General features: G+C 40.3%; 2 protein-coding genes and 1 long non-coding RNA gene across 7 annotated transcripts; all 3 read left to right on the forward strand.

Annotated features, from left to right (window-relative positions):
* Nucleotides 1–19600: 19600 nt before the first annotated feature.
* LOC110870715 lies at nucleotides 19601–21302 on the forward strand. Its single transcript, XR_002553195.1, has 3 exons — nucleotides 19601–19847; nucleotides 20796–20935; nucleotides 21114–21302. It is a non-coding gene; the product is annotated as an uncharacterized LOC110870715 (long non-coding RNA).
* Nucleotides 21303–22000: 698 nt separating this feature from the next.
* Nucleotides 22001–27567, forward strand: LOC110871629 (thymidine kinase a). 2 transcript variants are annotated; one of them, XM_022120340.2, is made up of 4 exons: nucleotides 22001–22424; nucleotides 25960–26104; nucleotides 26966–27087; nucleotides 27171–27567. In XM_022120340.2, the coding sequence occupies exons 1-4, from the start codon at nucleotides 22120–22122 to the stop codon at nucleotides 27418–27420; spliced, it is 822 nt and encodes a 273-aa protein (XP_021976032.1). In that variant the 5' UTR covers nucleotides 22001–22119; the 3' UTR covers nucleotides 27421–27567. The 2 variants fall into 2 exon arrangements, 1 of the variants encoding a protein (XP_021976032.1); XR_002553852.2 differs by lacking the exons at nucleotides 26966–27087; nucleotides 27171–27567 and adding an exon at nucleotides 23590–25005 and having other exon boundaries at nucleotides 22002–22424; nucleotides 25960–26095.
* A 2139-nt stretch (nucleotides 27568–29706) lies between these two features.
* LOC110871627 (pentatricopeptide repeat-containing protein At5g64320, mitochondrial) lies at nucleotides 29707–32631 on the forward strand. Of its 4 annotated transcripts, none has more exons than XM_022120338.2 (3): nucleotides 29707–32217; nucleotides 32320–32372; nucleotides 32446–32631. In XM_022120338.2, exon 1 carries the CDS (start codon nucleotides 29818–29820, stop codon nucleotides 31930–31932), a length of 2115 nt encoding a protein of 704 aa, XP_021976030.1. In that variant the 5' UTR covers nucleotides 29707–29817; the 3' UTR covers nucleotides 31933–32217; nucleotides 32320–32372; nucleotides 32446–32631. The 4 variants fall into 4 exon arrangements, with proteins under 4 accessions (XP_021976030.1, XP_035836190.1, XP_021976029.1 ...); XM_035980297.1 differs by having other exon boundaries at nucleotides 32452–32631; XM_022120337.2 differs by having other exon boundaries at nucleotides 29707–32213.
* The last annotated feature ends 39458 nt before the right edge of the window (nucleotides 32632–72089 follow it).

Here is a 72089-nt window from a genome sequence, read left to right on the forward strand (position 1 = left end):
TCTTAATAAAGGTAAAACGACTCTCTATAAGTTTTTAGATGTTTTGTGTCTTAGCACAACTTTTGGTTACAAGCTTCCTAATGCATTTAATAATTGCAAAAGGGATATCTTATACTTTCCTTGGCGTCCCAACTTATAGGGTTCCCGTCGTTCATCTTGTTGCACGAGTTTCGAGGCTGATGATCAAACGAAATAGTGTTTGATATCGGAATTATAGACGTATACGAGAGATTACTGATAATTGAATCTAGAATTATCATTGACACACCTGTTCGTGATTTATCTCTAATTGTCAATCAATATGGTCTTTGGATTTCCTCATAGATATACATATCTATATAATCATATATTTCACATACTGTAATATACACACCATTCATCAGGTCAGTGTATTTAACAGATTCACATTTCCAAAAACAGGTTAGACATCAAATCATGGTACTATTTAGGGAATTCCATTATCATAACATATACCCCATCTCACCCGGTCTCGCCGGAGAGGTACCCCCATCTCACCCGGACAAGCTGGAGTGTATACCACATCATACCCACACTTGCCGGAGAGGTAGTTATCATTGTATTTCCCATAATTAGAATTTTCTCAAATAATGATTTCAGAAGTACATCATTTATTATAGCTTGTATTATGGCTTGTATCAAGGAACAAGGAAATTAGTATTCTTATGATGGATCATATTCTAAAACCGAGTAGTATTAATAAACAAGAAATAACAGTGGCCAAGTGTTATTGCTTATTTATCATACAAGCACTGTTCTAGTCATCATCCTCACGGGATACCAATAACCATCACACTTTATCCACGCAAGTAATTAGCTTATCTCAAAGCTTTATACTAAGGCATTTTTCTTAGATTCAAGTCTAAATATTGTCCTGGTTGTTACCAGTGAATAGTAATGTCGTAACTCTTTCATTTAAGCATAGATATTATTATGGTTGTAGTTTTCTTTTGGTTGGAGAATGGAGTTTCAATTATATCATTGTCTCCATTGATATTATAGCTAGGTTCAACGTAATAAGTATGCTTCCAGCTAACTCTATTCACGCTTATATATTATGAGATTCCGATGCACGGAATATTTTATTGAAACAGATGATATTTTAAAACATAGTAGGTTTCATGATTGATTCTCATAATGGCTTTATGTCTATATAAGAATTACCAGTGTTATTTTCTCTTATGTTTATCTTCAGAAGATATTTGATTATTATATTGTGTATACCATCAACAGATTGTATATACATGTGTATATTTATTATTTAGAAACAAACGAAACTTTCAAATTTCTAGTTTAATATGTAATATATATATATACGCACATATATAAAGTAATAACTATACATCCGATGGTACCAATCATCAAGCTTATTTCCATGACTTTATTTTACTCTTTTATAAAAGTAGAATATTGAAATAAATTTCTTGTCAAATATGCTATTTTGGAATTAAAAGTTTAGGGAAATAATTTACTCCAATTATAATTTTTTTCTGGACACATAAGAACAATTTTATTTTTAACTAATGGATTAAACTGTACAAGACTCACTATTTATATTACCTTAATAATTTCTCCTCAAGTAACCATCTATTCCAATTATCACATTCCTACCTTTTCCTTTATAAAAATCCATTATAATATACTTTTAAGATCGAAAAGCATTATTTAGAAGACTATGTGCATATGTGACCCATGACATGGTATTTATGGGTTACCCAGAGATATATATACTATATATAAACTACTTTTTGTAATTGAAAACTTTAGTCATAGCAATGTAATGGATATATATATTAAATATTAACATATAGTATAAAACTTATTTTTATTATTATTTTTTTTAACCTTGCGTAGCGTACTTTATCCCATACTATCAGAGTATGTCTATTTTGTATTCAAAATATGTTAAGATTAATACTTTACTTCGCATACATCTGAGATCTAATAATTTTTTTTAAGTATTTAAATAAATAGATCTATAACCGATTTATTTGTGTTACGGATACATCACTGATATTTTATTACCACAGTTATTTTATGAGAACCTCCATCTTTATTATTCTTTTAGTATTAAGTTTAACCAATCACAATTCAATCTCATCTCTTTTATCTTCATTATAATCTTTTTAAAGTATGAGATTTTCGAGACCACTCAAGGTAAGTTTAACATTCAATTTATCAACTTAACTTATTTACTAATATTGTATTATTTAACTATTATACATCAGCCAGCTGACTCGAATACTTTTCTTTATAATTTTAGGATACACAATCCTATAACTAATATGACTGGTTAATCTTATAATATTAATTATTTCCAGACATAAGACCTATTCTGGACATGTCTTAATATTAAAGATTTATAGAAATGCTTTTAACGTTTAGTTAGGCATTTTTACGTAATCTAACTAACCCAAATCTCAAAAATTTAAATGATTTTATTTAATCATGACTACCCATCATATTCATTTAACCATTCATTTTATTGCTAAGTATTTTAATAGAAATCTTTACAAGTAATCCCAACATCAGTTATTTCATAAAACTATGAAAGTATGAAATCTTATAGTCAACTAGTTATAACCCATAAGGGATAAGGTGGTACATCTGGGTTTTAAAACTTGCTTTGGCTTGATCCACTAACACAATCTTTTAAATTAATTCTTAGAATCCTTTTAGTTAAGTTAATAACTTCGGTTTTAAAAATTAATTTGAAACAATATTATTAAAACCACAAAGTTCTAAAGCTTTATACCATATATTCGAATATGTATATCAAAGTAAATGATTGGTTCTAAAAGAGAATAATAAACATAACTGCTTTGTTAATAATTAACTTAGTTTAATGTATATTATAATATTATTTGAGTAGGTGGTATTAATTATCACAGAAAATTTTCTAGTATAAGCATTTGATTACAATCATAAAATAGATTGATTAAAAACGGTGAACATTACGACATATATATATTTATATATATATATATATATATATATATATATATATATATATATATTTATTATAACTACAACTGAAGTTCGAAATATACCAGTGATCATGCATCCATAACTTATTTTAGTCTATCCAGTTTACAAGAGTATTAAGCTCATCATACTTTTATGTATGGTTTTATTCTATCTCTTCCTTTTACTAGGTTGTTTATTTAATGGGCAAAATTTCTTTTAAAATTTCTGGCTCATAGGTGGCATGGGTGCTGGTACTGGTTTTGCGGTTCAACTATTTAATATAAGTTAATATTTACTGCTGTAGTGGCTAACATATAGAGATTTACCCATTGTTTATCTTCCCATGGTAGGTTATTGCCTGTTTCATGAGTTTGTGCATTTGTTTCCTTATTAATTATCACTTCCCTTGGTTGTGACTTCTTTATTTTCTCTTGACTTTTTTTTTCTAGTAATCCTACTTCTCTTTTTAGTGCTAAATAGTTTCTCAGACTGTGCCTTACGAATAAAAATTTCTTTCTCAGTATCTGCTGAGTATCCTGAGGGATTTGGTTGAAATGAGGTTCCCTTATTTTTACTTCTTAAAAACATTAACTATTAACTCTCTTTTATACCGACAGACCCATTTTTTTTAATAGTGTATTATAACGTATGTTTATTAGAAGTATACTATACTACAACGTGTATATTATTTTACATACAATTAATATTGTATATTAACACGATTTCTGGATTTAAGGTCAATTCAGGAATTTACCATAATCTATACCACCATTCATAAGGATAGATCATGGTATAGATCATGAAGTCTATGAATCAACTAAAATAACATACTTTTATTTATTTAAGGTGGATACATAATGTTATTTGATTTCTTATGTAAATTTACCATAAATTATGATTTTAGATTTAATATCTAAAATTTATACCCATGATCTATGGATATTTTTACAAAATGAACGTGTATTAATATTTCCTAGTAAGGTTGATATACACATAGTAGTATATACACACACATATATATATATGTATATATATTACGGTACATTCATTTATTTAAGAAGAGATCCCACTCAAGGTGATACCTTAAGTTACTAATTGTATAAGAGTGTAGTATAACACATCTGCCGAGGTAGCCTATGGGTACGTCTAGTCATATTGGTTACTCATATTCTGAACTCAAAACATAAAAACCATAATATAAATATTAAGATTCATCTACACAGAATAACACATAAATTGTTATATTAATTTCCTAACACAGAATTTAAAACTTAAGTGTCAGCAGAACACTTCTTTGGCTTGAACCAGTGGCATAGCTCTGATACCACCTTCTGTCACAACCCCCGATCCCTCAGGAACAGGCGGCCGTGAGCCAGTTTCGGTGGTATCGTGTATTGTCTAATTTGGCAGCGGAATTTTTTCATCAGGACCGTAGTTAGGAAATATTTTATCAGAGTAAAACCACCATATTTTCATAATATTAAACACATGGGATAAAACCCAAGTTTTGCAGTACATACATTTTCATAGGAATAAATCCTATTTAATTTAATAAAAACATCTATTTTATTTTAGGTAACTTTATTGCCACTTTTCGAAGCCTTCAGTGCTCTCCAGCTGGCTTTTATTGGCTTCACACTAAGTTACCTGAAACATGTGTTTAAAAACATTTTATCAGCAGGAAATACTGGTGAGTGAATCCCAGTTTAATCAGGTTTACATAAAAAGTAATTTCATAGTGAACAGTATTGAGGGCGATCCCGCAATTACATTTGTTTCCAAGTTATATCAATTACCACCACACGGTAATGTCGTTCCGACTTATGGTCATGTTACTCCTTTACCAGGTGGTAACAAATTTTGTATACAAAACCCCAAATTTACCGACTGTAATTGTATTCTTACAAATACTCAATAACTGTTATTCGCATGGAAATTTAAGGTTTTGTAAAAACAGTTAACAAAAAGTGGATCAACTCACATTGCTATTATAGGGCTTTCCTTTGTGATTCCCTGGTTATAGTCTAATTAAATAAACAATGCACACGCGTTAGTATAATAACCCATTTTAACATTAGTAATACCCTCCCCGAGACGGTATTCCAACGACTACGTCGGGCAGAACCACGACAGCCGTTACGGAACCCTAGATCAATCGGGCAGAGTATCTAATACGTATCCAGGGGTTATGATACTTACAACGTGGCAGAGCTTCGCTAATTAGGGGGTATTATACCCGTGTATAATGCCTACCCTTTAGAATTGAGAGAAAGAAAACGATTTTGAACGAATTCAAATGAAGATCCGATGGCCTGCTTATATAGTGTTTCACCTGGGTTTTCTCGCGGCCCGCGTAAAATAAGGCAAGGCCTTACGCGGCCCGCGTCAACTCTAGTCAACGCGTAGCTGGGCTGAGTCATCGAGTAGGTTTGCCGGGTGTTGGGCCACGTGGCCGCACCGGGCTGCGCCACCTTTTGAACCTCTCGCGGCCCGCGTTAATGTTAAGGGAACCTTACGCGGCCCGCTTGAACTTAAGAAATCAAAGGAATCCGGTTACACCTTCATACGGCCCGCGTGAATGGTTGGGGTGGGTCTACGCGGCCCGCCTCAACTTACTATTTCTTGTTTTTAATTTATATATTGAATTTCGGGCTTGGTTTCCACATAAGGGGTGTATTTTAGAAAATGTAGGGTGTCAGGGGTGTTTTAGGAGGGTGGTTATATTTTGGGTACAACTCCTGGATTATTTAATAAAATATATAGTGCACTCACATTAAGTATAGTGGTCCAATTCTACTTTATCCCTACGTCACGAGACAGAACCCCAACGAATTTAGGCAGAGCCTTGGCATACGTTACGGGGCCCTACGTCAGTCGGACAGGGTATCAGTGATCAGGGGCTACAATACTTAAAATGGGGCATGGCTTTGGGGCAATATGGGCTTAATATTTAAAGAAAAGAAAAAAATATATATGAAGGTAATAGGGAGGGAACGAGAGACGAATAGAATGGACAATTTGAAAGGCTTTGTGAGGAGCTCTTATTTATACTACAATATGACTTGGGGATTACGAAATTACATGGACACGTACACTACTGATTCATAAATGTGATATTTTGGATTCTATCTTCCAAGTATTCATTAATGAATTTAATTGTCATCATTCATACGTATTTTTCAAATGTCTAATGTTTAGTTAGTTTTTATTATTTTATTATTACATATATTATAATTAATTTAACTGCTTCACTTATGTGGTGCTTATAACTTATAAAATATGACGTTTTATAAAATAATGAATATGTCATTAGAATGAGAATAATTTTTATCTACAATTTGAACCAAGTTTCATTAAAAACGGAATAGGTTCAAATATAAAGTATTTTTAAATTATTAAACGGTTCCTACGTTTGCCAAAACACCTTATATTTTTTTATTGGTCAACTTACCCATGACGCATCCTTTTAATAACATAAGTTTTTATATAATTTATATAAATAAAATTTTTGGGAATGTTACAGCATACCACATTTTCTGCAATGGAAGAAGTTCTCACGATCACTACAAAGTTGTATACATAAATTACCAAAAAACGACAATATAAATATGAATGTGAAGTTTTTTCATATCTAATCCAACAAAACAACATGAAGTTCTGAAGCATGTCAGATCTAATTTAAACAAACAGATAGGCTATAGATTGTTGGTTATTGAACCAAAATTGATAACTTAGGGTTTAAAAAAGAAGAGAAATGTCGACCAAACCAATTTAACCAAGGATTAACAAAAAATAAAAGAAGAGTTCATACCTGATGGTTTTAAAAGATATGATGAATCGCCGCTAGACTGGATATTAACCTTAGATTTGTTAGTGATTTGAGATTTGTTATCGATAGATCTGATCTCCCCTGAAGATGTAATGACGTCAACGATGTAAGATTCATATTTTGCGAGTAGCCATAAATCACCACTGGATGAAACAAACAACTTAGATGGGAGTAGCCATAAGCTTTTGACTGAAATCCCCGTGATAATCCGACATCGCTCATCAATCTATTAAGATAAGTGGTTGATCGATTGGTTAGAAAGTTTGAATTTTGTGATGATTAGTTTGTGTTTGTGTGTGAGGGTTTTGGTTTTGAAGATGGTGATGAAGAAAAAGGGCGGTGGCGTCGTCGCCTGGTTCACGATCTCATATGTAACACGGTTAGAAACTCTAAGTGTCATTGCAACATTCAATTTTTGTTGTTTCAGACGTTTAGGCTGCCAAAATCTGTGAGTTAGGGTTTCTGAATTGATGTTCTCATTTGGGTTTGGAGAAGATGATGGTTGGGTTTGTGCTTCTTTTATAAGGTAAATGGATTAATTAATTTAATTATTTTAATTAATAATTTGTTAAAATAATACTTGTAATGACCAAATTACCCCTGAGGAAAATGACAAAACATCATGATTTAGGTGGTGTTTGTTTTTTTGTCAAAAGCACTTCAGAACCTCTTATGTCTGCCCTACGCAGACCACGCGCAGACGTTTGACTCTACAGTGTGTTTGTTTTCTTGAAGTGCTTTCATTAAAAAAGGTCTTCAAAACCACTTCCTCGTGCAGATGTGGACTAGTGTCTTCAAGGCTCTTTGATGTGTGTAAAATGCAACATATAAAACACATCAATTAAGGCATAAAACTAACCCTTTTTAAGTACTAATGTTGGAAAAAGAGTGTTTTTGTCTTCCTTTTGTATTTTCAGGATGAAATGAGCTCAAAATCACAAAAGAAGCAAAAAGACTACTAATTCTACCAAAAATACAAGAAAAGGAACAAAAGTGGACAGCCCGGACCCTCAACGGCACCTCCCAAGGCAAAGAGAAAGAAACAGAGTCTGAACACGCCCCGTGTCCAGCGAACACGGGGGCGTGCCCAGGAAGCAGCAGAAAAGACAAACCAGTAGAAGCTTCCATTGCTCACCACGGGGCCGTGTCCAGCGAGCACGGGGGCGTGGTGAAAGTACAGCAGGCGCATTAATTGTAATTCGCAATTACAATTAATGAAGAGAGAGAATGTCAGACGGGCACGGGGCCGTGTCCAGCGGACACGGGGCCGTGTCCAGCGTTCTGTTCAGCCTATAAATAGAGGAGCTTGGTTTCATTCTCTCTCATCCCTTGGCACACCACCTCTCTCACACTTCATCCACCACCCACCACCACCATAACACCATCATCCACCACCATCATCCATTGTCCATCATAGAGTGTGTGAGTCGTCTCGGGATCCAAGATTGATCGTAAGAGTTCTTGACAATCAAGGCCATGTTTGCCTAAGTCTCTTACATCACTTGGTGAAGACAAGTGTTTAGTATAATACTTTTTATTTTTAATCTTTTGCACTTTTTATTTGGTTTTGTATTAATGACTTTAATAACTAGTTACTTATGTTGAAGGTGATCTTTCCTTATCGTTTGTCCGTGGTGTCTTGGCATTATTTTACTGTCTATATAAAATAAAAGATTTTCACCATTCATATCTCCACGGTCTATATGGAGGTATGTTGGCTACCTGGTCGGGGGTTAAGGGAACGGTTTGGTAAAGGTCTTGCCCTTGTTCAGCGTTTAGAGGTCCTGCTTGGGACCTGGGTCAAATTTAGTAGGATCTCCTTCAATGCCCATAGGTATTGGATGGCGGGGATCCAAACTCTTTGACCCCCTCATAAGTTAACTACTATTAATACTATAACCCGGCTATTTAGGACTGTATCCCTGCTGACTCAGACTACTTAGCCGAGGGTAACGTCACCGCCAAAAGCGGGGCCTACCACAATTTGCATTAATAACTTAATTCATTATCTTTCAATAATCCGACCCTTTAGGATTGTATCCTTGCTGACTCAAACTACTGGGTTGAGGGTAACGTCGCCTTCAAAAGAGGGGCCTACTACAATAACTAAGATAATCTCTTAAACAAGTGCAAAAGTGCGAAAATAATCAAAGGTTATACTAATACACGTGTCGGATCCAAGTGATTCATCTTGTCTATCTGTTTTTATTTTATTTTATTTTTCAGCATTTAGTTAGTTTTTACTTTTCTTAGTTTAAAACATTTTCTAACCTTTTTGATTTGATTAGACGTTGAGGATAAACCGGTATTAAAAGCTCTTGTGTCCTTGGACGGCCTCGGTATCTTACCAACACTATACTACGTCCACGATGGGTGCACTTGCCCATATGTGTGTTTAGTGTTAGTAAATATCGTGTTTTATAAATTTAAAACTTGGCTAAAACTGTAAAAAGGGCTTAAATACTCATCTAAATTATATACACGCTAGCACGCATCAAGTTTTTGGCGCCGTTGTCGGGGACACAAGGATTTTAATAAAGCTTAAAATCGACGGCCTAATCAGTTTTTCAAAACCTTTTCAAAACGCGCGCATTTTTCTGCATTTTAGTTTAGTTTTGCATTTACAGTAGCCTGAACACGGGGCCGTGCTCGCTGAACACGCCTCCGTGCTGCATATTTTAGAGTAGATACCCAGATACAGAGTCTGACCACGGGGCCGTGTTCACTCAACACGCCCCCGTGCTCAACGAGACCAGTAAAATTAATTAAAACGCCCAGATACAGTCCCTGAACACGGGGCCGTGTTCACTCAACACGGGGCCGTGTCCAGCTTCTGTTTCCGTCTTTATTTTTGTTTTCTGGTCCCGAGACTCAGTTGTGATCTGTTGAGTGATTCTTATGGATCAATACTCAAGAGGTTACAACTACACCTATGATGAGGATGATTATAGGGGTAATTATTGCACTAATTGTCGTAATGCACGCTCGGTCCAATATGATACTTCATGTCAACCATCCAATTCATACAACCGTTATGAGGAGCCCAGGTACGAGCCATCAACTTCATACACATCCTATGAAGACCAAAGGTATGAACCTCCTCCCTCATACTCATATTTTGATGAACCAAGGTATGAGCCTTCATACTCATACTTTGAAGATTCGAGATATGAGCCACCACCTTCATACTCTTCTTATGAGGAACCATGGCGTGAACAACCCACCTCATATGAGTACTATGAAGAACAAAGTTTCGACCCTTATCCATCATATACTTACAATGAAGAACAATGGTGTGAACCATCTACTTCATATGAGTATTATGAGGAACCAAGGATCGAGCAACCGGATTCAAGCTTTGAGGATCCGAATTCTTTCAATCTCACCGAAGTAACTAATAGGATAATAGAACAACTTAAAACTATCGAACGTTATATAAAAGAATCTCACGCAAGGGAAGAGGAATCCCGCGCAAGAGAAGAGTTAAAAAACGATAATAACGTAGAGATAGTTGAAAGTGTAAAAATGGAAGAACAAGAAAGTGAAAAACCGACACATGAGTTAAACAACGAAAATGGTGAGTCCGATAATGTTACAATTCAAGAAGAGTCTAATTTTGAAGAAATTAACCTCTTGTCACCTACTTTCGAAAATCATTGTTTAATAACCCCTCATGCTAAGTTTTTAAAAGAGTTAAACACTAATGCTAAAATCAAAGACTTAGTAAGTGTTAAGTTAACTAATGATCAAACCTCGCTAATAAAAGAAGATCCTTTTGAAATTAACATTACACCGGTTCCATGTTTCTTTCAAAATTCGTTTATTAGCAATATCACCATTGATAAAGATCTTTGTGTTAACTTAATGCCTAACTACATTTTTGAAAAATTAAGTGTTAGTGATTTTACTCCACTTCAAATACCCATTTTTTTATCCAATCGGAAAGTAATGAAATCAATCGGTGTAGTTGAAGATGTTTTGGTTCAAACAAATCAAATGGTAATCCCAACCGACTTCGTCATCTTAGATGATGCCCCCTAGTCTTGGGAAAACCTTTTGTACAAACTCATAAAGCTTTGAAAAACCGGAAATTCAACAATCTACCTCTTCAATTAGGGGCATTCAAAAGGAGCATAGATCTTGAGCACTCAATGAAATATCCTTTTGGCAACAATGACCCCCTAATTGAAGATGAAGCTGAACCACCCGATACAACCAATGAAGAAGACCACTTTGTCGAGGAAGAGATAGCCATAGAACAAACCTTTAAGGTTCTTGATTTAGATGAGCCACAAAATAAGGTGTCTCCTAAAGACCCACCCATTGAGCTCAAGGAACTTCCTAAAGGTTTGGAATATGCTTTTCTAGGCAAAGATGGTAGTTTACCTGTAATTATTTCGTCTAAATTAAGTAGTATAGAAAAAGAGAAATTAGTTAACCTACTTAAAAAACACAAAAATGCGATCGCTTGGAAGCTTGTAGATATTAAAGGAATAAGCCCTTCCATGTGCACGCACAAAATTTTAATGAATGATGACTACAAAACGGTAATTCAACCGCAACGAAGAGTGAACCCCAATGTTCAAGAAGTGGTTAAGAATGAAGTCATCAAACTACTCGACGCCGGACTAATCTACCCTATCTCCGATAGCCCGTGGGTAAGTCCCGTCCAAGTAGTCCCAAAGAAAGGAGGTATGACGGTGATAACTAACGAGAAAAATGAATTAATACCAACAAGAACTGTCACAGGATGGAGAGTCTGTATAGATTATAGGAGATTAAATGAAGCAACTAGGAAAGACCACTTTCCTTTACCCTTCATTGATCAAATGTTAGAAAGATTATCCGGTCATAAATTCTATTGTTTCTTAGATGGTTTTTCAGGTTACTTTCAAATACCGATAGCACCGGAAGACCAAGAGAAAACAACTTTCACATGTCCCTACGGAACTTTTGCATATCGACGCATGCCATTCGGTCTATGTAATGCGCCTGCAACATTCCAACGTTGTATGGTCGCCATTTTCCATGATATGATCGAAAAGACAATGGAGGTCTTCATGGATGACTTTTCCATCTTTGGAGACTCATATGACCAATGCCTCGATAATCTTGAACGAATGTTATCCCGATGTGAGGAAACTAACCTTGCCCTTAACTGGGAAAAATGCCATTTCATGGTAACAGAGGGAATAGTACTCGGTCACAAAATCTCAAGCGAAGGAATGGAAGTTGATCGAGCAAAAATAGAGACTATTTCTCGATTACCTCCTCCATCCTCCGTACGAGCAATCAGAAGTTTCCTAGGGCATGCCGGATTCTATAGAAGGTTTATCAAGGACTTTTCAAAAATTTCAAGACCTCTAACAAAATTGCTTGAAAAAGATGCACCCTTCATCTTTGACAAGGAATGCAATCAAGCATTTCTAACCCTCAAGGAAATGCTAGTCAATGCACCTATCATGATAGCGCCAGATTGGAAATTTCCTTTCGAAATCATGTGCGATGCAAGCGACTTTGCTGTTGGAGCAGTCTTGGGACAAAGAAAAGAAAAACATTTCCACCCAATTTATTATGCTAGTAAAACTCTTAATGATGCGCAAGAAAATTATACAACTACGGAAAAAGAATTACTAGCGGTGGTATTTGCTTTTGATAAATTTCGTTCTTACCTTGTTCTTTCTAAAACAGTAGTTTATACAGACCATGCAGCCATCAGGTACCTTTTCAAGAAGCAGGACGCAAAACCCCGTTTGATAAGATGGATTCTACTCCTCCAGGAATTCGACATTGAAATCAAGGACAAAAGAGGAGCAGAAAACACTGCTGCAGATCATCTCTCACGCTTAGAAGACCCAGCTTTGGAGACAACCAGGGACGAGCAAATCAACGAGAAATTTCCCACGGAGTCCCTGGAAATGATGGAAAGTAGACAAGAACCATGGTATGCCGACTACGCTAATTTCTTAGCTAGCGGAATAGTCACCAAAGGATGGCCACATCATCAAAGAAAAAAATTCTTTGCTGATGTAAAGCATTACTTTTGGGAAGATCCCTATCTTTTCAAAATGTGTGCCGACCAGCTCATCCGAAGGTGTGTCCATGGTAATGAAGCGCGAAGAATACTCCGTCATTGTCATGAAGGTCCATACGGAGGACATCATGGTGCCGCAAGTACCGCACAAAAGGTATTTGACTCGGGATTTTACTGGCCAACCATTTACAAGGATGCACAAAACCTTGTAAAGACATGTGATGCCTGCCAGAGATCAGGTAATATTTCTTCCAAAAACGAAATGCCTCAAAATGGCATTCTTGTCTGTGAAATCTTTGATGTGTGGGGACTCGATTTCATGGGACCTTTCCCACCTTCAAAGGGAAACAAATATATACTTGTGGCGGTCGATTACTTGTCTAAATGGGCAGAGGCCGAGGCTCTTCCAACAAATGATGGAAGAGTAGTGGTAAAATTTCTGAAAAAGTTGTTCTCTCGTTTCGGGACACCAAAGGCTTTAATAAGTGATAGAGGTACCCATTTTTGCAATCATCAACTCGAAAAAATATTAACAAGGTATGGGGTCTATCACCGGGTCTCAACGGCATATCATCCTCAAACAAATGGGCAAGCCGAAGTGACTAATCGAGGTTTAAAACGAATACTTGAAAAAACCGTAGGAATAAATAAAAAAGAATGGGCCGACAAGTTAGACGACGCTTTATGGGCTTTTCGAACTGCTTATAAAACCACTATAGGCACAACCCCATATAAACTAGTCTATGGAAAAAGTTGTCACTTGCCAGTAGAAATAGCTCACAAAGCCTACTGGGCAATAAAAAACGTAAACTTAGATTTAGAAGTTGCCGGTAAAAATCGATTTTGTCAAATAAACGAATTAGACGAACTTAGGAATTATGCATATTCTAACTCCGAAATTTATAAAGAAAGAATGAAAAATTTGCATGATAAATATATTAAATCTAATGAATTTCGGGTTGGAGACCAAGTTCTATTGTTCAATTCAAGACTTCGATTATTTCCCGGTAAGCTAAAATCTAGGTGGTCAGGACCTTTTTCCGTTACCCATGTTTTTCCACACGGTGCTGTAGAAATTAAAACTCGAAATGGGACACCATTTAAAGTCAATGGCCAACGGCTGAAACTCTACCGAGGATCCATTGAGGATGAGGAAGAGGAGATCTCACTTCAGACGGTTAACGAATAAACTCGTACCCGACATGTTACAGGTAAGTGTACATTCAAAACCGGTAAATCATCTAACCATTTTTCGGAAATAAGGGGCATGCACACGAGCACAAAAAAAAAATTCAAAAAAAAAATAAAATTTCAAAAACTTCGCCCGGCACGGGGCCGTGTCCGCTGGACACGGGGCCGTGTCGAGGCGACTGTCGGGATAAAACCCTCTTTTCCTATCAGTTACACCATTCCACACGCCCCGTTTCACCGAAAACTCTCTGGTTAGAGGCGATTTTCTGCGGATTTTCAACGTCACCACCGAATCTAACAACGTCAAGGTATGATTCTAACCTTCTTAGTAGTTAGATTAGTTACTTGCATGTAGTTAAAACATCAAAAATTGGGGAAAAATCTAGGGTTCTTCATGTTCATCCGGATCGAACTCAAAATTTTTGATGAAAATTGTTAGTAGTAGTTTAGACTAGAGTAGTAGAAAGTAACTAGACATGTATTGTTGATAGATTTGTCCGATTTCCAACTAAAAACCCAAACCCTCGTTCTTAACCCGAAAAACACGAAATTGAAAGGGTAAACGGTTTGTTTTGGGAAAAATGACACTTAGGGTTTCTTTTTCGGGGGAAACCGCTGCTATTAGGCTAAAAATTTTCAGGTTTTCGAAACCGGGACGAAAAATGAAATTTTTGTGTTACAGACGCCTGGACACGGGGCCGTGTCCGCTGAACACGGGGCCGTGTCCAGCTCACTGTTTGCAGTTTCACTCCGATTTTCCTTGTTTCGTACTAACTTTTGATGTATTCTTTTCAGATGTCTAAATTCACACGGTTTAACGCAAACAAACTGGACGCTAGGGCACGCTACGAGGTCCTACAAACAAGACCGGAAGAGTACCCAAGGCGGGCATGTACTGATTTGCTAACCATGGTGAACCAACTGGACCGCTTCAACAACATTGTGAGGGGTCCACTGCACGTCGCATTGACTGCCCGACTTCGGTCGGTCCATCAATGCACGATGGAGTTCTATAGCACCTTCATTTTCAACTCAAGATGCGAACCGTTTGACCACGAGGCGGTTGAATTTCGATGTGGAGGGACCACCGATAGAACCTCCATGGCGCAGTTTGGAGCCATCATAGGGCTATACAGAGATGAAGAAGCGGGGAATGAAGAGAATACCGGGGGATTACGAGACTTGGATGCAACTGAACGCCAAGCCGCATGGGCTCAAATAGGTGATGGAATCTACAACCCGAGCAGCACAAAAAGCACCAAACTGAGGGACCCGTTATACCGCTACATCCACAGGCTCCTCACGTACTCGCTGAACCAACGCCATGACAGTAGTGGCGTTGTTGGGTTGAAAGATTTGGTTTTCCTTCACTGCATCCACAACCAGAAGCCCCTCGATGTTCCTTACTTCCTACTGCGAAACATGCACTTGAACCGCCTTGCCTCTGCTCCTACACCAATCTTCTTCGGGGGATGGGTGTACCGTCTTTTCAAGCACTTCACGAATATCCCAAGGTCCTTCGAAAGGAGTCCATGGTCGGGACGGGTCGATTATCATATTTGCCGAGCCATGAACTTGCTTTATGAAGCGGAGGACGGGACGGTGAGCTTTCAGAGGACGCAAGGCTACGCATGGAACCCGCAGGAGGCTCTAGTTCTTCATGCACCACCTCCACATTTTCAATACCCACCCCAAGGCGATCCGGGTCAATCCTCCTCTCAAGGAGCCGGTTTTCCTAATTTTCAAAGTTTACACGATCTTTTGCAGGAAAACCTTATGTGCACCAGGAACACCTACAACCTCGCCAACAACACATACCACCGGGTTGGAGCTATCGAGCGCAGCGTCAACGATATACAAGATGATATCGGTAGCATCCGGGAGTACATGGCGAGGCAGGGGGCGGAGGTGATGGTAGTGATGAAGACATGGAGTAGGAGGCTGGGAGGAACAAGGGGCTGGCTGGTGATGAGCCCACAGGTTTGAATGCCCTTCTTATCTATCAAACAATTCATGGCATGCGTGCCATTTGTCGAACAATTTACTTTCCCGAACTACTTTTTATCTTTATTTTGTTTTTACTTTATGTTTGGATAATGCTTGACAATGGTAAATTAGGATGGCTTGTGCTTGGTTGATTGGTATTGAATGATTAAACAGGTGCAATGCAAGGGTTCGAGTGCTAGACATTAGCACTTGCAGCCCTAGGATGGAGAAAACCGGGAGAAAACCTTATTTTTCAGGCTAACAGACCGTCCACACGGGGACGTGTCCAGTCGACACGCCCCCGTGTCCATCTCCCACTTCTGCTGTTTGGCTACTGACCTGCAATTCTTTGCCCGACACGTGGCCGTGTTCATCCAACACGCCCCCGTGTTCAACCTCTGTAAGTTTTCGTTACTGGCAGTTCACCACGGGGCCGTGTCCAACGGACACGGGGCCGTGTCCAGACTGCCAGTAACACAACCCTTTGTTTTTAACACACTTTTATACATTCTAATCAACCAAAAACTTTATTTTTGGACACATTGAGGACAATGTGTAATTTAAGTGTGGGGGGGATGCTAAAACCTTGAAATTTTGCAAAATCCTAAACACAAGCCTTACACAAAACTCTATTGGAACCGCTAAACACCCCAAATTTTTTCAAAAACATTTTCACATTTTTTTTATTTACTTGTCTTAGTTTAAGTTGGGAATAACAAGTTCTAAAAAGGTTATATTTTTACAAGTTTACAACCGATAGCGTCGTGATAAAAAGAACTAACATAAGAAAATTATGAAACGGTATAACAAGTCTAGTTAAAAATTCGATTATATATGCTTGGTCACATTAAAAACCCATTCCCACAAAAGTGAGTTTTGAGCCTTTATTGAGCATAAAAAAATACACATATTTAGATTAAATGCTCATTTTTCGTTTCTTGTGTGAATAGCCGCTCGGTTTTTACAGATCTAGAACTTGCCACGACGATACATTCCCGGTCCTTACCAACTTAAACCCAAGTAAGTAAATGATGGAGGCATTAGGACTAACTATTTTTCTTTCAAAACCATTATTTTTCATTTTTACCTACCCAAAATCCTCCTAGAAAACCCCTTTGAGCCTAAACCTTTCATTTCATTACCCCAAAAAACCCCTTTTTACCCACCAAAAACCTTTTTCATTTTTTTTTCACCTTTTATTTTAGTAACAAGCTCGGTTTTTCGTCAACTTGCCCTTTCATGTGACATCAAAATATATATATATATATATATATATATATATATATATATATATATATATGAAGTCAAAAACAAACAAAAGCTACAAAAGCTTGTTTGGAGAAATACTTCAAAAATAATAAGTCACTAAAAACAAGGTATTTTACGAAAACCGACACTTGCTGCGATTTTCGCCCTTTTTACTAACCACTAACCAACCACCCACCTTTAAACCCAAGCCTTCACCCCAAAAGTCCTCTTGATATTTACAAAGGTAAAAAGTTAAAAAGGAGGAGGATTGATTGCTTGGCAAGCCTATGGAAGACGTAAGTCCCGTGCCGCTCTCGAGTGATTCACTAAAATATACACCTTCGGCCGAGTGTTGAGTGATCTCCCGTGAGGTATGTGAACTTGTATATAAATGGAATTTTATAAGGCATGTTATGCCCGATTAAGTAATTTGTCTTATGAAACGTTCAAAAATAAATCATGACGAATAGGACTGTAAATAAATAAAAATAAAACCTATAAAAACCTTGGATTCCCGACACTCTAGGACAAGCTAAAAAACTTCTCTTCTACCTATTCCATTTGGGAGTGTAAGCCACATTTAAAGAGTTTTGCTTGAGGACAAGCAAAAGTTCAAGTGTGGGGGTATTTGATGTGTGTAAAATGCAACATATAAAACACATCAATTAAGGCATAAAACTAACCCTTTTTAAGTACTAATGTTGGAAAAAGAGTGTTTTTGTCTTCCTTTTGTATTTTCAGGATGAAATGAGCTCAAAATCACAAAAGAAGCAAAAAGACTACTAATTCTACCAAAAATACAAGAAAAGGAACAAAAGTGGACTGCCCGGACCCTCAACGGCACCTCCCAAGGCAAAGAGAAAGAAACAGAGTCTGAACACGCCCCGTGTCCAGCGAACACGGGGGCGTGCCCAGGAAGCAGCAGAAAAGACAAACCAGTAGAAGCTTCCATTGCTCACCACGGGGCCGTGTCCAGCGAGCACGGGGGCGTGGTGAAAGTACAGCAGGCGCATTAATTGTAATTCGCAATTACAATTAATGAAGAGAGAGAATGTCAGACGGGCACGGGGCCGTGTCCAGCGGACACGGGGCCGTGTCCAGCGTTCTGTTCAGCCTATAAATAGAGGAGCTTGGTTTCATTCTCTCTCATCCCTTGGCACACCACCTCTCTCACACTTCATCCACCACCCACCACCACCATAACACCATCATCCACCACCATCATCCATTGTCCATCATAGAGTGTGTGAGTCGTCTCGGGATCCAAGATTGATCGTAAGAGTTCTTGACAATCAAGGCCATGTTTGCCTAAGTCTCTTACATCACTTGGTGAAGACAAGTGTTTAGTATAATACTTTTTATTTTTAATCTTTTGCACTTTTTATTTGGTTTTGTATTAATGACTTTAATAACTAGTTACTTATGTTGAAGGTGATCTTTCCTTATCGTTTGTCCGTGGTGTCTTGGCATTATTTTACTGTCTATATAAAATAAAAGATTTTCACCATTCATATCTCCACGGTCTATATGGAGGTATGTTGGCTACCTGGTCGGGGGTTAAGGGAACGGTTTGGTAAAGGTCTTGCCCTTGTTCAGCGTTTAGAGGTCCTGCTTGGGACCTGGGTCAAATTTAGTAGGATCTCCTTCAATGCCCATAGGTATTGGATGGCGGGGATCCAAACTCTTTGACCCCCTCATAAGTTAACTACTATTAATACTATAACCCGGCTATTTAGGACTGTATCCCTGCTGACTCAGACTACTTAGCCGAGGGTAACGTCACCGCCAAAAGCGGGGCCTACCACAATTTGCATTAATAACTTAATTCATTATCTTTCAATAATCCGACCCTTTAGGATTGTATCCTTGCTGACTCAAACTACTGGGTTGAGGGTAACGTCGCCTTCAAAAGAGGGGCCTACTACAATAACTAAGATAATCTCTTAAACAAGTGCAAAAGTGCGAAAATAATCAAAGGTTATACTAATACACGTGTCGGATCCAAGTGATTCATCTTGTCTATCTGTTTTTATTTTATTTTATTTTTCAGCATTTAGTTAGTTTTTACTTTTCTTAGTTTAAAACATTTTCTAACCTTTTTGATTTGATTAGACGTTGAGGATAAACCGGTATTAAAAGCTCTTGTGTCCTTGGACGGCCTCGGTATCTTACCAACACTATACTACGTCCACGATGGGTGCACTTGCCCATATGTGTGTTTAGTGTTAGTAAATATCGTGTTTTATAAATTTAAAACTTGGCTAAAACTGTAAAAAGGGCTTAAATACTCATCTAAATTATATACACGCTAGCACGCATCACTCTTCTATCCTCTTCTTCTCTCCTCTTTCAAAACAAATCTCTTAACCCTAGCATTAGCCGAAACATCGATCTCCACCTCCATCGCCGTCGATCTCCATCTTCATCTCCGACACATCGATCTCCACCTCCATCCAGCTGACACATCGATCTCCACCTCCATTGCCGTCGATCTCCATCTTCATCACCGACGAAGCCCTTACATCCATCGATCTCCATCTTCATCTCCGACGAAGCCCTCATCTGCACCTTCAGGTACGTGATGAGATCCAATTGCATTATCAGATTGTGCATAAAATTAGTGATTTTTAATCATTGGTTTGATGTTATTCACTCTGTTTGATACTACTTTCTTACTTGATTCGTTGTTGATATCCCTAATGATGATTGATGTCTTGTTCAGTAGGTGGTATTTTATTATGATATACAAGTAATGTTAAGAGTTGTTAGATTACTCTAGTGGTATTTTATTATGATAGACAGGTAATATAAAAGATAAACTTTATTTTTATAATATGATTTGTTTTTATATATGTTGAAATGGGAGAAGGGGTGGGGTTTGGGTCTGATAATGATGTATTAAAGAAGATGATAAACTGGTGGATGTTATATAAAACTTAAAACAATGTAAATAGCTTATACAAGAATGCAAGATTGTAAAGTGGTTACCTTGTTGTGGTTATGATCAAGTCTCTCGGGGGTCACTTGTTCGATAACCGGGTCACTCATTTTTGGTTTAGTTTCCTTTCGTCATTTAATACCAGACTTCCAGTGTTGGTTTATTAGGATTTATGTGGAAATTGGATGTTTGATGCTAGAGAAAGAAAATAGGATTTACATATATATATATATATGCATGTGCTGACTTACATGACTCTACGATATGTTTTCAATAAGATATATAGGTCCTTTTTAAAGTGAGCTCAATCCTTGATCTAAGATGCTTGTTGAGCTTTTTATTTGCTAAAAATTGAACATAGATGTGGTTAGGGAACCAATGACACACATTCTTGTTTTCTGATTTTAGTTTAGTTATTATTTCATATCCAAATCTATTTAGTTATTTTTTCTAGTTTAATTATGTTCATTTGTTTGCTTATTTTTTCTACGACTTTTCAGACATGAAGAATCTCCTTAGTATTCATTGGCCCAAGCTCAAATCATTGAATTTTATATTTAATTTGTGTAAATTTTTGAGTTTAGGTAATTCAAGATGGGTTCATGCAATGGGATGGAGTGGTCAGAAACGGTTTGGTGTAGCTCCTGGTGTTCCTTTTTAAGTTGATGGTTCTGAAGCTGGCTTGTTCAAAACTCATGGCCCACTACTTTCAACTTCCAGTTTGGTAAGAACTCGTATAAGCTTAGTTGCAGATTATGATAGCTACATTACAATGTTAAAAAGCACTGTTAACTTTCAAAAAAAAATGTTAAAAGTGTAAAGTAAGTTGTGAGAAATATGTTTTGGGAAGTACTGGATTTTGACTGATGGATGTCAAAGTTTGACATTAGCATATGTAACAGGTTTATGATGCTAGGCATATGCTTCCTATGGATCAACCAAAGGCAGCTCTAAGCATGTTAAAGAGGTGGACAAGGGGATCACTTTCTAAAAATGGAGCTGAGGCCGAATCCGTTGTTTCTTCCATGTGATGTCTATAGCCAGAATGGTGGTGCGTTTAAGTTCTAAAGACTTTTAACCAAGTTGAACAATAAGAGCATCGCTGGCTAACATATTGGATGGTTTCATGCTCCGTGGAATGCAAAGCATAGATTCAATGATTTAAAAAATGTTATTGTCTTTTTATGAATATTATTTCAGTATTGTATAACTATTATTTATGTTTGAATGTTAAAAAACTCTTTTAAGTTGAATGAAATCAGTTTATTTATATTTCAGTTTATTTCAGAAGATTGCAGAAGTTAAAAAACAAACAGTCTTCTTCTTGCAGAATGCAGAGGTTTGGTCCACCTCTTCAGCTGCAGATGTCTGCAGATGTGGTCCGCAGACTGCAGACGTTTTACCTCTGAAAAAACAAACAACACCTTAATTTGAGGAATTTGAGCTGATTTCACTTTTGGATCAAAATGATAACAAAACTGAAACACAGAGACCCAAATACAAAACGTTTCGGTGTATACTCACCGAATGTTTGAGTATGATTGATTGAGTTTAATGGTGGGTCCCAACCCCTTTCAACCAATCACAAATTTTTTTTTAAATTCTTTATCACTCTCAAGGTGTTTGAACCATACCTAGTGATTGAGTGCAAAATGAGGAGTGGAATAGGGACTTGACATAACATAATATTATTGGTTAGAGAATAACTCAAACACACTAAAGTGATTAAACCATACCCTCCACCCTAAGATTTGAAGTAAAGTGTTAAAAGTGTCCAAAAATATAGTTTACTGTTTTCTTTTTTTTTTTTTTTTCAAAACTCCCTTTCGCCAAAATCCCCAAAACCCTATAAACCCTAATTTGCATCTTCATTCTCCATCTTCACTCTGCATCCTCTAACCTAACCTAATGATGAAATCACTAATCTTTTCAACACGATCACCCTCAATCTTATCCCCAAATCTTGTATTTAATCCCTATAACTCGTTATCCTCCGTTTACAATTTCGTATCTGTTAAAAACCCTAATTTCCTCCGTGGATTACGCTCTCGTAGACCATCTGCATCTTCGTTTTGTTGCTATTCTTCAAGCACAGATGTGAAGGGCCGGTGTTACCAACCGGAGGGTGAAGTTCACGTGATTGTGGGGCCTATGTTTGCCGGAAAAACCACTACTTTGCTGAGACGGATTAAGTCTGAAAGCTCCAATGGCAGGTTTGTAAAGTTACTGAATTTATTTATTTATTTGTTTACTTTGGATTGTGGTTAGCTCGAAAAAAAGCTTGCGTTTTGCAGAGGCGCAGCTTTCAAGGTGCCGGGGGCGCCCGACCCCGAACTTTTCCCGAACTTTTCGCTCAGTGGTGTTATCTATGTACGTTTCATATAGAATTTTTAGGTATATATGTTTTCGACCCCCGGTTTTATAAATTTTTTTTACTTATATAGAATTTTTAGGTCCGGTGACTTCCGACCCCCGGTGGAAATTTTCAAGCTTCGCCGTTTGTAAACAAGCCAAGATTGATTGTAATATGCATATATATAAGAATTTAAAGGTGTAACATGAATTGTAATACATACAATGTGTGGGTTTAAAATATTTCTTTTTGTACAAAATAAACACTTCTCGAGCTCAGTTCAACATTTCAGTTCGTTAAGATAAGGCCATCCGTAGTCATAAAGCCCCTTTGTGGCGACACGTGTCGTGCCACGTCACACAGGGGCTTTATGGGGTGTTATATCACTAGAGCCCGTAGTCATAAAGCCCCTACCCGTCATTACCTAATTATTAATTTTCATTTTTATTAATTAATTAAAAAAACACTAACTATTTTTTGATTGGTCAAACTTTTGAAAATCCCCTCCATCACGCCGCGAAGGAGATGGCGCTGCCCCCCTTTTTTGGCCCCATAAAGCCCTTCGTCGTGGTGTTCCTGGCGCCATTGGGGCTTTATAGGCACACATGGCGCCCCACTACACACAACCTAAGCAAGCCGAGCCCTTTTCTAGTTTTCTCACCTACTGTTATCCATAGATCCGTACAAGTCAAAACCGCATGCTTGTTAATGATTGGTTGTCTACATAAACAGTTTATATCTGTGCAGTTTGTGTGGATATTATGCACTGTGTGTAAAAGATTATTGTACCATGATTGATAGGCAGCTTTGTGAATTGTGATATTAAGTGTTGTTAGTGTTAAAGTGTTTTACATGCCCATACAGAAACTCGTGAGGCTACACATTCAACATGTGTGTCTGAGACCAAAGTTCTAGCCCTTCTCTCAGTCTCCATATATATAATCTGTTTTATGAAGATGCATATAAAAATTACTTCATGCTATCTGTTCCAATAGTTGAATCCAATTATAGTAAGGTATTCCCAGATTTCAGGCTAGGGTCCCGAATGTTGTCGTTAGCACGGATGCGACATTGAAGAACCTATGTTTTTCCGGAAGACTGATCGACGCAATTCGATTACTATGTCAAACCGGACGCCAGGTGGGCCCAGAGACGTATTCTCTTCTTTTGCAAGATTGCATATTCAAAAAAAATTATCATCTCGGCCGAAGAATTCATTCACAAATGGTCACGACTGGGTTCGTTCCCAACACGTATTTGAACATCAAGCTGTTAATATTGTACGCAAAGTCCGGAGATCTGGTTACCGCTCATATTATTTTCGATACATTAATCACGCCCAACGTGATTTCGTGGAACGCGATGATTGCGGGATACGTGCAAAAGGGTCTCCAAGAAACGGGATTAAATCTTTACGATGAAATGAGACGAAGCGGTTTAACGCCCGACCAGTTCACTTTCGCGTCGGTTTTCAGGGCGTGTGCCACTCTGGCGATGTTAGAGAAGGGTAAACAAGCACATGCGGTTTTGATTAAAAACCATATATGCGGTAACGTTGTTGTGAATAGTGCGCTTATTGATATGTATTTCAAATGTAGCTGTGCGTATGACGGGCATCGAGTATTTAATAAGTCATCCGATAAAAATGTCATTACATGGACTTCTTTAATATCCGGATATGGTCAGCATGGGAGAGTCAAAGAGGTATTGGAATGTTTCGATAGGATGATAGACGAAGGATTTAGACCGAACAATGTTACGTTTCTTGCGGTTCTTTCCGCTTGTAGTCACGGAGGTTTGGTTAACGAGGGCCGGGATTACTTTCATTCAATGAAAAACGATTACGGGATTCAGCCCGGAGAAAAACATTACGCAGCAATGGTGGACATTCTAGGACGTTCGGGAAAGTTAGACGAAGCTTACGAGTTTGTGAAAAACGCACCGTGTAAACGACATCCGGTGATATGGGGCGCGCTTCTTCAGGCATGTAAGGTTTACGGAAACATGGAAATGATGAAAATTGCTGCGAAAAATTACTTTGAACTGGAAACGGATAATGTTGGTAAGTATGTCGTTTTATCGAATGCGTTTGCAACTTTTGATCAGTGGAGTAACGTTGCGGAGATTAGAAGCGGGTTAAAGGAACTCGGGATGAAAAAGGAGCCCGGTTATAGTATGATTGAGGTGCAAAAAAAGGTTCATTTTTTCTTTATGGGACACAACATGCATGAACAAACGCAACAAATATATGAGTTGATCAAGGATATGAATTGCGTTTTAAAAAACGCAGGCTATTTTCCGGATTTCATCTGTACTAGCGTTGATTAATGTATGAGGGACGTGCTCATCTTTAATGTGGGTATGATAAATGATGATGGATTTGATGTTAAAATGTAGTAGGTACGAGGTGGTATTACCAGAGAATTGATACCACATAAAAGGTTAGTACTAGAGGTGGTAAAATGGGTGAGTCGAGTGGATCGGGTGTAAGGTACTACGTTTCGGGTTTTGTGGCCTGGAACAATTTTAATTATTATTTTTAGAGTTAAATGCCATTTTAGTCCTTGTGGTTTGGGCCATTTTGCTAGTTTAGTCCAAAGGTTTCATTTTTCGCCTGTGGGTCCAAAAAGGTTTCACGGTCGCCATTTTATTCCACTTGGTTAACTTCAGCCATTTTTCTGTTAACGAGAAGGGCAATTCAGTCATTTTATATGTAATTCTGTTAACTAGAAGGGCAATTTAGCCATATAAAATGACAGAATTGCCCTTCTCGTTAACAGAAAAAATGGATGAAGTTAACCCAGTGGACTAAATGGCAACGGTGAAACCTTTTTGGACCCACATGCGAAAAATGAAACCTTTGGACTAAACTGGCAAAATGGCCCAAACCACAGGGACTAAAATGGCATTTAACTCTTATTTTTTTAAGTAAGTATTATGTCATATATGATTTCAATAGTTCTGTTGTTTTAGTAATAATCTAATTTATTGAATAAATTGATTGACATTGTCTGCACTAAAAACACATCGTTGTAAGCTAATATATTCTTTTCATTTTACACATTAGACTCTTTTGCAAGTAAAGGGGTCGAGATCGTCATCTCTAGTTACTAGTTAGTATAGTCTACTACAACTAGTGAGTTTTGGTCACTCTACATTTATTAAAGCTTCAGTTTCATGAGCTATTGCTTTTTGAATCGCATTACCGTTGGCAATTTCTTATAAGAAACATCAACTAAAATGCCATTTAGTCATGTTTGAATTTATTATTTGGTTTTCTTATGGTATTTAGCTAGATGTCTATTTGCGTTTATCTTTTGGTTTGGAATTTAGTGTGAAGAATTATTGACTTTTCTGGTGAATACGTTAATTATTCAGCATCTATTTTCACACAGAAATGTAGCTGTTATTAAATCCAGCAAGGATACAAGATATGCATTGGATTCCATTGTGACGCATGATGGAGAGAAGTTACCATGTTGGCCACTGACTGCTTTATCATCATTCAAAGAAAGAATCGGTCTTGAAGCGTATCATAAGGTAACTTCAATGCGAAACTTATTTTTTGAGTTTTGAATTTGGTAAATCGTAAAGACTGTAACCGAACGGACACGAACACGTGCATGTTTGTGTTCGTTCATTTAACTTTAACCGAACACGCACATATTATCAAACACGCTTTTATGTGCATGTTTGTTCATTAAAAAATGATCATGTTCGTGTTCGTTTATGTTTGTTTGTTTAAAACCTAAAAGAAGTAAAGAACAATTCACAAGCATAAACGAACATAAACAAGCAAACTTATACGAACGTAATTTTATAAACTTTAATGCAAATGAACATAATTGACCAAACACAAACGAACGTAGTTTTTTATATAAACCAGTGACTAATTACGATAAGTTCAATTCAAAAGCCCATTTTTATTACTAGGAAGCCTAATTATCAATTGGTTAATCTTTACATAAGTAGTTAGATCTCTAGTTTATTGTTTGTTTATATTTATATAAATATCACCACTTATGCAGTTATTAAAATTTAAACGAACATAACGAACATAAACGGACTTTCACGAACATAAATGAAGGAACAAAACAAGTGCTTGTGTTCGTTCGTTTACTTAAATGAGCAAAAAAGTTTATTAATGTTCGTTTGTTTATTTTAATAAACGAACTTCCCATCGAACAGTTCATGAACGTTCGGCTCGTTTACATGCCTAGCCATCTCTTATATATATATGTTGTGGGCCCCATTGCATGGCGGGAGAATAAAAACCGCAGTTCCCTTTTGGTTGATGGAAAATAGATAAAAAGTGTTTATTGTTTGTTTGTTTTTTAAAAAATGGAATGTAGTTTGTATAGTAATTTTTTCTTTCATTCGCCTGCTGTGCGCTGGTAATAGCTAGAGGTGATCGGAATCGATGAAGCTCAGTTTTTCGAAGACCTCTATGATTTCTGCATCAAGGCCGCTGACCATGATGGCAAAACCGTAATTGTTGCTGGTTTAGACGGTGACTATTTAAGGTAATGCTCAATAGTCTTCAATTTAGCGCAATATATAGTTATGATGTTATCTGATGATTGAATGTTTTATGTATGGTTTGCAGAAGGAGCTTTGGAGTGCTTGATATAATACCGATTGCAGACTCTATAACCAAGTTAAAGGCGAAATGTGAGCTGTGTGGAAAGCCCGCATCTTTTACGTTAAGGAAGACTGACGAAACCGAGAGAGAACTGGTTGCTGGTGCAGATGTATACATGCCGGTTTGTAGACATCACTATGCAAGTGGTCAAGTGGTGAAAGAGGCCGCAAGAACTGTTCTTCAAACACACACGGCTCAGTGTGGCTCGTTGTAGTAAGTGTTCGCATTCCGTTTTTAAGTGTTAGAACCATGGGATTGGGTTGAACAATTCGAACTGAGATTCCCACCCTTTGTAGGATATGTTACGTTATTCTGTAAGTAATGTGGTTTTGTTTAAAGTATGATTTCGTGGTGCTTTCTAGTCGGACATGAAGCATGATCTATCCTGGTCCCTTGCCCTAAAAGCATGACCGGTCTTGATTCTTGAAAGCCTGGTTTGGGCTTGAGCTTACAACTAGAGGTGTACAAAACTCGGTTTGGGCTCAAACCCGTTCGGGTTGTAAACCGATCCGGTTTTTATACCTTAGGCTCAAACCGATCCGGTTTTTTATACCTTAGGCTCAAACCATCTTCTCCCTCATGCCCGTCATCTTCACGCTTTTGCCTCTCAATGGTGTTATGCGCTTATCCTATGTTGGCTCCTATAACACATTCTGAAATTTCTTATAAAACTCTATAAAGCTAGTTAAAAAAACATTCTTTCTTTGTGAGTTTGAAATTATGTTTTAAGTGTTTGCTTGGTAAAGACAATAAAAGCATTTGCAATGTTAATGATAATGATGTGCCTAAACCGGCGACAACCGTGATGTCTAATTCATTGCAACTGTGAGTCAATATTGCTACAATGTGTGAACATTGGTGTTGTAATGATTCTCGATTACGTTAACACATCTTCTCCCTTAAAACGGTGTATCCAACACGTTATAGTTGGTGTGTTCAACTTATGTATATTTAATGGACGCAATCACTACTCATCTCAAACTCACGCATGTACACTTGTGGGTTTTATAGTTCGTTCTACACCTTTTATGATTTCGAGTCATTTTAGACTCAAATGCCCTAAATTCCACAAAAATTGTAGATTAGAAAACTATATATATATATATATATATATATATATATATATATATATAGAATAAGTATAATGTACAAAAAGCCTAAACGTACGTTAACGTACGCGACAAGATTACAACGTGCGTGATTAACATACAACGTGCGTGATTTGTATAATAAAGGCCCCCATGCGTGATTAATTAGGGTTCCATGCGTGATTTGTGCCTTCCATGCGTGATTATCAAAAAAAAACTGTTCCATGCGTGATTACTTACCTGATCGAACGGTTACACCCTTCGCGTATGTTAATGTACGATAAGGTGTTTTGTATGATAACCTTTCCCTATATATATATATATATATATTTTTTATGACAACTATAAGTTTGCGTAATTGAACTAAATTCCAAAAAGGTAGACCTAGAAAAATTCTAAATACTACAGATCAAATACACCCAAAACAAGATGAAAACCAAAGAAAAAAATAAGAAACATATTGAATTAAAAGTCACATTGAAGAAATTATTTTGAATTCTATTCTAATACTCATGAAATTCGTAAGACAAGAGAGCTCGTAGGTATATTTGTCCAAATTGTAAAAACCCAAGTTCACAAAAGGGCTAAAATCTGTCTAAATTATTCAAGATTTCGAAAATCATTCAAATTTATAAAATTCACCTTTTGAACAATTTTATAAAAACCCCTACCATTTAAATCCCTTTCTTTTATGATAAAAAATAACATTTTATGTTGAATTTTAATCTAAAATATAAATTCCAACAAACCAAACAATACCTATCAGTTTTGGTGTGGTATTAGGAGTCTCGTCACCTCCCAACGTGGAGGTTATGAGTTTGAGTCTCATCTCGTCTAGAGCAAAATTGCTTTAGGTTAAACCAGTAATTTTATTACAGGAGACATTTGGGTGGTAAATTTCATTTGAAATGGTGACAAAGTGGGTCTCCAGCACTCTTTGCATTCGCACAGAGGTATGTAACTCTTTGCCATTAGATTTACCAGGATAATCAAACTTTTGTTCATGATTAAAAAAAACACATAAAATACAAACACCCCCAAATTAAGCTCGCATTGATGTCTCACTCATTTTTTAACGACCAACGAATTCTTCAAATGGGCTACTGGCGAAATTCACCACATCAGGATACACTCGCCTTCGAACTAGGGAAAACCCTCACTTAGGGCCAAAGCCCGTGAACACTCGCCCGAAGACATGACAGTGTAGTGAGATAAAACCCGCTTAGTTCAAGGATCGAACTAGCGATTTCCACCTATTCGCCTAGTCTCCCATTATCACCAGATGCCACAGAAAATAATGGGGAGGGTGAGAATCAAACTTTGATCCCTTAGAACAACAAGTCTCTCGCTTACCACTCCACCACCAACTCATTGGCAAAAATACACAAATACAACTCTCTCGAGTACTAGATGGGTGGGTGTCTCACTCCTATACACTCATCTTCCCACCAAACTCCTTCAACACATGATCTTACACAAACCCTCTTAAACTCTCCCAATCCCCACCTCAAATCCTTCACATTATGCTAAAAAGATCCAATCTTTTACCAACTCACATCCTCAAAACCCTAAAACCCCCACTCAAAACCCCACATTCATCCCACACAAACCGCAACAACTGTTCCCAATCCGAAACAGACTGGACCCAATTGCTAAAACCCTTCGACATCGAACACCTCAGCAAAACCCTCAACCGAATCACCCCAATTCAGCTTCAAAAACTTCTTAAACTCCCACTAGATCTTTCAACTTCACTCCAGTTATTCAATTGGGCCAATACCCAGAAGAGTTTTTGCAATACTTTTGATGTTTATTATACTTTAATTGATAAAGTTTGTAGCTTTGGTGAGTTTAAAACTGTTGATAAGTTATTATTGCAGATGAAAGATGAAGAGATTGTGTTTCAAGAAAGTGTTTTTGTTATGATTATGAGGCACTATCAACGGGCCGGGTTGCCGGGTCAGGCGACCCGGTTGCTGTTGGAGATGAGGTCTGTGTATTTGTGTGAACCGGGGTGTAAGTCATATAACACGGTGTTGGATGTGTTGGTTGAAGGGGGTTGTTCGAAAGTTGCACGCAATGTGTTTGATGAAATGCTTCAGAGAGGCGTTGCGCCGGATGTGTTTAGTTTTTCGATTGTGATGAAAGGGTTGTGTAACGTTAATGAGGTGGATGCGGCGTGTGGGTTGTTGAGGGGTATGACGAAGTATGGGTGTGTGCCGAATGCGGTTGTTTATCAAACATTGTTGCACACGTTGTGTAAGTTTGATCGCGTTGACGAAGGGTTGAAGCTTTTTGAGGAGATGATACTCATGGGATGCATGCCAGATGTTGAGACGTTTAACGATGTTATTCATGGTCTTTGTAGGGCGAAACGGATTCACGAGGCTGCAAAGTTAGTTGATCGAATGCTTCTTCGTGGGTTTAATCCGAATGATTTAACTTACGGAGTTCTTATTCACGGGTTGTGTCGAACGGGTCAAGTTGAAGAAGCTAAGGCTCTTCTTAGCAAAGTCCCTGAACCGAATAGTTTCATGTTTAACATGTTAATTAACGGGTTTATATCGAAAGGGCAGTTCGACGAAGGTAAAGCGGTAATTAGTGATAGCATGTTTAGAAACGGCTGCCAGCCGGATATTCATACGTACAATACACTCATTCGCGGTTTATGCAAAACCGGGCGTTTAGTTTCAGCTCGTGAGTTGATAAACGAGATGACGTTAAAAGGGTGCGAGCCGAACACCGTTACATACACAATCTTGATCGACGGGCATTGCAAGGAACAACGATTAGAAGAAGCCGGTGAGATCATGCGTGAAATGTCGAAAAACGGGCTTTGGTTAAATACAGTGGGATACAATTCCATCATACATGCTCTATGTAAAGTCCGAAACATCCCCGAAGCGCTAAACATGTTTCACGACATGCGTGTGGAAGGATGCAAACCCGACATTTACACTTTCAACTCGTTAATATTCGGGCTGTGCGACGTTGACGAAATGGAAACCGCGTTAAAAATGTTCCAAGACATGGTGTTGGAGGGTGTTGTTCCGGATACCATCACTTACAACACGTTGATCCACGCTTTTCTAAAACGCGGTGCGATTCACGAAGCTTTTAAGCTCGCGAACGACATGTTATTTAGAGGATGCGCACTTGATGAAATAACGTATAACGGGTTAATAAAAGCGTTATGTAGAGACGGAGCCGTTGAAAAAGCACGGGGGTTGTTTGAGGAGATGGTGGAGAAGGGTGTGAACCCAAGTACGGTGTCGTGCAATCTGTTAATCAACGGGTTGTGCAAAACGGGCAAAGTGCAACGCGCGTTTGATTTCTTGAAGGATATGGTGCATTTAGGGATGGTTCCGGATATTGTAACGTATAATAGTTTGATTAACGGGCTATGCAAGATGGGTAATGTTCAAGAAGCCGTGAATTTGTTTGAAAACTTGCGGTTTAAAGGGATGAATCCTGATGTGGTTACTTATAATACTTTAATATCTTCGTATTGTAAAGAAAGCATGTTTGATGATGCGTATTTGCTTCTAAATAGAGGTGTTGCTAAAGGGTTTGTACCGAATGATGTAACGTGGTATATATTGGTTTCCAGTGTTGTTAAAGAGGTTGATGATTTATAGATAGATTTGTGCATTTGGAACAGAATATAAGTTATAGAATCTTGTTTTGCTTTATTGGTGTCGTGTGTCGGGAATATACTGTTGAATATGGAGCTTTGAATCAAATTGAAAGTGATCGATGATTTGAGTGATCCAACTTCTGAAGAATTCGGTTGAAATCGATTGATACTAATTCATATATCATGGTTGACATTTTGGTATGTCAACTGAAGTCTATGAAGGCAAAGAACTCTGAATATCGATGAATTCAAGTTCAAACGAATAATCACCAAAGATTATGAGTAGGTTTGGTATTTTAGACAGATTTCTCACTTTCTGTATATAATTTGTTTAAAATTTGATACTAATTAGTTTTGACTTTTGTTTGTTTGTGTTGATATTCTCCAGATTAGACGGAGTTCACGGACTGCTGCAACTTGAATATGTCTGTAATTCTTAAGGTCAGCAATTTGCGTCTTCGCTCTACAAATATTTATTTTATGAACGCGAATACTGAAGTATTTATTGTATTAGTGACAGAGGGTACTCGGGAAGTATTCGTCCTAGACGGAGAGTACTCGGCCTAGGCAAAAGGTACTCAGGCCTTAGCAGCCTACCTTGTAGCGAGTACTAGACCTTGTTTTACAACCATGGCTTAAACACGTGACGATGGTGAATAAAACAGTTATCTATTGAAGATCGATCTTTCTTTCCTTTTAACTCATTATTTTCTTGTAAATTCAAGTGTTTCTTGTAATAGTCTTCACCTTTTTTTAGAATTATTTAAAGAAATATTATCAGTATGAAAAGCATTTTAAGGAATTTTTCTTTACCTAGGGGTGTGATATAAAGAAAAATATATTTTGGAAAACATATAAAACCTAGGGGTGTGAATTTCGTTCACGATCCGAACACACGACACGAATCTAACATGAAATTTGCAGGTTTGGATTTAGTCTAAGCAGGTTCGGGTTAGTTTCAACTTTCAAATTGAACCCGCGAATCCGATTAGTCAAACGGGTCGGGTTGGTGTCAACCAAGGTGGGTATTTTATGCCATAGTTATAACTTAAAAGATAAATTGACATAAGATTTCATAATTAAAATATGTAACTTTTTATAACGTTTGTGTTTTTTTTTTTGTAATGTCTTAATTTTAATACATTAACCTGTGAAAACCAAAAAAAAAAAATGTTGAACAAGTTATATTCGAGTCAACCCCCGAATATTCGAGTCGTGTCCGTGTTCATATGTATGACACGACTTTCCGGTTTCCGGTCATGTTGGGGTTCAGGTAAAACTTTCAGGTTCAGGGTGGGTTAGACCCACCACGCCAACCTCCAAACACGACCCGTTTAACATCGCTAATTAAACCCTTGAACTTTAAAAATACCACTAATTCTGTCAGTGAAATTGGGTCAGGGGAAATAAAACACCCACAGGCCACATTCGAAGAGAGTGCTTTAGAATTTAAATGTAGATATTGGGCCGTATACAATAGGTAAACTACAAGGAAAGATTGATAAGTTCCCAGCTGGGCCAAAGGAAATAGTGAATATTTCAACGATGGGCTTCCTCTAATTAATGAACTATGTGAAATTGTTCGGCCCAAATTAGATGCATATTAAAAGAGTTAAATGCCATTTTAGTCCATGTGGTTTGAGCCATTTTGCTAGTTTAGTCCAAAGGTTTTATTTTTCGCCTGTGGGTCTAAAAAGGTTTCATCGTTGCCATTTTAGTTCACTGGTGAAGAAACAATGATCTAATTAGAGAGTTAATTAGATTGGTTTATGTTCCTTTCATGTTGGTTAATCTTCTTAAAGATATTTAAGCTCCGACTTGGTAATCTAACCTGCAAAACAGAACACCGTTACTCGTTAAGAGGGGAATGTGGGGGTTTCCCTCTTAACCAGGCTCCGGCGTGAGAATAAGCGACTGCTTTGAGAGTAATTAAGTGTAAAGAGTGAGAGCCAAGAGAATAGAATGTTTAACCTGTGAAGTAAGGTCTCTATTTATAGCCGGAGAGGTGTGAGGGGTTATGGGCTGATGGGCCTTGGGCCAGAAGCGGACAACAAAACGGATATGCTCTTTGTCTCACTGGCGTCGACCGCTTAGTGGCTTCTAGATGCTCGCTGGTGCTGGCGCACCTTGATTGGAGCCACGTGTCATTGTTGTCGGCCTTGTTGTCCTTCTGTCATCAGCAGACGAGTGGAGATCGTGGGACAGTTGTCTCTGTCCTCTGATTGGTGCCATGTAGGCGTCCTTGTGTACTTCTCGTCAGGCGATCGTGGCGCACGATTGACCAGAGCCTGCTAGACGCTCATTGGCTCCTTTTACTGCCACTTGTACCTTGTGTACCACTGTAGGTAGCCGCGCGCTTCCCTACCTAGTGGCTCATTTCTTCCATTGTTTTATGTTAAGTGCTGATATCTGGGTTTGTTGTGTGTATTCCCTCGCGCGGGATAATCGTAGAGCGATGTAGGCCGCGCAAGGTTGTTGTTAACACCTTGTTGTGTTAAGGAGTATGGTCTCACGTGCAACCTGATCTGAGGTTTGCGCGACTTTTTGGGACCATACCCCTTCAAGTCCCCCCAGTCCAGTGCTGCACCATGCGCAACGCAAGTGGTTGGAGCTCTGGACTTAATAAAAAATAAGAGAAGGGGAAATGGTTCCTTTGATCCTGACTTGTATGGCGGACGTTGAAAACTGTTGTTTTCAATGCGCAGGTACTAGGCAGGTGTCGAGTGATTTCTTGTTTGGCCGTTTAGGCGCGCGAGGTTATAGTAGTTTACGTATATCTGGCGCGACTCATGTGACTTCTGCATGAAGTTACTTGCACGTTTTATGGCGGGAAACTTCGAAATTTGAACTTCTGACAGGTTGGTGAGATAAGTCGCTGAGGGCGACGTTTGAGTTGACCCCTGGCATGGGTGTCATCATGCCGCCTGCGGCGGTTGCACTTCATGTCAGGAGAGTGAGGCCCACGCGCGCGTAACCGTCACCCCTGGTTTTCCGCTTGACGTGGCAACCTCCCGTTGGTTAGCCTAGCGGCGAACGCGGCACGGTTACCCATCGCATTAAATGCGATGGGTATATATACCCGAAGAGAAGGTGAGAGATTCTCACTTCTCTTCGTTGCTTCTCCACTTTTCTCTCAAAACTCTTTGAATCTTCAAAGTGTTCTTCGTCTTCTTCAAGATTTCTTCAAATCTTCAAACTTTCTTCAAGCCTTTTTTCCAGATCTTCTTAAAAACATGAGTGAAGAACACCAAGGGGCTCCTGTTAATGAGGAGGGGCCGGTTCCTGTCCTTAGATGGGACTTAGGTCTATTCGAACAGATTGTTCGTAGTTTTAGATTCCCACCGGAGTGGGATGCCCGGTATCCGGCTCAGGGCCAGACCGCGGCTGATGCACCACCCGGTTATATCACCCTTTATGAAGACTTTTTTCTTCAAGGGAACTTCCGACTGCCGGCGACCAATTTTCTGGGCAGTATTCTTTCTTACTATAACTTCCATATATCCCAGATGAGCCCACCCGGGATGGTGAGGGTGCGACACTTCGAATTCCTGTGCCGGTCTCATGGCATTGAGCCATCGGTAGATAAGTTTCGTGCTTTCTACCAGTTGCAGAGAACGATGGGGTTCTTCTCATTTGCGAGCCGAGGTGCGGCGAAGAAGATTCTGCTGAATCCTCCTAAGAGTTTCCACGATTGGAAACCCAAGTTCTTCTTCATCAGGGAAGAAGTTTTGCCAATCGCTATGCCTTTTAGGGAATGGACTGAGGTCATACCCAAGGAAGATCTCCCGATCCCGAAGACTGCTCGGTGGTACCAGCAGCTAACCCCAACGCCTAACCGGGTGTTTGGGGAAAGTGTTTTGGTTGCTGCTAAGATGAGTGACCAGTGGTCACCTAGCAGTAAGGAGGTTCCGGTCTTGAAGATCGGTGATCAAGGTTAGACTTTTCTTTGTTCCTTTTCTAAGTGTATTCGCTTTACCTTGTTACTTACTTATTTTTGTGTGTAGAAGCGCAACTCTATCAAGCTGCCTTCTCCACGTTTGGTGGCTCCATGGGCGTTCGCTCAGTGCGCGATGATGAAGAAAGCTGGTATGACCAGATTAAAGGAAACTTCATGTTTCCAGCTGCTGATGCTTTCGCTTCGCCGCCAACCGCTACTGAAGGTGCGCAATACCCTAAACCTCGTCCATTGCGCTCTGTGACTCTCGCTGGGAAAGAAACTTTCTATCTTTCCAGCGAGGAGTCTGTAGGCTCTTCCAACGGCGAGCTAAGCTCTTGGTCTGAAATCTTTGCAGGTGTGTTGCGCGACCTGGGGATTGACCCCGAGGAGAAGAAGAAAAAACCGGTGAAGAAGAAGAAGAAGGTGGAGCCTGAGGTGACTAGTAAGGGCACCGGCCCTAGTCGCGCAACATCTGCTGCTGTCAAAGGTACTCTTCGCCTTCGTCAACGTGATTTAGGCGACTATGTGATAATCAGTGACTCATATGAAGGTTTATCACATGCAGCTAAGGGGAAAACTGGTGCTGGTGGGTCGAAGAGTTCTGGGAGCGCGGGTTCTCGCAACCCTGAAGCTGGCGCGACTCCGTCTTTCCCAGAAGATGAAGAAGTAGAAGAGGAAGATGCTGGTGCCCGGCTTATTGGGCGGAAGAGGGGTAGGAGCGAAGCCACGACTGGTGTGGCTTCCGCCCCTACATCTGCTGTGATTCCCGTGGTTGGGAAAACGAGCAAGCTGCGCTCGTTATACAAATTTTCTCCTGGTAAGTTCTTCGCTTCTCTTCTTAATACTTTTCTCTTTACTCAAAATGCACTTGCTTTATTTTTCAGAAATCAAGAAGAAGACCCCTGAGAAGGGTGTCACGTTTAGTGAGGCCGGGGTAAAGAGGCCCAAGATTACCGTCAAGTCCACTGACACTGCGGCTCAGGATGCCGCGAAGGCTGCTGAGGCGCAGCGAAAGGTGGAGGAGGACCGGAAGAGAGAGGAGGAGAAGAAGAGAGTTGTGGAGGAGAAGAGAAAGAAAGAAGAAGAGAGGAAGAAGGTAGAGGAGGAGAGAAAGAAAAAGGAGGAGGAGGAGAGGAAGCAGAGGGCGGAGCAGGAGAGGTTGGCTGAAGTGGCGAGGAAGCAGGCCTTGGAGAAGGAGCTATCGGCGAAAAAGGCTATGGATCAGCCTCTTAAACCTCCAGGTCCTGAGGTCACCAAACCAACCAACATCGGTCCTGTTACTACTTCCAAGGGTTCCAGCCGCTTCTCCTCAAGCGGCGCGAGCTCTGGTGGAGCTGGGGGTTATAACCCCAATGTGATAGGTGCGAAGGACACCGTTGGGGATATTTACTACAAGACTTACACCGAAGAAGAGCGTGGGGACGCTCCTCATCAAGCCCCCTGGAGTTTAAAACAGAAAGATACTTTCATCGAGTTCAGCCCTGCGCGCGAGTGGTTTCTGAACTCCTTTACACCTGCTGAAGTCCATCGGAAAAGGGCGAAACCTCACGAAATGTTGTATCGTACTTATATTCTTGGTGAGGCCAACGCTCGTGCTGCCAACCATCAAATAGTTCGCGAATGGCGAACGATGGTTAGGGAGCGCGCCGACTGGGAGGCTTATCGCGAACGTATGCTGAAACGTATTGCTGAATTCGAAAAGTCGAAAACCGCGTTTGGTGAGGAGAGAGCCAAGTTTGAGGCTGACAAGAAGGCTGAAGAGTGGGGCCGCGAGGGGCTGCAGAAAAAACTCCACAATGTTGAGGAGCAACTGGCCAAGGAGAAGGCCGAGTTTAAGCGTATATGCGCCCAAGACAACGATCGTGCTTATGCGCTCCGACAGAAGATCGTTGATCTTGAGGCTAAAGTTGCGGACTTGACCTCAAAGGTGGAGGAAGCGCAGGGTGAAAGAGCTGCCAAGCAGCAGATGGAGGTTAGTTCTACTGACTCTCGCTCTTCCCTTTTTTGTTTATGAGATTTCTCTAAGTCAATTCTCAAGGCGTTTGCCAATTTTTAGGTTGAGCTGACTGAAGCCAAGGTGCAATTGTCCAACAAGGACAAGGATCTCCACGCCAAGGACGTTGAGATTGCGGAACTCAAACGTCGCTTGAATGAGCAAATCGACAGATGCGAGTCTTTGGAGATTGACCTTGAGGCTGAGAAGGTCAAGGCTGCTGATGCTGAGGAGGCGCGTGCTGTCAGCACTGCTGCGCTTAATGTGGCCCAGACAAACTACTCCGAGACCCAAGGCATCGTTGATACGCTTGTCTCGGAGGCTGAATGGATGCGCACTCGAGGAGTAGTGCTGGTAAGTGCCTTTGACTTATGCTTTTTCTTGTTGGGAGTTTTATCTTTAATGCTTTTTGTTTGTTGTGAAGGTTGCCAACTCCATCTTGAATGCGAGCGAGCTAGACCGCGCCGTAGCGGCTCTGACAGATGCGGCGCGTGCGGTGGGTCATCGGGGAGGCTACCTGGAGTGTGCCGATCACGTTGAGCAGATGCTTGGGCAGGAATTTGACATAAGTCATTGCTCAGTGACGGAACATGCTGATGCTGCATTGGCTAGTGCTGAAAACTCCTATGACAACCTTTCCTTGCCTATCATGGAGTTGGTTGTTGAATCGTTGAAGAAAGACGACTGGTGCCAGCGTCTTAAGGCAGTCCTCGATCCACCGGTTACCGTCGAGTTGTCCGACGAAGAGCCAGTTGGTGATGATGGCGGTGATGGTGATGATGATGGCAACGATGATGATGGTGAAGATGACGGCAACGATGATGATGGTAATGATCGCCGCGATGAATAGGATAGTTTGTTGAATAGGTGGATGATAGGCATTTATGCCTTTGTAATTTCTTCACACTGTGTACAACGCTGCGCATTTGTGCAAGTTTTAAATGAAATGAAACATTTTGGTTTTTTCCGTTGCAATTGTTGCATTGCTATAAAAACTTTATGTTAAATTAGTTCGAATAAATGGAAGTGTTTTTTTTTTTTTTTTTTTTTTTTTTTTTTTTTTTTTTTTAAGTATTTAAGGTATCCACCCGGTCTCGCGCTTTGTTCGTGGAGGACCTTGGAGGTGGTTTGAACAACCCTGAAATGCTGGAGTGTTTTTGAGCTAATCAAAAGTTTAGCATGCATTTGTAACGAAAAAATGTAATAGAGAAACATGTCGTATGTTTTCATTCAAGTCAGAAATTGGCGCTTAGGCCTTCGTACATAATTGCTAATGGCTTGTAGCCAGCGTATTGAATTGAAAGATGGCGCAAGGCCGAAATAGATTACATGTAACATTTGCGCAATTGTTGCGCATTCCAAGTTCTTGGTAAGATGTGGCCATCTAGGGTGCGCAATTTGTAGGCCCCTTTCCCCAGGACCTCATGAATCAGATATGGGCCTTCCCATTTAGGTGCCAATTTCCCTGGGCGTTCCGCATTTGATGCTTCGTTGTCGCAAAAGACGTATTCCCCTGGATTGAAGGTACAAATGCGAACCCTTGTGTTGTAGTACCTTTCCAGCTGGGTTTTGTACTTGGCCTCTCTGATTCTCGCGATTTCGCGTCTTTCTTCTAACAGGTCCAAGTCTAGGCGCCTTTCCGCTTCATTGTCAACTGTGTTGACCGTTGTCATGCGTGGCGAGGGCAGGCCAATCTCCGCCGGGATTACCGCCTCTGAGCCATAGACCAGGCTGAAAGGGGTCTCGCCGGTACTCGTCTTTGGCATGGTCCGATGAGCCCATAAAATGCTTGGGAGCTCATCAACCCATCCGCGCCGCCTTGTTCCTAATCTGGCCTTTATCCCTTCGACGATGCATTTGTTCACGCTTTCCACTTGTCCGTTGCCTTGTGGGTGCGCAACGGATGTGAAAGTGTGCTCGATGTTCATCTCCTTCATCCATTTCTTAAGATCGTCCGAAGCAAAGTTGGTGCCATTGTCAGTCACGATCTTGAGCGGGAGGCCAAATCTGCATATGATGTGCTCCCATATGAATTTGCGCACAATCATAGCTGTGGTGGATGCAAGGGCTTTGGCTTCTACCCACTTTGTGAAGTAGTCGACAGCTACTATGATGAACTTTACGGCGCCGGGAGCATCCAGGAAGGGTCCCACCATGTCAATTCCCCATTGCTGAAAGGGCCATGCGGTGGATACGGGGATAAGATCGTTTTTAGGGCGCAGCGTTTTTGGAGAGTGCCTCTGGCAAGAGTCACATTTGCGGATCTCCTTCATTGCGTCAACATGCATACCAGGCCAGTAGTAACCGGCGCTCATGATCTTCGCGACAACCATCCGTGGTCCGGAGTGTATGCCGCAAATCCCTTCATGGATTTCCTTATCAGATAATTCGCGTCCTGGGGGTCCACACAGCGCAGTAGTGGCCCTAGGAAGGATTTTCGGTACAAGATACCGCCGTTCATTTCGTATTGCAGGGCCTTGTTTTGGATCTTTCTTGCTTCCGCTTTGTTTTCGGGGAGCACCCCTTCTTGCAAGTATTGGATGATAGGGGTCATCCACGATGTTTGCCCTGTTTCGATCACATTCACCTGTCGCAGCAATACTGACGGGTTCTTGAGTACCTCTATCCTTACATCCTTGGCGAGATGTTGAAAGGAAGTCGAGGCGAGTTTGCTCAGGGCATCTGCGGGCTTGTTTTCTGAGCGATTGATATGTATGACTTTGTGGGTTTTGAATTGTTGGAGCAATTCTTTCGCTTGTTCCAGATATAAAGCCATGACTTCTCCCTTCGCGTCGTATATGCCATTTACTTGACTGGCTATCAGGAGTGAATCAACATGTGCGCGCAAGTTTTTTGCTCCCATCTTGATGGCGAGGCGTAAGCCTGCCAGAAAAGCCTCGTACTCAGCTTCATTGTTGGTGTTTTTGAAGTCGAGCTTAATGGCGTAAGTAAACTCGTGCTTTTCTGGGCTCACTAGACGTAAACCTGCTCCCGCGCCATCTTCATTTGATGCCCCGTCAGTGTAAAGCATCCAAGTCTCCTCTGTTGTATTTTCCTCGGGAGTCTCTATCATCTCGCATTCCTTGATTTTATCAGCCGGCACTTCTGTGATGAAGTCGGCGAGGACCTGCCCCTTAATGGCTGGGCGCGGTCTATACAAGATGTTATGGCCGCCCAGTTCAATGGCCCATTTTGCTAACCTGCCTGATGTCTCAGGCTTCTGTAGTATAGTGCCAATGTGGAAGTTTGTAAGCACAGTTATCACATGGCCTGTGAAGTATCGGCGCAGCCTTCGGGAGGCGTGTAATAGCGCAAGAACCAGCTTTTCTATTGTGGAATATCTTGTTTCTGGGTCTGTGAGTACCCTGCTGACGTAATAGATCGGGGTTTGCACACCGTTCCTGTCTACCAACAATACTGACCCTACTGCCTTATCCGAGGAGGACAAGTACAGCACAAGGGGCTCTTTTTCAAATGGTGCCGTCAGGGTAGGGAGTTCGATCAGACACGCTTTCATTTGTTGAAAAGCTGTTTCGGCTTCCGGGGTCCATTTGAACTCTTGCTTCTTTACACAATTGCGCAACGTGCTAATGAAGGGATACGACTTTGCGGCGTGATTGGAGAGAAAACGATTTAGCGCGGCCAGCCGGCCGGCTAGTCGTTGCATTTCCTTAATGTTTCTTGGTGAGGGCATTCGTTCTATAGCTTGTACCTTCTCTGGATTCACCTTGAAACCGCCGTTTGTGACAATGAAGCCCAGAAACTTCCCTTCTTCCATGCCGAAGGAACACTTGGCTGGATTTAGCTTCATATTTACGCTGCGCAATGAGTTGAACGTTTTTTCGATGTCTTTCAACATTTGGTCCTCCTCGGGACTTTTCACCACTAGATCATCGATATAAACCTCAATATGCTTTCCAATGTCGCCTGCGAAGGTTTTGTCCATCAAGCGTTGATATGTCGCGCCTGCGTTCTTCAGACCAAAAGGCATCTTTGTGTAGCAGAAGATTCCAAGATCTGTTCTGAATGCTGTCTTGTCTTCATCTTCTAGCTTCATCTGCACTTGATGATATCCTTTATAGCAATCCAAAAAGCACTTCCATCGGTATGGCGCGAGAGAATCTATTTTTTTATCGATCTCAGGCAAGGAATAGCAATCCTTTGGGCACGCCTTGTTGAGATCAGTGTAGTCTACGCACATGCGCCATCCGCCATTTGATTTTTCGACCATCACAGGGTTCGCCACCCAACTCTGATATCTTACCTCTCGCAGGATCCCGGCTTTGAGCAGCTCACATACCTGCTCGTTCATTGCTTTTGTCTTGTCTGCCCCTAGGCTGCGCCTTCTTTGGACCTTTGGCTCGACAGATGGGTACGTGTTTAAGCAATGCTCGGTGATGTTGCGCGGGACACCGGTCATGTCTGCCGGTGTCCAGGCAAATATATCCATGTTTCGAAACAGCAGTTGCTTTAGACGTGTTCTGACGTCTGACGAAATGGCGTGGCCAATTGTCACGGTCTGCTCGGGGTATTTTCGGTTTAAAACCCATTTCTCTGGCTCGGTCGTGGAGACTTTTGCCGCCTTTGTTGGGCGCAGCTCTTCGGTTGACATTACTTCTTTCTTGGCATATATGATTGCTACTCCTGTCTTGGTTGGGAAACCTATTGCAGAATGAGGCGTTGAAGTCACCATGTTTAGCTCGCCTTGTGTTTCCCTCCCAATAAGCACATCATGCCTCGATTTCACTGGCATTACCATGAAGTTTACATTTGTTGTTCTTGAGTGTTTCCCGTCAGAGAGCGTGACGGGGAAACTGATCTGTCCGAGAGGAAAAACCATCTCGTTGCAAAATCCAGACAAAGGATAATCGACAGGTTCGAGTCGCGCTTTATCCTCTTCATCCAGCTGATTGAAACATTGTTCATAAATGATGTCGGCAGTACTTCCCGGGTCTATGAATATGTAGTCAGTTTCATAATGCCCGATTATGCCGGTGATGACCACAGGACGTGTGGCGCGAGGTCCGCCGCGCACTACTGGAAATACAACTTGCTGCTCTTGCCACGAAGGTTCATAAGGGCGTTTGCCTTTCTCTTTCGCGCTGTACCTGGGTCCGTTGACCATGTGAGTCTCTAGTCGTCGGACCTTTTTGTGGTTACCTTCATCATGGCGCTGGAGTTGACGGGTTTCCTTGCGTACATTCTTCACTAAATGGCTTAGCTTGCCGCTTTTGAGCGCTCTCTCGATTTCTTGGCGCAAGCTGTAACAGTCGTCGGTTAGGTGCCCTGAATCTTTGTGAAAATCGCAGTACAAGTTAGGGTCTTGCCCTTTCTTGTTTGTCATTGGCCTTGGCGCCTTGAAATCGACATTCTCCGTCATCAATACCTTCTTTGGAGTTTTTGTGAGCGGAGTCCAGTGTTTGTCACGATTGTCGTCTCTGACTGCTTTCTTGTAACCGATTCGGTCAATCGTTTCTCGCGCATCTTCTCTGTAACGTGGCCTGTCGTCACGGCCTCTTGGTCTCTCAGACTTCCAGTCATGACTCTTGTATTTGTTGCGCTTGTTGTTGTTGTCGCGCGTACTTCCTCTTGAAAATCGATCTTCTGGGTAGTAGCCCTTTCCACCAGCAAGGGACTCCTCAGTTTGCGCGACGATTTTTGCGGCTTCCATCAGTTTATCCCACTCCTTCGGCATTCCATCTTTGCCTGTGATGGTTCTAATGAGACTATCGCAGCGTATAGCCTTTTTGAAGTGACAGCGCATGAGTTGCTCACTGACGCCGCCTATTTCCAGGCACTCTTTGTTAAAACGCGTGATGAAGTCCTCCAGACCTTCACCATCTCTTCTCCAAATATCTTCTACTTCGGCTGTGTCACGTTGGTAGCGACGTTGTTGGCTAAAGTAGCTTAAGAATTGCGTCTTGAAATCTGTCCATGACTTAATCTTTCCGGGCGGAAGGCTGTCAAACCAGGCGCGAGCCGCTCCGGTAAGAGTTTGAATGAACAGGTGGCACCACATGGGCATGTTCCAACCTCCCATGCAGCCCACACTCGTGAATGTTCTGACGTGATCGTCTGGGTCAGTCAACCCATTGAATTTCCCAACGGTTGGGGGTAGCTTCTCTCGTGAGAGCGGTGCGAGTGCGATTTTCGGGATAAACTTGGAGTGTTCCGCAGCTTCCGCTGGTCTGTATGCCAGGCGGAAATCTCGTTCAGCTTCTTCTGTATAGCCAATGTGTTGTCTTGGCTTATAGTACTCATGCTTTTTTGGTAAACGATTAAAGACTGATGATTCTTCGTCACCTTCCCATGTAGGATCATATGGGTCGGTTTCTTCCCATTCATTGTTCATGTTGCGCGGCGTGAGCCGGCTGTGAACAGGGCCTCGTTGAAGGTTCGACGGATATTCATAGTAACTATCCGTTTCCCCTCTTGTATCGCGCGTGTCTTGTACGCTTAAACGTCTTGTAGGGGGAGGCCTGTTGGTTCTGCCTTGTATATTGGCTGGTGGTGGCATTTGGCGCACCCCCTGACTCGGAGGGGTGACCAAGGACGGTTCTGCCGTCAAAACTGCTTGCTGCGCGATGAGCGATTGGTATGCTGCATTGATAGTGGCGATGTTCTTGGCATACCACGAGGCTGGGGTTTCGCCTTCTGGTAAGCCAAGTAATGCAGATACATTTTGAGGTGGCGCTGTGTTCGAAGGTCCTTCACCGTTTCCTGGGGTGACCACTTGTGTGATGCGGGTGAAGCTCCCGCGCGGACCCCCAGTATTGTTGATTTCAACTTCGCCGATTTCTTCGATTTGTTGGGCTTGGAAGGTTTGGACTCCTTCACCCAACGCCGTGTTAGAGTTGGTTCCGAAACCGAACTCTGGGATGATTCCTTGACCAGTCATAGTCGAAGGAAGGAAAAGATGTCAAAAGCTCAAATAAAAGAAGATGAGGGTGGTTATAGAAAAAATCGGTGGGCGCCAATGAAGAAACAATGATCTAATTAGAGAGTTAATTAGATTGGTTTATGTTCCTTTCATGTTGGTTAATCTTCTTAAAGATATTTAAGCTCCGACTTGGTAATCTAACCTGCAAAACAGAACACCGTTACTCGTTAAGAGGGGAATGTGGGGGTTTCCCTCTTAACCAGGCTCCGGCGTGAGAATAAGCGACTGCTTTGAGAGTAATTAAGTGTAAAGAGTGAGAGCCAAGAGAATAGAATGTTTAACCTGTGAAGTAAGGTCTCTATTTATAGCCGGAGAGGTGTGAGGGGTTATGGGCTGATGGGCCTTGGGCCAGAAGCGGACAACAAAACGGATATGCTCTTTGTCTCACTGGCGTCGACCGCTTAGTGGCTTCTAGATGCTCGCTGGTGCTGGCGCACCTTGATTGGAGCCACGTGTCATTGTTGTCGGCCTTGTTGTCCTTCTGTCATCAGCAGACGAGTGGAGATCGTGGGACAGTTGTCTCTGTCCTCTGATTGGTGCCATGTAGGCGTCCTTGTGTACTTCTCGTCAGGCGATCGTGGCGCACGATTGACCAGAGCCTGCTAGACGCTCATTGGCTCCTTTTACTGCCACTTGTACCTTGTGTACCACTGTAGGTAGCCGCGCGCTTCCCTACCTAGTGGCTCATTTCTTCCATTGTTTTATGTTAAGTGCTGATATCTGGGTTTGTTGTGTGTATTCCCTCGCGCGGGATAATCGTAGAGCGATGTAGGCCGCGCAAGGTTGTTGTTAACACCTTGTTGTGTTAAGGAGTATGGTCTCACGTGCAACCTGATCTGAGGTTTGCGCGACTTTTTGGGACCATACCCCTTCAACTGGGTTAACTTCATCCATTATTTATGTTAACGAGAAAGACAATTCGGTCATTTTATATGGCCGAATTATTCTTTTAGTCAACAAAATTACATATAGTCCACTAGGTTAACTTCATCCTTCGCATATGGGCCATCCTTCGAACCTGGCCTAATCTTCCGGTCCTTCCTTGAGCCCAACCCATGAAGAAACCTATATATGTTCCTGCATTATATGTCTCTATAGGCACATAACTAACATCATTCCAACATTCAACATCTTGCGATTGATTTTTCATTTTATGCGTAATATATAGATTATCATGCTATCTTGATTCATTTCAATGCTCTATGATACGGGTCACAATATTAATAAAAAAAAAACGTAAAGATACTCGCTTTACATATTTGGGAAATGGTAGTACATGTACCGTGTACAAATCCCAACGAAAATAACTTATAATACAACATATGTAATTAAAATGATTCAAACTATAGTCTTCAACAAGAGCTTTAACCGCGTCTTCTTTTATGGTCCGATGTATAGTCTTCAACGAACTCTTGAATCGCGTCTTCTTGTACGATCCGTTGTGTAGGCTTCAACAAGGTCTTGAATCACATCTTCTTGTACAATAACGAGTTAACGCTAACCCGCGCGTTGCGACATGATGTTGATAACGTGTTCGGTTTACTTTGATGATATGCATACATGATCGGCTAATGCTCTATTGTGCAATATGTGAACATGTGTTGGCTAAATCTTAATAAAAAACAAACATAATTTACAAAATTGTTTTGTTAATATGTTGTATCATTGAAAATTTGCTACTCATGTTGACTATTGCATTCAAAACAACAAAGAAATTTATATTTTGACTTTTCAATTCCAAAACTTCTGTTCAAAAAACAATTTGCAAACAACACATATAGGAGAGGTAATTTGTAGTTAGTTTGGCAAATTGAATGAGAAGGGCATCGACACATATATAGTGAATATCGCCTATCTTCACGAATTTTCACAAACACACACATTTAAACTAATTCATCACCGTCAACACTTTGATTTTGACTGGGGGTAAAAAAACTTCAATCTTTTCCCACTGCAACTTCGTTTGTAATCGGCGCCCACTTGCTATCGGTTCGCAAAACATCCCAAGCCCTTACGTGTGGGAAAACGACCCCATGCGTAGTTTCGTATTTATGCATCGCCGCTTTGAAAACATCTTCGTCACTCATCCCACTACGACGATTACTTGTATATAAATTATTATATATCGACGCAAACCGGTTCACGATCGTTGCATCTTTCGCCACTTCGAAGAGATCGAATCGACATCGCGATAATGACCTTGTTTTATAATCGCAAGGAACTTTTCTAATGCCACTTTATAAACCCTTCGTTGTTTGGTTGTTACCTATATTTTTAGAATGTAACAAAAGTATTATTAAAATTTATAATTTATATATTTTTAGTATAAAATTTATATACTTTTACATACCGACAATGGGGCTTTTGGATGTGCTAACTCACGCCTTTGCTAACGCCTCCTCCTCGATCCTTGTCCAAGGTTTTGCCTTGGCTTTCGAAGGTTGATCTTTGTCACCCGCCACTTGCTTTCCTTTTTTCCGTTTCGAGGATTGCGATTGCATCTCCGGAACACATTCAACGTCATCTTCTACGGGTTGTGGTTGGTGTGACGATTCTATCGGTGTTGGTGAAAGTTGTGGTTGAGATTGAAATTGCGAGTTGAACGGGTTTCGCATCATCATTTGTTGTAACGATTGCATTTGTTGCATTGATTGGAGTTGGTTCATTTGCGAGAAAGCGTTGGGTGTTTGTTGGAAACCCGAGAAAGCGTTGAGAGAAAATTGCGAGGATGACCAACTCGCTTCCATCAAAGGATAGTAGCTGGGTACCGTAAAAACGTTTTGGTTCGGGTTTGGGTTTGGGTTCGGGTTCGGGTTAGCGTTTGGGTTCGGGTTGGGGTTGTTCAGGTTTTATGGATCCATGGCAAAAGTAGAAGAGTTTTATAAAAAGTAGAAAAATTGTATAAAAAGTAGAAGAATTGTATAAAGTTGTGAGAGAGAATTGGTTGAAGTGGGTAAAAAATGGGGTATTTTGGGTGTATTTATAAGTAAATTTATGAATTTTTTTGAGTTTTAAAAAATTTGCCCGTTGGATAATATTAAATGAAAATTGAATTTTTTAAATAATAGCCGTTGTCAAACGGATGAATTTTTTGTCCTTTTGTGACCGTCCCCAGCGTCCCAGCCTCGACGATTTGGACGACGATGGACCACCCGGGATGGTGTTGAGGCTCGGCAACGGTCCAGGACGGACCAAGCCGAGCCCCACACCGAGTGGCCTAATAATATAATAAACTTGACAGTTGACAATTTCTTTTTATCAAACTCAAATATGTATAGTTATCAGGATAAAAAGTTTTCAATTTTTAAACTAGGTTATTGTATTAAGCCTTTTAATTGGGTAAAAGTAACAAAATATCCAGTAAGTTTGTTTGACTTTAATTTTATCCTGTAGCTACATGTTATATTTTTACTCATAACTAATTAAATTGAGTAGATGAGTTATGTGTTTTGATATTAAATGACACAATTGATTTATAATGCCTTTTTCTCCATTAAAGCTTCAATTTCACAGTAATGGCTACTAATTGGATTCCTTCTCTCTTAGATTTTGATTGTCTCAGTCAGCGCCTTTAAAGTATTCAAGAAGGGCCAAGCTTAAAAAATGTTAGAATTATTATTAAACTTTATTATGTTTATATATTCGAACTTGTATAAGTATTTAATGATATGTACTCGAATTAAGGATGATAGTTTATGTATTTTGGTTTGATAAGCGGGTGATTTTAAATAACTGCCGGAGCAGTTATTCTCGCCATTTGAACCGCCAAAACTATGATGTATATATACTTGTTTGCCGGCAACTGTTCCGGTTATCAAGACATTCAAGTTACACTCGAATTATCCCATATTCCGTGTTTGAATTTCTTGCATTCATACATCTTTCTAGTCATGGATATTCAATTCGGTTCAATCTCGAACAAGAATCAATCCATGTCTCACACTTCTGCTGCAACCATGAAGTCTGATTCCCAACATTGTGGTATCAAAGCATCGTTGGGAAAGAAGACCGAAATCAAACCCACTTCCACTTTGTTGCCATGTCAACACTGCACAGACGAGAAGAACGATAAAGACAAACGAATTCCTCGAGTGAGAGTATGTTATTATTGTCACCAACCGGGGCACCAGATTTATTCCTGCAAGGAGAAAGAAAACGACGAGGCGACCCAACTAATTCATTAGGCGGTGAACACAGGAATACAGAAACAAGGAGTGATCAATGATCATCAAGAGATGATTGTTGTCGGTACCGAGGGAGGGCTATGGAGCGACATCTGGTACGCTAGTTCTGTATTTACACATCATATCGCCGGAAACTTAAATGTGTTTAAACGCATTAAACACATTGTTGGGGTTGACACACGTTCTGGGGAAAACAATTTCTTATTTACTCGAGGGGTTGGGTCGGTTTAAATTAAATCAAGCACCGAAATCATGAGAATACAAAGTGTATTCTACTCATCGGAATTAGTTCGGAACGTTTTGAGTATGGATCAGTTAACGTTGCAAGGCTACACCGTCAATAAGGCCGATGACACTTGCAAAATCTATCCAATGTTCTCAATTCCGGTAAATAATTCCGTGAACGATGTGAGTGGCCTGACAAAGGAAGAAGAAACCGGTTTAACCGAAAAACAGGGAATACTTGATGTAAGTGTTATTGATGATGAGTTCAAAGAACGATATTTAAACTCTTATTTCGAAGAGTTAAATCTGTCTTCGCAAGAGACGGATTGGAGTTTGATGATCATCAAGGCATGGAGTTCCATGAATTCGCTGACTTCAAAGCTTTACTGGATATGATCGATGATAGAGAATTTGTATTCAAATACAAACACACTTTGGAGGCAAAATTCGAGGAAATGGTGAAGTGGTTCCTGAATGTCTATATGGGAATATCTTCAAGACCAGTCCCTCCATATGCCCCGAATAAAAGGAAAATAGATTTGCTAGGGCTGTATGTGTTGGTGGAAAGAGATGGCGGCTATCGGAATGTCACAAGTGACAATTTATGGCTGGTGGTAGCGAACGATTTAGGATTTGATTACCAAGACGGGGATTACATGCGAATTATCAATGCCATGTATCTCGACGTCTTAGAATACTATTACAAGTTTAAGATGGTTCAAGAAAAAGTGTATGACAAGGAAATGGTGAATGAAGAAGAAGGTTCCTCTCACGGCTGCCATGTGAGACGGAAAAGTGCAGGTGATGCTCAAAATGAGACTGCTGCTTCGGCCCACTATGCTCTCTTCGCCAGAAACGAATGGGAGGATGATTGGAATCTACAGAAGAAAAGGAAGCGTTTCAACTTTAATCATGCAAGAAGGGCTGTCGAAGAAGCCAACAGGAGTGTCATGGAGCAAGCTCGGAAACATAACTAAAGTTTAAGGGGGTTATGTTAGAATTATTATTAAACTTTATTATGTTTATATATTCGAACTTGTATAAGTATTTAATGATATGTACTCGAATTAAGGATGATAGCTTATGTATTTCGGTTTGATAAGCGGGTGATTTTAAATAACTGCCGGAGCAGTTATTCCCGCCATTTGATCCGCCAAAACTATGATGTATATATACTTGTTTGCCGGCAACTGTTCCGGTTATCAAGACATTCAAGTTACACTCGAATTGTCCCTTATTCCCTGTTTGAATTTCCTGCATTCATTTGAATTTCCTGCATTCATACATCTTTGTAGTCATGGATATTCAATTCAGTTCAATCTCGAACAAGAATCAGTCCATGTCTCACACTTCCGCTGCAACCATGAAGTCTGATTCCCAACAAAAAAAACTAAAAACAAATCTACTACCGATTTGAGTCTCAGCCGGTGTTGCGCCCTCTAGGTAAAATATGTCCTGGCCGGTGGTCCTCCGCACCCACACCCAAGGCCGGCTCTGTTTCTATTGTACAGGCTTATTTCTATTAGTCGCACGCAAAGCTTCCGAATTCTACTAGTGGACCCTGGACATATAGACGTCTAGCAACATATATAATTAGTTATAAGCCAATATGACTGTATTTTTTTATGTTCTGTGTGTAAATATGAAATGATGTATCCATTTACAGTGTAATTAAATCATACAAAAGTTCTTTAGCATCGTACATATTTTATGTTGATTCATATTTGTTCACTGGGTAGATTTAGTTTTGTTAAAATATAAATATTCCAATTCAATATTTGTTTTCCTTTATATTTTGTCTAATATACTTGTTCGTTTCTTTTTCCGAGTTTTTCCTTTTTTGGGCTCGAGTTTGAGAAGATGTTCCTTTGGGCTCAAGTCTAAGAGAAGTTCCTTTGGGCTCAAGTTTTGTGAATATTAGCTGATAGGGTTGAGAGGTTATTTATTCATTGATGCGTAGGGACATCAGGAGACATATACACATCTTCTCAATTCAATCGCTGTATTCATCTGCTGCTTCTGATCTTAATCGCTGCTATTCTTCATAACTTTTTTCGCTGCTCTCAAAGTCCCTATCGTTTTCTGCTTTATCTTTCTCTCTAGAACATCTGAAAGGTTTAATTCCTTACGTTCGAGAGGATTTGTAGCCGTGTTTTATCATCACTTGACGCAGATTATCGGTTGATAATCTGCTGTGACTGTTTCAGTTTTTTGGCACCTGCAGATAGGTCTAGCTGCTGTGGTTTTGATTCTTTTTAAGGCTGCGTTTGAGTTTGTTTAAAGAAGTTGTACAAATTGTTTTTATATTAATAAAGTTTTGTGCTTGACATCGTGTTCCTGATATGGTATCAGAGCACTAGGTGCTCTTGGAGGTATCGCTTTCGCTGTGATTATCGTCTTCATCTCAGATTCTGTTGATTTGGGTGATTCTTGGTGGGAATCAGAGTCTAGGCAGTTCCAGTTGGCTCTACGGACTCCAGGTTTCCTGTTCGTACCGCTGCAGTAATTGAAACCCTAATTTTTGGGGTTTCTGGTGTTCTTGCTTATAAATCAGTTGCTTGTAACCCTAAGTGAAGGATTACAAGTCTGATTACTGGAGTAATACGCACCCACTGTGAGATTGTTCTTTCTCCCTTTGTTTTTTTCGTTATTGGATTATTTTGTCTTGTTTACAAATTCTTAGTTATCTTAGACTGCTTGTTTGCTGTAACACCTCAAAAATTTACGTCCTATAAAGTATTGACACGTGTCATAAGCTTGAACGTGTTAATGAATACTATAGAGGGACTAAAGTTAACAACATAGAAAGTATGTGAATTCAAGGGTTCAAAATGTCAACAAGGGATAAATATACTTTACAGTAACCCTACATGATGCTCGTACCTTCAATAGAATGAATCATGGATCATACGGAACTAAATGTGGAAGAAAGTGAGAGATTACAAACTACAGGGGTTAAATGTGTCAACATGTTTAAGTTATACCTCTGAGTGACCCTTTAGCAAACCCGAGGCTTTGTAACGGTAAATTATGCTCACTAGAATGCACGATGTAAATTTCACAAAGTTTCGTATTCAAATGAGAAAGTTATGATCGAATTCGTACATGAGGGGTTGAAAGCGTCAACATTGAAAGTTATGACTTTTCGAGTAGTAACAAAGTAACCGAGGACTTAACAACGTGGGTAAAAGTCTCGAGGCCCTTATACGTAATTAAAAAGGGCTCATAATGCAAAGTTACCCTTCCGAAAAGCCAAGAGCCAACGTGTAATAATTGAAAGATTTGAAATCTGTCAGGAAGATTCAGGCGGGCCGCGTAAGCCTTGTTAAGGTCTTACGCGGGCCGCGTGAGACGCCCAGTTACAGAAAAATGAGACAGCAGCACTGTTCAGCTTTGTAACCGACTTAGATCAATAATATCACAGCATGGGCGACCCCTAAATGATTCCTAGGCTCTAGGGACATGTGTTAATGATCAGGAACAATTGCTAGGCTTGTGTGTCAATGATCTAAGGTGATTAGAACACTATAAAAGGCCTTATAGTTACAACATTGTGTTCATTCACTCCATCTGCTTTCTTGGAGCTTCTCTGGAGCTCAAGAGCCTTCTCTAAGCCTCTCTGGTCGTGCATTAGACTTCAGTAAGTATGCTTAACCTCTCTTAGTTAAGTTTTTGCTTAGTTTTAGCTTAAAAGTCAAACCATCGTAATTAACGATTGACTTAACGATTAATCACTAATGGTCTAGTGATTAGTCGAATCTAAGGTAGTTATATGATGGTAATTATGTGGGCATTAAACCCTTAAAAGGGCACCCTCTGATTCCCACTCTAACTAGTTCAAATGTCGGGTCAAAGTTGATTAGAAAAAAGTCAACAGAATGCTAATTTTCGGATTAACGCATAATTAACAATGTAGAAGGCTTGTAACCTGTTTTATCACTCATATAACTTGATAATAAGTATAAAAACTGATCTAAGCTTGTTTGATCCGACAATTTTCTGATTTGACCCGGTTCAGAACCGAAAGTCGCAAAACTTTGACTTCAGTTCTGACCCGATCTTGTAAGATCGTGTTTCGAACCGAACGAGTCGTTCAGAGGAGTTTTCGTCAATTACAGGTGCGAAAAACAAGTAATCAACGTAGAAACAGCTTGCAATCACTTTAAACACCTTTCTGTATTGATTTATAACAGTTTACATCCAAATCTCGACCCGGCAGCACTTCGGTACGAGTTACAAGGTCTGGTGTTTGTGGTTCGCTTATGTGCACCTATTTATAGGTGTTGAGGCTCCCTCCAAGATACATGGACACATAAGCGGACCTGACACATAAGCGGACCTCCTAGTGACACATAAGCGGACCTGACACATAAGCTAACCTGACACATAAGCGAACCTGACAAATAAGCGGACCTCCTAGTGACACATAAGCGGACCTACCAGGTTAAACCTATATGCTATCCTATTTTCTCATAAAACATGCCCTGATCTAACAATCTAAACCTAAGACTCGATACAAGATGAAGTCGACAGATGTAGTACACCAGCAAACTCCCCCTCAGATGTTGACGAGTCGTTCATCGAGTCTTTGACAATGTCATGTCTTCGCACCTTCAGTCTTGATCAGTCTCTGGGCTTCTCTTTCTATCTTCATCTCGTTTTTATCACCAACAAACTTTTTCTCTTAGATGTTGACATCTTTAAGTTCCTCATCTCCAACATGCACTCCCCCTCAAATATTGACTCTTCCTGCATAAACTCTACCACAAACATAAGTTTTATGATAAACGTTTAAGCATATAGACACCACTTGAAGATCACGAATAAATCAAACAATTCCATACTGATGAACCACTTGACACTATATTATTTTCTTATCAAAACAATACACTTTCCCAAACCATCTGTTCATCATGTTTAGCACTTGGAATTTTGAAAATCAGTTCTTCAATATCAGTTGTTGAAAATCTTTTTACTTTTCAAAATTTATGCTAAAACACACCAAAAATCTTTTTGGATTTTCTGAAAGAAAGTAAATGCAGAAATGAACTATTTACAGACAATATTTTTGTGAGTTTGTGCAAGAGGATCATATTAGTTTTGAGACAAATCACTAACACCGTTAAGCTTTAAACATTCTCAGTTCTAAACAATTTACCTAGATTGTCAGTATATTGGTCCACTTTAAATTTTCACACAAATTTCAATCAATTCGAGATATGATATTAATGTTTTAGAAACTTAAACTTAATTGTGTATCACTCCACTCGAATATACTCCTGTATCCAGATCCCAATATTCAGTCTTACAGGTGAGTATACCACAGATGATATCTTTAAAGGGGTTATGTGCGAGGGCCGTGAGAGCTCAGGTCGATACTTCCGTATACGCAGAGAGATGACGGCTTCGACTTTAGGTGGGTCCCCTTTAGAGGATCTTTTGTTACAACAGCAAAGATTATCAATTTTATTGTTTAATCAGTTTGCAAGGGCGAGCTTATATTTCAAAGCTTTTTGCAGAAAGTATTATTCGGGGACTAGGTCAGTACTTCCATACAGCAGAAGTCCCGGAATAATACCCCAGATATCACCGAGTATAAAGACCTAGTATCTCAGAAAGAGGGACCTTTCAAACAAGATTTCGGGGGTTACCCATATATCCAAGAATAGTTACCCACGAATTAAGCAAGTTTGAATTTAGATTTATATCTCGTTTCAATTTACTAAGTGTACAAAAATCTACTGGCACATCCGCAATAAGATTGTTTATCACATTTAACTTTTCAAATCTTTAGCGTGTTGTGATAGTCCACTGATGTACTATCATTTCCTTTTTTTCACAACAAAACTCATTTTTGATTTTATCATGTTTTTGGCTTTATCAAATTTTCTAATGTTTTTGGATTTTCTGAAATTTTGTACTCCCCCTAAAATACAAACACATTAAAGAAATTTGAAAACTATCTAAGCTCTTGACCTACTAGAAACATGAAATATAAAATAAACTGTACAAAACTTGACAACTGACATCAAATTGCATCAAATCACCATTCTGTGACAACTCGTATTTTCGAACCCGTCTTTGTGATGTAAGTAACGTATGTGAACTTGATTGACTTATTGAATGTTATGACATTATGATATGTGATTATGTGAACTATTGCGAGTAATGAATGTTATGTGCAATGTGTAATGTATGTATGTATATAAATGAACTGAAACGCACAACACATAATCGATCGCACAAGCCCCTTTGGGCCGTATAGCTTGCATTCGGACCAATGGCAGCCCAATTAAGGGCCGACCCACTTCTCTTGTACGTACAAACACACACCATGAGGGAGTGGTTCTCCATTTGTTTGCTAAACACTCTACACACAAAAACCCTAGCTCTCCTCTCTCTTTCTCTCACGCTCAAACATGACGGCCATCACCTCGAAGATTTTCTTGTTCGTTGTACAGATCATCTATTCCCAATCGGTTAGTGTTGAATGATTGATGATATTATTTTATGTGTGATGTAATAATCTTGTATGATAATCTAGGGTTCTTGATAGCATGATTGATTATGATGTTAATTGGTAGTGTATTGATAATCGACTGCCACGCTATATGTTTCGGATTGTTGATCATGTGATAATGTTCTAGCCGATCGGATATGTTATTGATTTTTGTTGTTCGGTTATCATGAATTGTTGATAGGATTGAACATATAACCGGTTGAATGTTTATGAAACCGGATCATGTTGATATGCTTTAGTGTTAGGATTGTGGTTGATGTTCTTGATACATGTTATAACGGATTAGGGTTCATGAGAATTAGAGTGCTAAAACCTGCATTTGATCGAATATGGGCATGATTGGAAATAGAGAAACTGTTAATTGATTGTTATAAATAAGGAAACTGATAAGTGATTGTAACCGATTGCATATAATTCGGAAATATTAAATCAATCACACAAGTTGGTCGATCGCACAAGAACCAAATCTCATGAGACTTAATCTGACCGCACAAGTCTAGTCGCACAAGGGGTCCCCAATCGCACAAGACTGCGGGATCACACAAGCCGTAATGTTTGTCTAACTATTGGGCCTCAAAGCCCAAAGACCAATCGCACAACCCATCCAATCGCACAAGAACTAATGAACCGCACAAGTGTTAAATGTTGCTGGGCCGAACAAGCCCAAATCGGATCGTACAACCCAATCCGGATCGCACAAGGCTTTTACATGGGCCGAGTACTTTATGTTGAACTCCTTTTATGATTGGGCTAAATTATGGTTTGGGCCGGGTATATTTCATTGGGCCGAATATGTTCGGACTTTTTCTATGTTGCGCTTATTTTAATCGCACAAGTTGAATATATTATTTGACGGTTATGTGTTTACCATGATCAATTCGTGCCTATAACGTGCTAGCTTGTGTGAAATATACGTGCATTAATTGAGTCAAAACCTGACTTGTATGGTAACCCTGTTAGGACGTGGTTGACCACTCATAGTTCAAGAAACCCTTTTTGTGTATCTGCCGAGCAAACCAAGGTGAGTTCACACAGCCAAGGTATGGGATTCCCGGGTTGGGAATTGGGTTGGATTATTTGAAAAGGATAATTACTTGTACTTACGCTATCGCTAGACTATAGACCATCGTCCTCAGGTTAGTCTGGACACTTACGTAAAACCTACGTAAACTAGTATCTACCAATGTCTCCCGGGTCGGGAGGACACTTACGTAAAACCTACGTAAACTCATACCTACTACTGTCTTCCGGGTCGGAAGGACACTTACGTAAATCCTACGTAAACCCCACACGTACCACTGTTCTCGGGGAAGGGCACTAACGTAAATCCTACGTGACCTTGTACGTATTCCTGTTCTCGGATTAAGAAGAACACATGGTTGCAAATAGTCTAGTAAGTACAAACATGGGAAGCCCCTTTAGTAAAGATAAACGTGGGAAACCCCCACTAGTAATACATATGACCATGGGAAACCCCCACTATTAGTACATACTTACATGGGAAGCCCCCACTAAATGCATATATGATTTGTTATAACGAACTTACTTTCTGTGAACTCGCTCAACTAGTTGTTGACTCTCTGCTGCATGCCTTGCAGGACTTTAGGTACTTATGGAGCTTGCACAAAGAGGAGCAGGTTGTTGTGGGCATGGATCATGAATGCTTAATTAAACACTTATGATATTTCATACATTATTATTTATGTTGGGTTTACTTACATGCTTCCGCTACTTAAACAAAGTTTGGTTTTGAACATCAATCATGTCGTGACGAATTACATTATCTACTTTTACTTTTAAATGCTATGTTCGATATGATTGGTGGCTTGATCCTGGTCAGTCACGCTCCCAAGCGGTGATACTCTGCAGGTGGATTTTGGGGGTGTGACAGATTGGTATCAGAGCCATTGGTTATAGAGAACTTGGTTTTAATATGGGAAAAACATTTTATTAAAACCAGACTATAACCAGAACAGTGCTCTCAACGATCCACAACGACGCTTCGCTCCACGTGCAAGACTCGACATCCTAGGTAATATGGTTTATGTTCATTACCTGCATGCTAGAACTATATAGAACTTTGCTCGTATTATGCTTAGATTCACATGACACTATTGCCTGAGAACACTTACGTGCTTACACTTTTCTGTCATCGCACTACTTGCGAACCATTCTCACTTACGCTACTTTTACTATGAAGAACATGTCTGGACGAATCAACATGACTCAAGCCCAGTTGATGGCTCTCATTAACGAACAAGTTGCTGCGGCACTTGCAGCCGCATAAGCAGGAGGTATATCCTGTAGTCCTAGCACACACTAGGGTCTTTAGATCCTACACTCCTAAACTAATTCTCGTGTTTAAACTTGTCCTATTCGTACACAATAGGTCAACCCGCACAGCAACCTGTCTGCACATTCAAGAACTTCATGGACTGTCGTCCAAGCACATTCAGTGGCACAGAAGGAGCAATGGGACTACTCCATTGGTTTGAGAAGCTCGAATCGGTATTTGAGATGTGTGAATGCCCTGAGGCTCGCAGGGTCAAGTACGCCACTGGTACTTTGGAAGGGATCGCGCTAACCTGGTGGAACGCGCAAGTTCAGATACTAGGGTTGGCAGCTGCTAACGCCACCCCTTGGAACGATTTCAAGGAACTGATTAAGCGGGAATACTGCACGCGTGACGACATCCACAAGTTGGAAGTGGAGCTTTACCATTTGAAAATGACGGGGTCAGAGATTGAAGCTTATACGAAACGGTCGAACGAACTGGCTATCTTGTGTCCAACCATGGTAGACCCTCCGATCAAGCGTATCGAACTGTACCTCAAGGGTCTAGCCTCAGAAATTCAGAGCCATGTTACATCGGCTAACCTCGACAACATCCAAGACATTCAGCGTCTTGCTCATCGCCTCACGGATCAGGCGGTGGAACAGAACAAGTTGCCCAAACGCATCAGTGCTACCGCTTCAGCCGCTACTCCCACTACACCCAGTGACAACAAAAGAAAGTGGGATGGGGATTCTAGCAAAGGTTCAGCAACAGTTCAATCTCAAGCTCAGCAGCAGAAGACTGACCACTACCAGAGTCCTAGTCAGCAATCCTCTGGTGGTCATAGACAGAGAAGATATCAAGGGTTTCACCCCAAGTGTCACAACTGCAATAGACATCACAGCGGCCAGTGCAACAAGGGTCGTTGTCAAAGGTGTCTCAAGATGGGTCACGAGGCCAAAGACTGTAGGAGCCCACGACCTGCAAATCAGAACCAGCAACCGCAACAACCAGCTCCACAGAACCCACAGCAGCAGCAGCCACAGCGTGGAAACCGGGGATGTTTCCAGTGTGGAGCAGAAGGTCATTACAAACGTGATTGCCCTCAATTGAACCAGAACCAGAATCGCAACAACCACAATCACCAGGGTAATGGTAACAACGGTGGGAACAACAACAGCAATGGCAACGAGGCAAGGGGTCGAGCTTTCGTGCTGGGGCGAGGAGACGCAATGAACGATCCCAATGTGGTTATGGGTAAGTTTCTCCTCGACGATATTTATGTTACTGTTTTATTTGATTCGGGTGCGGATACAAGTTATATATCTGTGAAAGTCAGTAAATTGTTAAAACGTGCACCAACACCCCTAAACACCAAGCATGTAGTAGAACTAGCTAATGGTAAGAGTTTAGAAGCCACGCAAGTAGTCAGGAATTGTAGTATTGTCTTAGCCGGTCAAGCTTTCACGATCGATCTTATTCCCATAGTCTTGGGAAGCTTCGATATCGTTATCGGAATGGATTGGTTATCCCAACATCAGGCAGAAATCTTATGCAGCGAGAAGATCATTCGTATTCCCCGTTCTGGTCAAGAACCTCTCGAAGTTCAAGGCGACAAGAGTGGTGCTGTGGTTGGCATCATCTCTTTCTTGAAGGCTCAGAAATGTTTGCGGAAGGGTCACACCGCTATTTTGGCACTCGTTACTGACGCATCAACAAAAGAAAAGAAATTGGAAGACATTCCAGTTGTACGCGACTACCCTCAGGTGTTTCCTGAAGGTTTGCCTGGTTTACCGCCTCATCGTCAGGTCGAATTTCAAATCGAGCTCGCTCCAGGAGCAGCACCTATAGCTCGAGCACCATATCGTTTAACTCCAACTGAACTGGAAGAACTGTCAAAACAGCTGCAAGAGCTCTTGGAAAAAGGCTTTATTCGTCCAAGCTCTTCGCCTTGGGGAACCCCAGTGTTATTTGTGAAAAAGAAGGACGGTACCTTCAGGATGTGCATAGACTACCGGGAACTCAACAAGGTGACGGTGAAGAACCGTTATCCTCTTCCGCGTATAGACGACTTATTCGACCAGTTGCAAGGGTCGTGTTACTACTCCAAGATAGACTTGAGGTCAGGTTACCATCAGCTGAGAGTCCGGGATGAGGACATCGCATTCAGAACTCGCTACGGTCACTACGAGTTTCTTGTCATGCCGTTCGGGTTAACGAACGCGCCTGCCGTATTCATGGATTTAATGAACAGGGTATGCAAGCCATACCTAGACAAGTTTGTCATTGTTTTCATCGACGATATTCTGATTTACTCCAAGAGTTAGGAGGAGCACGAGCAGCATCTACGATTGATCTTGGAACTCCTTTGAAAGGAACAACTGTACGCCAAATTTTCAAAATGCGACTTCTGGCTTCGTGAAGTCCATTTTCTAGGCCACGTGGTAAACAAGGATGGGATCCATGTTGACCCATCCAAGGTTGATTCGATTAGGAACTGGCCTGCACCGCGCACACCAACGGAAATACGCCAATTCTTGGGTTTGGCAGGGTACTACAGACGATTCATCAAAGACTTTTCAAAGATTGCACAGCCGCTTACACTACTGACACAGAAGGGTGTCACCTACCGTTGGGGTAATACTCAGGAAACTGCTTTTCAGCACTTAAAGGATAGACTTTGCAGTGCATCTATCCTCTCATTGCCAGAAGGCACGGACGATTTTGTAGTTTATTGTGATGCATCCATCCAGGGTCTTGGATGTGTGTTAATGCAGCGCAACAAGGTCATTGCTTACGCTTCGCGCTAACTTAAGGTTCATGAACGGAACTACACGACGCACGATTTAGAGCTGGGAGCTGTTGTTTTTGCGCTGAAGATATGGCGACACTACCTGTACGGTACCAAGTGCATAATTTACACCGATCACAGGAGTCTCGAGCATATCATTAAGCAAAAGGATTTGAACATGCGTCAACGTCGATGGGTTGAATTACTGAACGATTACGAATGCGCCATCAAATACTATCCAGGCAAAGCCAATGTTGTGGCTGATGCCCTCAGTCGAAAAGACACTCTACCTAGACGCGTACGAGCACTACAACTTACTATTCAGTCCAGTCTTCCTGCACATATACGAACTGCTCAGATAGAAGCATTGAAACCCGAAAACGTCAAGGCTGAAGCCTTACGCGGCTCAAGGCAACGAATGGAACAAAAGGAAGACGACGCCTACTATGTAACGGGGCGTATTTGGGTCCCACTTTATGGCAGTTTACGAGAGCTTGTGATGGATGAAGCACACAAGTCTCGCTACTCGGTACATCCAGGGTCGGATAAAATGTACCACGATCTCAAAACAACATACTGGTGGCCTAGCATGAAAGCCCACATCGCGACTTACGTCGGCAAGTGTTTGACATGTGCAAAAGTCAAAGTGGAGTATCAGAAACCAGCGGGCCTACTTCAGCAACCCTAGATACCGCAATGGAAATGGGAAGAAATTTCCATGGACTTTGTTACAGGCCTACCCAGATCCCAGCGTGGGAATGATACTATATGGGTGATCGTGGATCGACTCACCAAGTCTGCACACTTCCTGGCTATTAAGGAAACGGATAAGTTCTCCACCCTCGCAGACGTTTATCTTAAAGAAGTTGTTTCGAGGCACGGGGTGCCCACCTCCATCATTTCGGATCGGGACGCACGATTCACGTCAGAGCTATGGCAAGCGATGCACAAATCTTTTGGTTCACGGTTAGACATGAGCACAGCATATCATCCTCAGACGGATGGGCAGTCTGAGCGAACGATCCAGAATCTCGAAGACATGCTTCGGGCATGCGTTATCGACTTCGGCAACGGCGGAAAAGCATCTCCCTTTGGTGGAGTTCTCGTATAATAACAATTATCACACCAGTATTCAAGCCGCTCCATTTGAGGCATTGTACGGGCGTAAATGCCGGTCACCTCTCTGTTGGGCAGAGGTGGGGGATAGTCAGATCACGGGTCCAGAGATTGTAGTGGACGCCACAGAAAAAATTGCACAGATACGGCAACGTATGGCGGCAGCTCGCGACCGTCAGAAAAGCTACGCGGATAAACGTAGGAAACCATTGGAATTTCAGGTCGGGGACCGGGTTTTACTGAAAATCTCACCCTGGAAGGGTGTGGTTCGTTTTGGCAAGCGAGGCAAACTAAATCCGCGGTACGTCGGACCGTTCGAAATCATTGAGAAAATAGGCAAAGTGGCCTACAAGCTAAACCTACCAGCAGAACTCAGGGCAGTTCATAATGTTTTTCACGTGTCGAATCTGAAGAAATGTCTGTCAGATGAAACCCTCATAATTCCCTTTAAGGAACTCACTATCGACGAGCAGCTGCACTTCATCGAGGAACCAGTTGAAATCACGGACCGGGATGTTAAGGTCCTCAAACACAAGAGAATCCCTCTTGTTTGAGTTCGTTGGAACTCCAAACGTGGCCCAGAGTACACCTGGGAGCGCGAAGACCAGATGACAGAAAAGTACCCCCAGTTATTCGGAACCAATGCAACCACTACTGAGGCTGAGGCTACTACTGCGGAATTTCGGGACGAAATTCCAGATCAACGGGGGGAGGATGTGACACCCCAGGAAAACCAGTGAATGATATAACCTACCTAGCTTCCTCAGTGAGTGCGTACCAAATTTCGGGACGAAATTTCTTTTTAGTTGGGGATAATGTGACCACTCGTATTTTCGAACCCGTCTTTGTGATGTAAGTAACGTATGTGAACTTGATTGACTTATTGAATGTTATGACATTATGATATGTGATTATGTGAACTATTGCGAGTAATGAATGTTATGTGCAATGTGTAGTGTATGTATGTATATAAATGAACTGAAACGCACAACACATAATCGATCGCACAAGCCCCTTTGGGCCGTATAGCTTGCATTCGGATCAATGGCAGCCCAATTAAGGGCCGGCCCACTTCTCTTGTACGTACAAACACACACCATGAGGGAGTGGTTCTCCATTTGTTTGCTAAACACTCTACACACAAAAACCCTAGCTCCTCTCTCTCTCTCTCTCTCTCTCTCACGCTCAAACCCGACGGCCATCACCTCGAAGATTTTCTTGTTCGTTGTACGGATCATCTATTCCCAATCGGTTAGTGTTGAATGATTGATGATATTATTTTATGTGTGATGTAATAATCTTGTATGATAATCTAGGGTTCTTGATAGCATGATTGATTATGATGTTAATTGGTAGTGTATTGATAATCGACTGCCACACTATATGTTTCGGATTGTTGATCATGTGATAATGTTCTAGCCGATCGGATATGTTATTGATTTTTGTTGTTCGGTTATCATGAATTGTTGATAGGATTGAACATATAACTGGTTGAATGTTTATGAAACCGGATCATGTTGATATGCTTTAGTGTTAGGATTGTGGTTGATGTTCTTGATACATGTTATAATGGATTAGGGTTCATGAGAATTAGAGTTCTAAAACCTGCATTTGATCGAATATGGGCATGATTGGAAATAGAGAAACTGTTAATTGATTGTTATAAATAAGGAAACTGATAAGTGATTGTAACCGATTGCATATAATTCGGAAATATTAAATCAATCACACAAGTTGGTCGATCGCACAAGAACCAAATCTCATGAGACTTAATCTGACCGCACAAGTCTAGTCGCACAAGGGGTCCCCAATCGCACAAGACTGCGGGATCGCACAAGCCGTAATGTTTGTCTAACTATTGGGCCTCAAAGCCCAAAGACCAATCGCACAACCCATCCAATCGCACAGGAACTAATGAACCGCACAAGTGTTAAATGTTGCTGGGCCGAACAAGCCCAAATCGGATCGTACAACCCAATCCGGATCGCACAAGGCTTTTACATGGGCCGAGTACTTTATGTTGAACTCCTTTTATGATTGGGCTAAATTATGGTTTGGGCCGGGTATATCTCATTGGGCCGAATATGTTCGGACTTTTTCTATGTTGGGCTTATTTTAATCGCACAAGTTGAATATATTATTCGACGGTTATGTGTTTACCATGATCAATTCGTGCCTATAACGTGCTAGCTTGTGTGAAACATACGTGCATTAATTGAGTCAAAACCTGACTTGTATGGTAACCCTGTTAGGACGTGGTTGACCACTCATAGTTCAAGAAACCCTTTTTGTGTATCTGCCGAGCAAACCAAGGTGAGTTCACACAGCCAAGGCATGGGATTCCCGGGTAGGGAATTGGGTTGGATTATTTGAAAAGGATAATTACTCGTACTTACGCTATCGTTAGACTATAGACCATCGTCCTCAGGTTAGTCAGGACACTTACGTAAAACCTACGTAAACTAGTATCTACCAATGTCTCCCGGGTCGGGAGGACACTTACGTAAAACCTACGTAAACTCATACCTACTACTGTCTTCCGGGTCGGAAGGACACTTACGTAAATCCTACGTAAACCCCACACGTACCACTGTTCTCGGGGAAGGGCACTAACGTAAATCCTACGTGACCTTGTACGTATTCCTGTTCTCGGATTAAGAAGAACACATGGTTGCAAATAGTCTAGTAAGTACAAACATGGGAAGCCCCTTTAGTAAAGATAAACGTGGGAAACCCCCACTAGTAATACATATGACCATGGGAAACCCCCACTATTAGTACATACTTACATGGGAAGCCCCCACTAAATGCATATATGATTTGTTATAACGAACTTACTTTCTGTGAACTCGCTCAACTAGTTGTTGACTCTCTGCTGCATGCCTTGCAGGACTTTAGGTACTTATGGAGCTTGCACAAAGAGGAGCAGGTCGTTGTGGGCATGGATCATGAATGCTTAATTAAACACTTATGACATTTCATACATTATTATTTATGTTGGGTTTACTTACATGCTTCCGCTACTTAAACAAAGTTTGGTTTTGAACATCAATCATGTCGTGACGAATTACATTATCTACTTTTACTATTAAATGCTATGTTCGATATGATTGGTGGCTTGATCCTGGTCAGTCACGCTCCCAAGCGGTGATACTCCGCAGGTGGATTTTGGGGGTGTGACACATTCACTAGGCATAAACAATCAGAACTCCCCCTATCAACAAACTATTTTCCCATTTAGATTTCAAAGCACTTAAGTTTGTTTTAATCAAAATGGTTTTTCCGGAAAATAAGTTTGACTGATTTTACCACTTGTAGGATTATCAATAATAGATTCGGGGATGTGGTTCATCATATTGTCTCTCAACAATTTGTAGGAAAATACAAGTACAACTTAATGTCCTTGATTTACCATATACAAGAATGCGCAATCAAATCGTCTAACCACTTGTACAACAAACATAAACAAACGTCTTTACCATTTGTATGATTGACGTTACCGAATAAAACTCAAGAAAGATGCCGGTTCCTGCTCCACGCTTACCAACCTGGGAGCTCTGGCAAGTCCTGCAATTACTCAAACATTGATTCAGAAGGATGCCGATTCATGATCCACGATTACCAACTTGGGATCTCCGGCAAGTCCTGCAACTACTCAAACATTGATTTAGAAGGATGCCGATTCATGATCCACGATTACCAACTTGGGATCTCTGGCAAGTCAGGTTTTTAATCGAAGAAAATATCCACCCAAGCCTGACCAGCCTTGGGTGTCACCGAGTCACTAGCACTCGGTTTCTTACCTTTCCTCTTCTTTTCATAAAATTCCTTAACCCCCTTGACTTTTCGATCAATCATCTTACCAAAGATATGTTGAACTTTGGGGTTAAAGACCTTCTCAGCATCAAATTCCTGTTTGTCATTATAAAATTGGTTAGAATTTTCAGCTTTACCAATTTTCTTTTTATAATTCTCAGCCCGAAGTGATGGAAACTCCTCATCATTCACAATCGGAACTGATTTTTCATCTTTCAAAACAGCTTCACATTTTGAAACAACTTGTGGCTCAACTGATTTTATGGAATCATTTTCATCGCCAGAAGATAGCTCCTCTAATTTTGACCTATCAGAATCATCGCTAGAGCTTTCAGCTGCTTTCTTAACAACCCATTTCTGGTTATCAGATTTTGCTCTCTTCTTGTAAAACTTGTTCGAACATTCACCAATTTCAAATGTAGAGTTTTTAAACAATTTTGTTCTATCAATTGGTGGTTCGAACTCAACCACTTTCTCTTTGAGTTTACGAAATACTCCCTGTTTTGATTGTATTGCCTTAGAACAATCTTGGGCAATATGTCCAACAATGTTGCATCGGAAACAGATTTTCGTATCTTTCTTCTGTTCAGCCATTTTCTTCACTTCATCTTGCTTCTTTGCAAGGAATTCATTGTTTGACTGTCTCCAGAAGTCTTTCTTTTCTTCTTCCTCAGATGACGTTCCTGAAACAAATGTCATTTTGGATTTAAAATCACGAACATATTTTTCATTTTTCTGTAGGAGTAAAACCTAAACCTTTCTTTTTGAAATTACCGTTATGGTTTGATTTCTTTTGGAAACCTGAACCAGAACTGTAATTCTTTTTCTTGTTTAATCTTTGTTTTACTCTTGAGGTGTATTTTTTTAGGTTTTTCATTAAGACATAAGTCTTTTATTTCAGAAATATTAATTTCCGTGAGTTTGAAAACCTTGTTTATCAATTCAGTTTTAACACCTCTTATTGGAAATTCCTCATGAGAATATAATTTGTCAGAATCATTTAAAGTGTAAGCAACTTTAAACAATCCATCATCCAAATTAGATTTTGATAACAAAAATTTTCTATCATAAACTATTTTGTCCTGTTTTTCTGTTTGACACGGAGTGCTTGACCCAGACTTTGACTCTGACACGAACTCCGACTTTGACTCCTCTATCTCATCGTTTTCTAACACATGATCCACAACTTTCTTCATCAATTGAGACTGTTGATCAGTGTCAGATGATGTAAACACAACATCAATACTATCTGGTAGATTGACTGACGACTCCGACTCCCATTGTAAATTTGTTGCCTTTTTGACTCTTTCATCATTTGGATTTCTAGCAAGATATCTGTTTTCCAGCGGGGGTAGACACTTGTTGTAACTGACACTTTGTTTCTTACCAGATGGTGTCTTTTCAGTGTCTTTCTTCTTTTTGGTCTTTTTCGCTGGAGTCTTTTCTTCAACCTTCTCTTCTGAGACTTTCTTTTCTTCAGTTACTTCATTATCTTCAAATGCCTTCAAGCTTTCAGCCATCGGATAAATCCTTTCAGTGACATAAGACGAACATGAGTAACTCTTTAATAAACGGTTAACTCTTTCAGTTTCAATTCTTTGAAGTTCAAGTTTCTGTTCGAGTTCAGCACACTTCTCAATATAGTTGTTTACAACTTTTTGCTTGACCATAAAAGCTTCATGAAGTGTTTTCATTGCTGTAGCTTGCTCCTCACTTGTGTCGTTGTACATATTCATTGCCCTGTTCAACACATCATATTATTCTTTCAATCGGTTCATGTTGTGGATCAATGAACTGTTCTGTTTCTTTACAATTTCACAATTTTCACAAGTGATTGGACTCTTCTTTGCAATGTCTTCTTCATCAATCTCGAACTTTGGAATTTCCTTCATTTTTCTTCTCACTACCGGTACTGTCTCATCATCGCTGCTAACCGGTGTCTTTACCTTCTTCTTTTTCTTCTTTGCCTTCTCATCCTCACTATCACTTTCTGCTAACATCTTCAAATGTTTTGCCATCTGTTTAGCATAGTACTCAGTATCATCATCACTTTCATCTTCAACTTTGGCAACAAAAGTTGTGTAAGCTGTAGCTTGATCAGGAATATAGTTATCCCAAGAGAAATTCTCCCAGCTAAATCCCTCGGGTAACTTTTCATCATCTTGATCAATTACCAAGGCACTACCATCCTTTCTCTTCAAACAATCTTGATTACCCACACAAGCTCTCTTTTCCAGAATCTTCAATTATAGGTCTTCCATGTGCCGTTTGTGTTTGATGTTGATTCTATTGAGATGGTTGTTGAGCAACTTGATGGTAGATGGCTTTTCGATAGTAATCATTATTGTTGTTGAACGGATTCTGAGCCCCACTTGCTTCACGATTAGTGCACTCCCTCTTGAAGTGTCCTTTCTCCCTGCAACGAAAACAAGTAACTTTAGATTTGTCAAAAACTAAAGTAGAAACATTAGCTTCACGAAGATCATCTCTCCCCGTGATTTGCTTGAATTTCTCAGCTCTCCGTAACACACTAGCCAAACACCACTTTATGTCCATCAGTTCCATCTCTTCAGCATCTATCTGGTCGTAATCTTCCTTTGTTAGCATTGGATTCCCGATACGACCTGCAACAAAACAACTGTAAGATTCTAAAACCATTCCTAATAAAGACATTTGACTTTTAGCAACTTCCTCAGAATAATCTTGATCACTTTCAAGATTTAACACAATATTGCACTGAAGTTTTCTTCCATTTTTAGTTGCTGAAATGTTCGGATCAAAAGACGGAAATGATGTAAAACTTGTTTTGCTGTTTGATCCTGATGATGAACCTCCAGGAGAATTCTTGGCATTGTAAGCAGTTTCTATTTTCGGAGATAGATTTGAAGACTTTTCATTCACTCCTGCTTTATAATACAACCCAATATCCTGTTCACCATCGAAATCTTTCATTCTAACAATCTTTCTCTGTTCCATTTCCTGAGCTTCCAACTTTTCAATAAATTTGCTCAAAGTTAACGTGCTAAAACCCTTTTCGTTCCTGAGCATCATCAGATTTGTGCCCCAAGTCTCATGAGGTAAAGCATCAGCAAGCTTTTCAATTAACTCTTCATTGTCTTTGTTGATACTTAACCTTTTCATATTCACCAACAAGTTACAATATCGTTCAATGATTTGTTTTGTGCTTTCATTCTTCAATCCTCTAAACAAATCAAACTCCTTTTTCAAAAGCGACTTCTTATTTTTCACCATTTCCTGACTACCAACAAACTTTGAACGCAACGCTTTCCATATTGAATACGAACTCCCGTTGTGTTGTAACAATACCATTATATCCTCTTTCACAGCTTGTTGTAACAGGCTTAACATCATTTTCTCATTTTTGTACTTCTTCTTGTCATCAGCACTCATGTCTTTAATCGCAACTTCCTCTTCATCATCGTTTAACGGTCTCACATATTTCGTCTCAACACACTCCCATGCGTCTAGGTAGTTAGCTTGAACCCAGTTTTCAAAACGACCCTCCCATCCTTTATATTCTTCAATGTTCAATAGTTTGGGTGGTTTTTGCATTGTTCCCGTTTCGATTTCAATCATTGTAGTTTAAGCAACAGTGATCGGGGTAACCGGAGTAGCGAAGGCGTTATAGAATTCCTCGTCCATTTTTAAGATTTTAACAATTTTATTTAACTGTCCTTAAAAGCGAAACCTCTAGTATAATGACACAAGAGCGAAACTACTTTTGTTCCAATAAGCGAACCAGTGTTGTTCAAATAAGCGGAACCACAGAATGTCCAAATGAGCGGATCTATTTGATTAAAAGAGCGAAACTACAATGTGATCACAAGAGCGGAACTGCTAAGTGTTCACAAAAGCGGAACTGCTTGAACTTTGGAGCGGAACCTATTGAACTTTGGAGCGGAACCACTGATTTGATGTATCTATGAGCGAAACTACCCTTTTCACAAAAGCGGAACTATGAGAAGTCCGTAAAAGCGAAACCTATTCAGAAGTTCATTTGACCCATTTCTAATCTGAATTTTAACACCAAACTTTCCAGGGTTTGTCTATATCCTATTACACACAATCCGTGAAATTTTGAACTGATTTTGACCGGTGAAGCTTTCTAAACTGAAGAAAGAAGGTGTAGAAGTAAGAAATTTTGATGAATTCCAGCTATTTTCTGTAGAACTCCTCCTCCTGAAGCTCTGATACCACTTGTAGGATTGTGTTTCGACCCGAACGAGTCGTTCAGAGGAGTTTTCTTCAATTACAGGTGCGGAAAACAAGTAATCAACGTAGAAACAGCTTGCAAATCACTTTAAACACCTTTCTGTATTGATTTATAACAGTTTACATCCAAATCTCGATCCGGCAGCACTTCGGTATGAGTTACAAGGTCTGGTCTTTGTGGTTCGCTTATGTGCACCTATTTATAGGTGTTGAGGTTCCCTCCAAGGTACATGGACACATAAGCGGACCTGACACATAAGCGGACCTCCTAGTGACACATAAGCGGACCTGACACATAAGCGAACCTGACACATAAGCGAACCTGACAAATAAGCGGACCTCCTAGTGACACATAAGCGGACCTACCAGGTTAAACCTATATGCTATCCTATTTTCTTATAAAACATGCCCTGATCTAACAATCTAAACCTAAGACTCGATACAAGACGAAGTCGACAGATGTAGTGCACCAACAGATCTAGAATGACTTAGATATGCCTTAGGACTTCCTTAGGACCAGGTTACGTAATGGTATGACCCTCTGTGACTGGTTCGTTGTTTGTTCGAGTCATTTGCACATTTCTGTTAAATGCTTAAAAGTTGACCATAATGCCCTTTTGACCTTAAAACGAGAATTTTGGATATGTGAAAGGACAATAACCTTAGTTACTGATTTCTAAACATGCCCCTAAAATTTCATGACAATTCAAGGTCTAGAATAGGAGTTATGCTAAATAGCGCAATTTAGAAAACTTTTGTTAATTAATCGGCGCACTTAGCATAAAGCCTATCTAAACCCAAATTTCGACACCAAACCTTTTACACACTGATGTAATATAATATTTTGAGATTTTTAAAGATTTTTAATTATTTTTAACCTGCTCATAACCTAAGGTTATGACCTTGATTCGGTAAATACCGAATATACCCTTTTCGGACATAAAACGAGTTCTACATAGTATTTTGATGCCAATCCAATTGTTACTGATTTTAAATAATAAATAAAGTATTTTGAACTTTATAACCTGATCAGAAAACTTAGATTTCCTGTTTAACCCGGAAATCGCTTTTATAATCTTTAAAATGACCAAAATACCCCTACAGGGCGTATATTGTGATTAAACTCGTTTTGGGCATAATGGAAGGTATCCTATTGATATCACAACATATTTAGAGCATATTGAATTAGGAAACCTGTATAGGACTCTTACGGTTACCCGTTACGCCATTTACGCGTTCGGTTCGGTTCGGTTCATGTAACTAGTTTACATAAATTAGCCGAAACGGGTCAAACCTTGTCGTTTTTATCTCAAAATCCAGAATGTGGTTGGATTACCCATATTATACAAGTCTTCAAAGTTATCGGGTCTAAATCACATTCTATTCCGGTCTTCGCTTATTCGTGCGTTCGAACCGTATCTTTCGTTAAAACTAACCGGTTTAAGTTTAGGCTTAACTAAAGACCCGTTAGGATTCTAATAGGTTATTATAAACCTTCATTCCAGAATAGGAGACCCGGTAAAAGCTACTTGCAATTGCTGATTGTGAAATATACTTTGCAAAGGTAAATACTTTTAACTTATTTCCCTATACGGGCTTGGGGTACGGTATATAAAATACCGCTTGGTCCAGCATTGAATCTTTAATCGAATAGAGGTTAAATTATTGATATGCTCTGTTTTGAAATGATTTGTTTGCTTAAAGCCTTTGGGGGGTTAATGACCATGTCCCGGATATCCTTGGCATCATCTTACGAGATGGCCACGACCTGAGCACGGGGTGTAGGCGTACACCCGTCAGTGCATAAATGAATAAATAATGTGGTGTGTCTATTGATCTTTAACCCGGTCTACGGATCGGGCTACTGAACGCATAAGAAACATGTAATTCGTTTACAAGTATTATATTAAAATAATTATCCCAAGTTATAAAGAGTTTGTGCCACGTGCATTCAAATCAATTTTATTAAACCTTTTTCAAAAGTGTCGGTTGAATGTATTTACCAGTGTAAACTGACGTATTTTCCCAAAAAGGTTAAGTGCAGGTACTATGCGAACTAGGCTGGCTTTCTCCTAGCGTCCATAATAAGTCTCGCAAGCTTGGATGTCAACTGTTGAACAATATTTCC

The sequence above is a fragment of the Helianthus annuus genome, chromosome 11 (assembly GCF_002127325.2).
Source record: "Helianthus annuus cultivar XRQ/B chromosome 11, HanXRQr2.0-SUNRISE, whole genome shotgun sequence".
Taxonomy (NCBI): Eukaryota; Viridiplantae; Streptophyta; class Magnoliopsida; order Asterales; family Asteraceae; genus Helianthus; species Helianthus annuus.

Bases quoted from the DNA above. Each gene is read 5' to 3' on its own strand.
- LOC110871629 (XM_022120340.2), top strand. From the start codon at position 22,120: ATGATGAAATCACTAATCTTTTCAACACGATCACCCTCAATCTTATCC. The intron at 22,425-25,959 runs GTTTGTAAAGTT...ATTTTCACACAG, and splicing joins TCTGAAAGCTCCAATGGCAG to AAATGTAGCTGTTATTAAAT. The intron at 27,088-27,170 runs GTAATGCTCAAT...TATGGTTTGCAG, and splicing joins TTAGACGGTGACTATTTAAG to AAGGAGCTTTGGAGTGCTTG.
- LOC110871627 (XM_022120338.2), top strand. From the start codon at position 29,818: ATGCTAAAAAGATCCAATCTTTTACCAACTCACATCCTCAAAACCCTA.